This window comes from Pinus tabuliformis, chromosome 1_1 (genome assembly GCF_031772625.1).
Source record: "Pinus tabuliformis cultivar Carrire ecotype Pingquan chromosome 1_1, CPIR1, whole genome shotgun sequence".
NCBI classification, from domain to species: Eukaryota; Viridiplantae; Streptophyta; class Pinopsida; order Pinales; family Pinaceae; genus Pinus; species Pinus tabuliformis.
Window position 1 is genome coordinate 949705065 of NC_142297.1, and position 72089 is coordinate 949777153.

General features: G+C 36.0%; 1 protein-coding gene across 1 annotated transcript; it reads left to right on the forward strand.

The window, feature by feature from the left end:
* Positions 1–16298: 16298 nt before the first annotated feature.
* LOC149217639 (uncharacterized) lies at positions 16299–43966 on the forward strand. The gene is made up of 9 exons (XM_089393015.1): positions 16299–16546; positions 16866–16931; positions 17263–17343; positions 17505–17558; positions 17727–17795; positions 43099–43161; positions 43310–43392; positions 43507–43572; positions 43690–43966. The coding sequence occupies exons 1-9, from the start codon at positions 16490–16492 to the stop codon at positions 43730–43732; spliced, it is 582 nt and encodes a 193-aa protein (XP_089249141.1). The 5' UTR covers positions 16299–16489; the 3' UTR covers positions 43733–43966.
* The last annotated feature ends 28123 nt before the right edge of the window (positions 43967–72089 follow it).

The window sequence follows — 72089 nt, forward strand, 5'->3', positions numbered from 1 at the left end:
AACTCCTTATTTATTCCTTCAAGATTCTCAATGTGTTTGCCAAATCATAAGAGTGCCCAACACCACACTGCTCATCTGACTCATAGGGAGAGTCTTTGTAGTTTACCATCTTGCTAGCCTTTTGATCTCTTACCTGCGAGGCATACTATGTCAGCTAAACCAAAACACAATAAATCAATGTACCTTAGCATAGCTTGGAGAGGATACCTTATCTGCAAGATCACCAAATCAACGTGATACATGTATAACATAATCATGACAACATATAGAAACATAAAACTTAAGCATTTAACCATCATTCTAGCTAGGGTCTAGTCATCAATGCATGACCTTATCAATAACGCGTACCATGACCTCATGCATGACAACCACCATTACACCATTGTACACTTGACCACATGCAAACATTAACATGCATAAGCAATGCATAATCGACCACACACATGCATGAACGCATATACTCAAGCCTAAGCGAATAATACTTGAAACCAAGCTTACAAGAATGATACATGCAACCAAGCATGCACAAACGATACATGTAAGCGACATATAACAACATAACCAGTCATACACTTGTGATGATGCATCCCACAACAACAACATCAACTTCCACATGACGACATCTCAACAAACATGATCAACCCCATGCAATGCAACAAGCACATGGAATGCAAGCATAAGAGACACACATGCAATCGACATGAATGTATGACCAACACACAACCCATCCAGTTCGAGGGGTGAAACATGCTCTGATACCACTATGTAAAACCCTCCTCCAACATCTACCCAAGTAACCAGCCAAGCGGGTTAAACATGCGACGAGAGGCTACTATGATTAGATTCAATCTCTTATGTGACTTTAAAGAAATGGAATCAATGGAAACACAACATACAAACCTTCCACATCAGCTAGACCCCTAAGAACCATCCCAAAACTTCAGGAAACTAGCCCCTGGGTCCCATTGAAGTTTTTGATCACTTGACCTCTGGACGCTCTCATACTATAGGTCTGCCAGTGTCCAGGAGGTTCTAGATGCTCTCATGCTATAGGCATGCCAGCGTCCAGGGACTATTTTGTCCAGTGCTATGCCAATGTCCCCACGTTTTTAGCCACTTTTTCAAGCCCAGAGCCCAGGTCGCTGCGCAAACTTGAATGACATCTCCATAACAGTGAAATAACAGGGAAACAATGATGCAAAATCAAATAGTTGAACAAGCCCTTAACTGAACCCCTACTAGCCATGATAGACATTTCGTCAAACATATCACAAATATGTAATCTACAAGTGTAAACAACAGATTTAAGCATAGGGTCTTCATACTTATATGAGAATTGCTAAGAACCATTGTTCCCTCATATCATTTGTTGCATTATCATCTATTAGGTCATAGATACATTGTCCATTCATTTACAAGTAGAAACATGATGAGAGCCATACATAGCCATTGTCATAAAACACGTACATAACCAACATAATATCAACATAAATACCAATGGAATCACATCCATATGATCCACATATAAGCCAATATAATACTCATAGAAATACAACGAGAAATAACCTCTCATTAATGATGCAAAATCCAAACCCAGGATGGGACTACCATGTTCCACCGGACCATAGAATGGCTGAGCCAAATCTCTCTTCATCCATTCACCCTGTGCTATATTCCAAGCATAAATGTGGGACTCAAAGCAAAGAACCAACCAGGGCATCTTGAGGCTAAACCACCTCACCCTCATCAATAGAAATTAGGCTTTACTATAATCCATCCTGGATCACTATGCCAACACAATAAACATGTCATAACAACCTTTACCATGATCTCCACCCGATCACCAGGCCAAACAAGCATGGATGCCACCAGATTTCTCCACCTACACCGTGAAGAATTTTCATGTCTCCTAGTCTCTCAGTGTTATGAAACCAACTCACAAAAAGATAGAAAAGATAGATCAACGACTTAGAAATTAGCCTCTTCGAGGGGGCAACCTCCTTTACATTACGCAAATGAAAAATTCTTAAATGATACAAATGAAAAAACCTCCTTTCTATATATAGGATTATAAGGGGTCACAATATAATCAAAGCCGACATAACAATAATAATATAAGCGCACAAAAATAACAATAGTGGGCTTCTATGGGGCACAATAATAACAATATGCGGACAATAGGGGCACAACAATAACAATAAGGGCTACAATGACAATAGTAATGGGGGAATCACTAGTATTATAGGGACCTAACATGCCCTTCTCCTTCAAAAAAGTGTTGTCCTCAACGATTGAGTAGTTTTGGATGCTTCTATATAAAATTCTCATCCTCCCATGTGGAATCTTCAACGGGTAAGTTATTGCACTTGATGAGATACTTTGAAATTGATCGATTTCGTAGCTGTCGAGTTATTATTTTTGTCACTGCTTCAGGTTCCAATATGATTTTTCCTTCCTCATTAAATTCTGGCAATATTGTTTGAACTGGGAGCTTGTCACCTATAACCTTCTTTAAGCATGTAACATGGAAAACTAGGTGCACTCGGGAAGTTGCAGGAAGCTCCAATTTGTATGCCATAGTACCTATCTTCTGCAACACCTTGTACGTACCATAATACTTTGGTGATAATTTATTATCCTTCTTAGCTTGATTAAGGGACATTTGTTTATATGGTTGTAGCCTTAGGAATACCCAATCACCTACATCAAAACTTCTTTCGCTGCAATGTTGATCTGCTTGTTGTTTCATTCTATTCTGCGCCAAAGTGAGGTTATCCTTTAAGAGTTGGAGAACTTATTGTTGATGGTCGATGTGATCTTCCACTGCTTGAACCTTAGAATTTTCTCTTAAATATGATGTGATGGATGGTGGATGATATCCATAAAGTGCCATAAATGGGCTCATTTTTGTTGTAGTATGGAAGGAAGTGTTATACCATCATTCATCCATAGGCAACCATTTGACTCATCATGTCTGTTTATCAGATACAAAGCAATGAAGATATCCTTCCAAACATTTGTTTACTATCTCAGTTTTCCCATCAGATTGAGGATGATAAGATGAGCTATGAGCTAACTGAGTACCAAGACAAGAAAATAATTTTGTCCAAAAATTTCCAGTGAAAATAGGATCTCTGTCACTTACAATAATCTTTGGGTTTCCATGTAGCTTTTGAATTGTTTCCACAAATGCCGTAGAAACTGTACTTGCTTTAAATTGATGAGATAATGCACAAAAGTGTGCATACTTGGTAATTCTATCAACTACCACCATGATAACTCTCTTTCCTTCGGACTTGGGTAAACCTGTGATAAAATCCATTGAAACCTCCTCCCAACGTTGGCTTGGAATGGATAAAGGTTGTAATAGACCTGGGGTCTTAATTTTTTCAACTTTATTTTGTTGGCAAACCAAACATTCTGCCACAAACTTTTGAATATATGATTTAAGGCCATCCCAAAAAAAATCCTTCTTAACCCTGTGGTAAGTTTTTAGAAATGTTAAGTGCCCTCCTAAGGGAGAGGTGTGCAATTCCATAGGAATCTTTTGTTTGAGTTGGAAATTCTTACATAGGTATAAGTGATCTTTGTACCAGAACAAATAATTTTTCCAGCTAAATGTATTAGATGTATTGGGATCTTGTTGTAGATTTTGAATGAGTGGCCACACTTCTTCGTCATTCTTCCATTCATCCCTTACTTCGCTTATCCAATCTGGTTGGATAATAGAAATGGCGCAAAGAAATGTTTCCACATCCTCATCCTTTCTTGAGAGTACATCTGCCACAACATTTTGCTTCCCTTTTTTGTAGATGATTTTTAAAGTCATAACCCAACATCTTTGTGACCCATTTTTGCTGCTCTTCTGAAGATAATCTTTGTTCTAAAAGTATTGAAGACTATCATGATCCATTTTTACCTTTAAGTGTCTTCCCATTAGGTAGGGTCGCCATTTCTTAAGTGCATGTAATATTGCCAACATTTCCTTCTCATAAATAGCTGTGTGTAAATACTTTCCTTTGATTGGATGACTTCCGAAAGCAATGGGTCTTTCTTCTTACATTAAAACAACACCAATTCCATTTCCTGAGGCAGCACATTCCATAATAAAGGTTTTTGTGAAGTCTGGCGTAGCTAAGACCGGTGATTGGCACATTGCCTCTTTGAGATGTTCAAAGGCCTTCGTTGCTTCTGGAGTCCACGAAAATGTATCTTTCTTCAATAATTTTGTTAGATGTGTTGTTATTTTCCCATAATTCTTAACAAACTTGCGATAATACCCTGTCAACCCAAAAAATCCTCGCAGATGCTTTATGGATGTGGGGATTTTCCATTCCTTAATGGTTTTAATTTTTCTAGCGTTTACCTTAACACCTTCATGAGATACAATATGACCCAGATATTCCACCTCTTGTACTCCAAAGAAACATTTGGAGATTTTTGCATATAACTGTTTCTCCTCCAATAGTTTGAGCACCCTGTCAACATGTTGAACATGATCCTTCCAAGACTTGCTGTAGATTAGTATATCATCAAAAAATACTAACACAAATTTTCTAAGGAAGGGTTTGAAAATGGAATTCATCAAACCATGAAATGTAGAAGGTGCATTGGTAAGGCCAAAAAGCATGACCAAAAATTCATAATGACCCTCATGAGTTCTAAATGTTGTTTTTGGAATGTCTTCAACCTTCATTCTGATTTGATGATATCCTAAATGAAGATCCAACTTGGTGAAGTAAATTGATCCATGCAATTCATCCAATAATTCATCAATGATAGGAATGGGAAATTTATCTTTGATAGTGAGCTTGTTGAACTCCTTATAATCCAGACACATGCGACATGATCCATCCTTCTTGTGAACCAATACTACTGGAGCAGAAAAAGAACTTTGACTAGGTTGAATTATACCAACCTCTAGCATTTCGGCAACCATACGTTCAATTTCACTCTTTTGGGCATAGGGATATCAGTAAGGCTTGATGTTTGGAGGAACACTTCCTGGAATCAAATGAATAGCATGATCATGATCACGAATAGGTGGGAGGCCTTTGGGAGTCTCAAATACCTTGGAATGATTGTCCAATACATTTTGGATATCTAGAAAATAGATGATTTTGATGTGGGAGCCTCTAGCGAACATAATTGTGCAATTACGCCTCATTATTCTTTCCTTAGAAGCTTTGTCATTCCATTAGAGCTGATTGTCTTTCCCAATTTTCCAACGATACCCCTTAATTAAACTTCATTTCCTTCTGAATAAAATTTCATGAAAAGTTCTTGAAAAATAAATGCTATTGTACCCAAGGATTGTAGCCATTGGACTCCTAGTACAACATCAGCACCACCCATTATAATGGAAAGCATTGGGCTATTCAATACATATTCTCCCATGGATAGCTTGATATTATGGCACTTTCCAGAGCAATTTATGATTCCTCCACTTGCAACCATCACTTGACACTCTGGTGTTGGATATAGGAAGCAATTCAATTCCTTGGCTATCTTACAATGAATAAAATTATGGGCACTGCTCGAATCAATCAACATTATTACCTTTTTCTTCTTGATACGTCCTTCTATCTTGATAGTTTGAGGAGTGGTAATTCCGACCAATGCATTATAAGATATGGTCAAATTCATTTCTTCTTTCTCTAGGGTTTGTTCCTGGTGTATATCCTCTTCTTTTGACATTTCTTGTTCCGTTTCTTCCTCCTCTTCACAATCTATGTAAAATAATTTCTTCTCAGCACACTTATGACCTTTAGTGTATTTGTTATCACAACTGTAACAAAGCCCTTTTGCTCTTTTTCTTCCAATTGTTGTGGTGTCAACCTTGTAGGTTGTGGAAGGCTAGGGGAAAAAACACTTCCATCTTTATAATTGTGAGTGGTAGGCTTCCTTGTTGCCATAATTTTGCTTTCCATTTTTCTTGCCAACCTGAATTCCTTCTCCAATGAATCAGGTTCCCAAATGCGAACTTCATGTTGGATGTTATCCTTTAAAGTCCCTATGAACACATCAATCCTATGCTCTTCTGGAATATATTTTACCCTTATATTCAATTTTTGGAAGTCCTTAATGTGCTCCATCATTGAACCCTTTTGTTTGAGATTTATCAATTGGCTAAAAAAAGTGTTGCTTTTTGTATCCTCATAATGTGCTATAATTTCATCCGTAAAAATTACGCAAGTGACAATTTGTTTACGAGAGTAAAGCCATCGATACCATACAAACTGATTTGGTTCCAAATATAAAGTTGCAATGCGTACCTTTTGTGTGTTTTGCACATGATAGAGATCGAAATATTACTCCATTTGTAGTATCCATGTTATAGGATCCTCACCATCAAACTTCCTCATATCAATATTTGGAACATGGTGGGTCTTCGATCCAACGTTAGAGTCTATGAAATCATGATTAACATTTATTTTGTTCTCATCATGAGTTTCCTTTACTACCCTTTCACCATTAGTAAGCATTTCTTGTAGAAACTTTGTCAAATATGTCTTCAAATCTTCCATGTTTCTTTTAAGTTTTTCTTCTAAACCATCCATCTTAGCTTCCACGTCTTCATCTTAGCTTCTACACCTTTCTTTAAACCATCCATCTTAGCTTCCACGTCTCTATTTAAACCATCCATCTTAGCTTCTGTTACTTTTTGTGAGAGTGAATTTTGTTGCACTTGGTCTCATAATTTTGATATATCATGTTGCATTTCTTCCTCTTCTTCATGAGTCATGCTAGATATTTCAGGTTGCTTACTAAGTGTTACCATTTTCTTTATTCGGGGCATCAATTAATGATAATTATGCTTCAGTATTCCCTTTGAATTTCTTCAAACTATTTTTTTAAACCAAATTTATGCAAAATTTTAAAAAAACTACACACCTTTTTTCACTTTGTAGGGGCTCGATATTGTATCTGATGTATCTTTGAAATTTCGGATCTCCAAGGTCCGAAATTGTGAAGTATGGTAGCCCTCTGAGTCCGCTTTCCAACGCCACAAGTCTGATCGAAATTGGATTCTCCAAGAAAGCGTTATGCCTAATCTCCTAAGATGACCTGATTATTCACTTTTTCAGTAGAGTGAACTTGTACGAAGTGCCACGTGTCACTGTTTCAACCTTCGGACCTGAAAACGATGCACATAAAACTATAGTCCATCCTCTTTCTATAAATTTTTATGAAATTTTAATCTGCTACTCAGAGAGAAAGTTATGATGATTTTCCCAAGGTCACCTATTTAGGATGTAATTTGGGAGCCTTCAAAAACCCTAACTTCCTTGGATCATATCTCCGAAAATATAGAGAGACAAGATCTGAAATTCAGACCCAAGGATCATAGAGATTGCTGCTCAAATGGGTTTTATTTTTAGCTTCTGAAATGTCGCGGAAAAAAGTTGTAGTGAAAATTCCACGATGACCTATTTTGGAGCAGTGAAACTCTAGAATCCAAACCTCTGATACCAAATGTTATGAAACCAGCTCACAAAAAGATAGAAAAGATAGATCAACCACTTATAAATCAGCCTCTTCGAGGGGGAAACCTCCTTTACATTACACAAATGAACAATTCTTGGATGATACAAATGACAAAACCTCCTTTCTATATATAGGAGTCTAAAGGGTCACAATATAATCAAATTCGACATAACAATAATAATATAAAGGCACAAAAATAACAATAGTGGGCTTCTATGGGGCACAATAATAACAATATGGGGACAATAGGAGCACAACAATAACAATAAAAAACACAATGACAATAATAATGGGGGAATCATTAGTATTATAGGGACCTGACACTCAGGCTTTACTGCAATCTATAGTTTGATCCAGGGATCACTAGGCCCTCGCCATTCATCGACAATGATTCCTAGGCCTAATCAAGGGCAACTACCTCTAGGCTTTACTTTATATCCCGCCATTCACCGACAAGGATTCCTAGTCCCACTGTATGTTCTGTAGACACATTTCTGTTGTGTTTTCTTGATGTTTATGATTATCAGTTCAGTGATCTTTTTGCATAGCTTCCAGAGAGGATTTTTATACAATGTTCAGCCAAAAAAGACGAGTGAATAGACTCCTTTCATAATGCTGTGTGCAACCAGACAACATATGGAGAGTTCAAAATGTATAGTAGAAAATGAAAGGGATGCAAGTAGTCAATTATTTTCCTTCCTGTGCAAGGAAATCCCTTAAATGTTTTATGTTTTAATTATAGGTATTATGTGCATTATCTATTGTTTCATCATGAAGTATTGCTACATTCTCATGAAATGTAAACTAAAAATGTTGTTATTGTTTCACTTGTGTAAACTATTTGGTGTGTAGATACATAACATAAAATCCCATTTACATTCTCAGGTAAGATTTCTACATTATAATAGACTATAGATGTTCCTTCTAAAATGGATATTGGCTACAATGCCGCACACAGTATGAAATAAAACAACCTAGGTTGTAAGCCAAAATGTTTCTATGACAAGAAAAAGATACAATCCATCCAAAATCCACATCATAATGTGGTTACAACCAAAAACATATGACACCCCTATTCTTTATGGCCCTGAGAATCTTGAGTGCCAAAACTCCCCGAGTTACCTTCTTGAGCCAGGTACGTTGGCCTACCTAAAAAGGGTTGATTAGAAAATGGTTTATTGCTTCCATATGATTGAGTCCAATTTGCAGCTTCCAACCATGGAGGAATTGAGTACCCATACCTCACATTGCACTACCAACCCCTTCATTAAGTGGAGGTGTGTAATGAGCATACATAGAATTGACACCTCCTCTGGTAGGAATAAGGCAAGTGGGTAAACCCTCAATTTGATATTGAGGCACTTGAATGTTTATGAGATCTTGGAATAATGGTGTATTATATGCAATGGAGTCCAATGAGTTTGAAATAATCCCGGTTTCATCAGTTATGCCTGTATCATTGTCAACCATATTGATCATCTCTTGTTCCTTTTCAAGCATTTGTTGTGTATTTCTTGATTCCTTTTCTTGTCTTGCCATTTGTTTTTGTTGGTCCTTAACTTGCCTTGCTTTATCTCTTTCAATCCTTTCATCTTCTCGACGTTGTGCTGCAACAATCCTTGCTGCCTTCTTCTCCTTGATTAGATCCTTCTTTTTCTGTTTTAATTCTTGCATTTCAAATTTCTTTTTTTTTTCAAACTCAACTAACAGGTTTATATAGTCCTCTGAGGTGAGTAACTGTGAGCTTCGGCCCAAACGAAGACTACCCGTTGTACCTTGCTTTTTTTTCATTGATACTATCTCTACTAGTAGCTTTAGGAACTGGCCAAGTATCTTCTCCACCCCTTCCACCTGCATGTCATTGCTTGGTACTTCCCTTTCAGTATCTGATGGAACTGATTGAACTATATCGTTATCTTCATTTGATGCCTCATTATGTGCTTCATCTTCTTCCATTGATCTATTGTCCACAAAAAAATGAACAATTTCACTGTTCAATTCTACTGGTTGTGAGGGCATGTTCATGCTTTGTTCATTGGTTGTTGATACACTATGTGCATTCATATTAATCCTTGCTTCTGCTAGCCATGAAGGTGGGGTTACTTGGCTTGGCAATTTCAATTGGTCATTGTTAACTGCATGTTCAACAATGTCACTACCAATATCAACAACGGGAGTTTCATGTTCTTGAGTTGGTGGAACAATCTCCATGTTACTGCGAATTTGTTCATGGTTATATTGTGTTTCACATACAGTTTCATCATCTTCATCATATAAGTGTCCTTGAGAGAGGGAAATCATATTACCAGCTACAACCACATCATCTTGGTCATCTACTTCTTGCACTTCAACACCTGTTTGGGCATTCCCTTCTTCCTGACCATCCACATGAAACGCCTGGCTACAACCAGTATCATGCATAAGAGCATCATAGTTCAGTAGCCAAATTCCTGTCCTCCTAAAGCCAGCCTTGATATTTGATGGTGTCAGAGCCCTTTTAAAAACTTTACTTGCAAGCTCTGCTAGCTCGAACCTTTTCACCTCAACCCCTGGATTCTTTGCCATCCATGCAACACGCTCCGACCTGAAATAGTTCTTGAAAGGGCCAAACACACTAACATCAAGGGGTTGCAATCTGTGAGTGGTATGAGCGGGCAATGTCAACAGGTCGATGCCTAAATTGTTTGCTTCCTCAATTGTTTGTATAGCCATGTGGCTCCCATGGCCATATAATATCAATAGGTGTCTGTTATTAGGCGAGACGCCACTTGGTACTGATGCAGCAAAGTGAAAAAGCCAACTTAAAAACAGTTCTTTAGTCATCCATGCATGGGGATGTGCAGTCATGCATGCACCTAGTTCACAGTTCTGTATATAGTTTTTCAGTTGATTTTTACCTTTGAATAGATAAAATCCTGGGATTGAAGTACCAATTGCATTGACACAACATAAAATAGTTATCCACTCCCTACTCTTACGCAAAATCTTTGGCACATTTCGGCTCTCTCTCTTGGCAATTAGCCGCATGCCACAATTCCTCCCTACCTGTAAACTTGTTTCATCACAGTTCCATATATGGTCTGCTCCATAAGAATGTTTATCGTAAGCACTAGAAAGTGTGTCATAGAACTTCTACACAATTGCAGGGCGCAAATTTAATGCTATGTCTCTGTCAAGGCCCTCAGCAGTACGCAATACAAGTTCTGGATGCCTTTTTTTTAAACCCAAACCACCATGATTTACCAGGAAACCCATCTTTGAATGGATTTGGCCTCCCTTGACAGATTTGAGCAACTGTGGATTTGAGTTGTATCAACTCTAGCCCATGTCCCAATTGGGCCATCTCTTTACACCACTCAACCACCTCGGCCTCCTCCTCCTCAGTCATAACTGTAAGAGGCCCTCTACGTTTTGTATGAGTTGGTCCATTTATCCAATAATGTATTGGTGAGGGAGGAATACCGTGTTTTTTTTTGCATATGCCCAAACTGAGTATCCATTAAACTCTATGTCGTCAATTGCAACTAATATTTCTTCTTTTTTCCATCCTCTTATAGCACTGATCTTTTTGGTTGAACTTGCCCCTTGGACTGTTGTTGACGGTGGTTCTGTGGTTGATGTTGTGATAACATCAACTTCAGTTGCATGGTCATCCTCAACGATGTTCTTTAGGGCATTGTTGACATTGACATCACCTGTCCTGTCCTCATCGGACGATGTGCATCGCAGTTGCGCACCCCTTGTCACTCTCCTGCCACTTCTCCTTGTATGAGCAACGTAACTACCTTTTGCCATAGATGCAACAACTTGTAAAATTATTGCATGCATTTAGATAAGAATATTTGTAAATTATGCTTTCATACAAGGCAAAAATACTTCTGCTTTATTACAAGAAATTATCAACATGTATGTTAGTATCCTTGAAAAATCAAATATATAGAATCATTTTGTTGTATGTCTTCAAAATTATCAGCGATTGTTGTTTTGATAACTTGTCTTTACACTTAAAATACCATGACTGTATTGATTGGTTTTGTTATGCATTTCCCAACAATGCTCTTGTTCGGTTTGACTACTTAAAATATTGTTTTGTTGTTTTGATAACTTGTCTTTACAGTTAAGATACCATGAGAAGATCTAGTAGTTACTGTTGTTTGAATTAATTTGTTTAGACTCATGTTTGTTATCGCAATTGAATTCATTCACGGCCCCCGTTGTCTCACCAAGTGGACTTGCATAATGCCTTCTAGGTCTGTTCTAGGTCTATTCTTTGGTAATGAGGGTGAAGTTAGATAGAAATATAGGTTGTTGTTTGGTAGAGGGTGCATGCATGTGTCACCTTCAGTGAACTAGAGTGTTGCTTTTGTAGGTCTTCAGATCAGCCTCCCATTCAGTTAAACCTCTAGTTAAGTTCTAAGTTCAATTCAATTCTAGTTCCTCCCACTACAATCTATCCCTCTTAACATTCATTATCTAATTTTTGTTGTTGTTGTTGTAAGGATGCACTTCTCTAGAAATGGATCTCTGGCTATCAAGGAGTTATCATTAGCCAAACCAAGCATGGTATTTAATTTGACCAAGGCTCCAACTTGAGACCCCCTGAAGTACTCTTGATCACAACTTGGCACCATAACAAATTTTTTCCTCATGTCACTTACAGTTGAAGTTTCTAGTCATGTAAACATTAATTTCAACTACAACTCTTACTTGTATCTTGTCTGCATATATAAGAGAGGCCATGCCTTTTTCTTAAATCAGGAAAGCATATTATCAATTTGTAAAGTTTTGAGTAACTATTGACGTCATATATCAAATTAGATAAAGTGAATAGGAGTAATGAGGGTGCAGTTGGATAGAAATATAGGCTGCTGTTTGGTAGAGGGTGCATGCATGTGTCACCTTCAATGAACTAGAGTGTTGCTTTTGTAGGTCTTCAGATCAGCCTCCCATTCAGTTAAACATCTAGTTAAGTTCTAAGTTCAATTCAGTTCTAGTTCTTCCCACTACAACCTATCCCTCTTAACATTCATTGTCTAGTTTTTGTTGTTGTTGTTGTTGTAAGGATGCACTTCTCTAGAAATGGATCTCTGGCTATCAAGGATTTATCATTGGCCAAACCAAGCATGGTATTTAATTTGACCAAGGCTCCAACTTGAGACCCCCTGAAGCACTCATGATCACAACTTGGCACCATAACAAATTTTTTCCTCATGTCACTTACAGTTGAAGTTTCTAGTCATGTAAAAGTGAACAACTCTTATTTGTATCTTGTCTACATATATAAGAGAGGCCATGCCTTTTTCTTAAATCAGGAAAGCATATTATTATTTTTAAAGTTTTGAGTAGTTATTGACCTCATATATCAAATTAGATAAAGTGAATAGGAGTAATGACGGTGCAGTTTGCCACCTTTGCAATAGTTTGAGGCTAGTTGTGCCTTCTTTGTGGTCCTTCATTCTGATAGGTTCCCCCTTGTGTACAACAACCTTCCAATAGGGCCCTTCCATTGCTTCTTGTTCATTTGTTTATGTTATTTTCTTCTTTTTACATTGTTTTGTTTACTTTCTGATCATATTTCAAGAATGATCTAAAGCCCCTTTTCCTTTTCTCCTTTCAAAATTTTCTTCACTTTATTTTACAGGTCTTGTTTATGCTACCATTAGTCTTGATGATGTTTATTGGTGGCCTCATACAAGGTTTTCGGTTCCAACACCCAAAGTTGTATTGCAATAGTTGACCACTAATTAAGCAACTCATCTGAAGCTTCTGATCTATTTTACAGCCAACACAAGGACAATATTTTACAGCCAACACAAGGACAATAAATCTATGCTTATCTTCCAATTGGGCCATAGTTTTTGTTTCTTATTATAAAATTTCATTAAGCTTTTGTTAAAAATGATTCTTAAAAAGAAATTGCCTTGTGAAATTATGGTTAAACAAATTTCAATTGAGTTGATCATCATGTTCCTACATATTTTTGCATGCTGTCTTATGATAAGTTGCTATTTTAGCCTTCATGTCACTAGAGAAATGTCCAAGCAACCAAACTTCTGCTGCAATACCTAAGGTGCTACCATTAAAAGTTGGGGGCTTTTCAAGTTATGGTGATTTTCAACTTCCTCTCTATATGTAAATGAGGTGAACCACATGCTCATCTTTTCTTAATGGATCTTGCATGTACATTTTTGTGCTTACATTGACTCCAGGAAGGATGATAGCTCTTAGTCCAATCTTCACATTGATGTCGGTGAATATTTTGCCGACATACTTAGATTTTGCTGCATTTTGTTTGAATCCCTATGATCATTCTTTGTCAGACTCTCATTTTTTCTTAATCCCTTCGATATGTTATGTTACCTATGTGGTTCTTCAGGGTTACTTTGTCCAAATCCCCATTTAACATGTTCCTCTTTTTTCACTCAACTTTTTATTGTTGCATGTTGCTTCTGTAATTTAAACATGAGATTCTTGATGTGCTCAAAGCATCAAGCGTCACCCTGTTTCTCTTCATTTACTGATTAGAGTTGTTCCCTTTATTAATGGGTCTCATCTACCAATTCTTTGTTATTATCTACCAACTTTAAACTATTAATATAGTCCCATTAGCTTTCTATAGTGTTAGTCTTTAATATTTATCTATCCTTTAACATAAGCATTATGGACCTAAGAGAGAACTAAGAATAATCTAGTCTGGTGTGTTAATTCATAAATCATATAAAAAATGCTAAATTTCGAATGTTAATTTCACAGAGATGCATGGCATTTCTAACCTCATTTATGTTATGTACTATGATATTTGGAGTGGTATCCTATAAACACATTTTTTACATTCAATAGAGATATAAATGTATTTGAAACTTTGTCTCTAGGTTTGTTTGTTCATTGTGGATAGGATATCTAAATTGTTCAAATATGAATGAGAAGCCTTTACCTGGGTAATGGGTCCAAACATCTCAACGACAATAAAGGTTTAAAACATGAAAACTTTGAGAAGCTTTTACCTGGGTAATGGGTCCAAACATCTCAACGACATTAAAAGTTTAAAACATGAAAAATTTAAAACAGGAAAAACAAGCTCTATATGGCTGTATATTCAACCATCTATCTTGTGGAATATCTTTACTTCAAAGGTGGGCTTAGTTGAAATCCATGTACATGAATTGTAGTTCCATCTTCACGTCAATGTGGGTGAATATTTTGCAGGCATACTTCTTGCATTTTGCTGCATTTTGTTTCAATCCCTACATCATTCCTTGTTAGACTCCCATGTTGTCTTAATCCCTTCAATGTGTTATGTTACCTAAGTGGTTCTTCAGGCTTTCTTTGTCCAAATCCCCATTCAACATGTTCCTCTCTTTTCACTCAACTTTTTATTGTTGCATGTTGCTTTTGTATTTAAACATGAGATTCTTGATGTGCTAAAGGCACCAAGTGACACCCTATTTCTCTTCATGTACTGACTAGAGTAGTTTTCTTCATTAATTTGTCTCATCTACCAGTTTTTTTTTTTTTTTTTACCAACTTGATACTATTAATATCGTCCCATTAGCTTTCTATAATGTTAGTTTTTATCCATCCCTTAAAATAAGCATTATGGACCTAAGAGAGAATACCCTAGGCTGTGTGTTGATTTTCATGAAACTGAAACTGTAAGCACTGAAACTGAATCTGTAAGAACTGTGAGAAATGAAAATAGAGTTGTAAGAAAAATGTGTTGTAATTGATATAACTAACTTGGATATACTGGCAACTGTTCTGTGTTGTTTTGTCTTCAAGGTTGGTAAATAGTTTGAAAGCATAACATGCAACTTCAACAGTGGTTGAACTTCGTTTATAGCTTTGGCACTTGAATTTAATTGGTGGTAAGGATCGACATGGATTGCAATGGCTTCATTTTGAATCTGTGATCTGGATTTAATTTGATGTGATCTAATGGTTGGGAATTTGTTATTTGTTGATCCATGTGCTTTAATTTGTTTTAATGGGTGTCATTTATTGAAGTTATTGGGTTGGGTGTTATTTATTGAACAAAGTGGGTTTAAATGTTATTGGGTTGGGTGTCATTTATTGAACATAAGGGGTTTAAATGTGGAACAACACAACAATTATGGGTGACATACATTCACTTTTATTATGTGCAAGTATGGATATTTATTTGGAGTACAAAGCTTCAGTTCTGATGAGTGGGGGTTGAAGTGACTGCTACTTTGTACTTTTGGAATAGACCATTTTGGAAGCATTTATAGTTTTATTTGTTTTTTAGTTGGGTCAATATGGTTTGCACTTTTAAATATTAAGATACTATTTATGGACAGTTGTGGGCCCAATAAATGTTTTGGAAAATTTTGGACATAAATTAATACTTATTTACACTTAATGTTTTTTATCTTTGTTTAAATATTGGTTGCAAAAGTCTTAATTTCTGGTGGTTTAGTGGGACCAATACTATATCAATCATTGGTCCCTGCACAACATTAAACATCTCTCCCCTAGACCAATCATGCATAGAAGAAAGAATCTTTTTGTTAGTAGAATTCTCTAATCAAACAAAGGCGTCAACATCCCACTACACTTAATGTTTTTTTATCTTTGTTTAAATATTGGTTGCAAAAGTCTCAATTTCTGGTGGTTTAGTGAGACCAATACTATATCAATCATTGATCCCTACACAACATTAAACATCTCTCCCCTAGATCAACCATGCATAGAAGAAAGAATCTTTTTGTTAGTAGAATTCTCTAATCAAACAAAGGCGTCAACATCCCACCCAACCCAAACAAATGTTGATGAATGGTCCGTTGAATGTGTTATTAACCCCACCAGTGAGCACTGCATGGGTGGTTGTTGATGAATGGTCGGTTGAATGCATCATTAACACCACCATAAATGGAGGCAGAGGCCATTCACGATCGTCAATGTGAATAGTGAATTAGGGTCTCTGCCATTGTGAATAGTGAATTAGGGTCTTTGCCGTTAGTGCTTTCACTGTGCCAAAGCCATGCCTCCATTGTCAGCGAAGGCCATGCCTCTCGGATCCACAGCCCCTGATTTTGAGGTAATTATATAATCAGTTTTCGAAAAATTGTCTTAGGGTCAAGAATATTTTTAAGTGTGGGTAGCATTATAGTAAATCCACTGGGTTACATTAGTGCTTCTATCTAAGGGAATTCGAATAAGGAATCTGCTGAATTAGTGCTTCTGTCTTAGGGAGTTTAAATAAGTACTTATTAAATCAGTTCTTCTTTCTTAGGAAATTAGAATGAGGTACCTGCTAATATGGAACTAGCTAAATGCCTATTTAATGTAACTAAGTGAGCTAAAGCTTTAAATTCAATATACTTATAATCATTGATTACATTTTAATAATTTTACAGCTGCCGGAACCTCTCACTGGCAAGGTTTGGAAGTTGGCTGACTTTGAAGGACATCCCGCACTGCTGGTATGTAGTACACTACCTCAAATCACATTGCATGTGCTTTCAATGAATGCTTTGGTGTGTCGGTGAGTTTGTGTTTGAATGTGTTCGCACAAACATAATAATTATGAGATATGAGACAAATGGTTTATAAAACATTATGTACATCACAAGTTACTAATTCAGAAACAGCGCTTTCAAGTGTAATATCAATGTCATATCATCCTCCAATTTATAAATTTATAAGCAAGCTTTTAAGTACAAATCTGTGAGTTGATGTGATTACTTTTTCTTCACTCTCATACTAAAATCAGCATGTGCACTTGTGATTGTTTACCACTGATCCTGCTTGCAGGTGACGTTCATCTGCAATCACTGCCCATTTGTTGTGCATTTGAAGAAGGACATTGTCAAGCTTGCAAATGATTACATGCCAGTAAGTAGTACCGTTTTTTGCAACTTTCTTAATATCACATTATGTCAGTGTTAATAATTTGAAATGTATCTGGTAGTTAATTGGGTATTTGCATATAGCCATCCAATGTCGGATTAATCAATTACATGGCTTTAATCCCGAGTCGCCTTTTTCTTTTGTAGAGGGGGCTTGCAATTGCAGCAATCTCTTCTAATTCTGCTGTCACACACCCTCAGGTATGATAGTATGTGGATGCGTAAATTGCCCTTTCTGTTTTTCGGAGTAATTTAATCATAACTTCATTTCCTAATCATTGAGACTGGAGGAGGAGGCCAGTATGTTGATTGTCGCTGTGCTATAACATGAAAGACTTAATTTCTATTAATTTTGCAATTACTATGCAGGATGGTCCAGATTTCATGGCTGAAGACGCTAGGACGTTTGAGTATACGTTCCCATATCTTTATGATGAGGTGATCTCCTATAACAATGTTTCTCTGATCTATACTGTGTATTTGCAAGAATTTATATATATTTTTAATAACTCAGAGTCAAACGAAATTCATTACATTTACAGATGAACCTACAATGCTAAGGCTAGACTTAACTTGCTACTTGAGAGGCAACTTAACAATGTATACCTTCAAAACTTCCCTGTCTTTTGAATTTAAAATTCCGTTGTGCTTTTTTTTTTTGTTCATTTTTTTGGTTTTCTAGATATTTGAAGAAGTTCAGCCACTGTAGTATCGTCGTCTTTCTTTGGATTAGTGAGAGGATGTCCTCGCTTTCCTTTTGTTGCTGATTGCGATGCCTCTTCAACAATTGAGTCTTCTGCACATGATTCCTCGTCAGCAGATAATAAGGGTTCATTGGCTTTCCTTAACGAACCCTTTTTCCTTATTCTCCTCCTTTCTTGCTGTTGAGGCCCTTCTGTCTCAAAAAAACAACCAGATGAACAAAGATGCAAAAAATTGTAAGTGTCTTCCAAGATCTGCCTCATGGACTGCTATTGGATATGGAAAGATATACCAAATAGAAGATACCACAGGGACAGTCCTGGATATCCTACAGCCCAACACTGCAACTGCTCTAGGAAAAAGCAATTCGAGGAGGGGGGAATTGTACAATACTAGAGGATATTCAGCTTCAACACTAGTTACTGGTACTTAAAGACAGAAAAAATCACTCTATTGACTAGTTTAATTGTGGAATTTAACAAAGAAAGTCAGTTGGCTTGTCTAAATAGATCAATTAGTTTAATTTGGGCCTGGAGTATGCCCCAAAACTGTCTGTGCTTGGCTAAAAGCTTGTTTTCCTCAGATGTAAGGGAAAGCCAAGACTCAGAGGCATCAGGCAGGAGTGAAAGCCTGCCCCCTTACAAACCATTAGTGGGTAATTCCAGGTGGCAACAACATCTAGCATGAGAGTGTTGTTCTGCTTGTTGGCCCATCTCTCTGTGAACTTCTTCTGGAAATAATCCCCCTCGTCCATTGAGTTGGCTGGAAGAGCCTTGTACGGTTGTACCATGCTCGTGCGTCTCATCAGAGAGCTTGCACAAACATCTTTATGACATCTTCATGCTCTACCTCTAAATCATCAACAGATTTCGGAAACACAGATTATCTACAGCGACTGCATTGTTCCTTGCAAACTTGGGCAAGTGTTCTTGGTACTCCCTTGTAGGTAATGCGTGTGGCTGTCTCTGTATTCAAGAGGAGCATAGGCATTGAAAGTAAAACGAACTAGTTGAGCAGCCATTGCATGAGTGGAACTAGTAATCAAAGGAATACAAAGAGAAGTAACAAGGGGAGGAGTTACCAGCATTGATAATCATGATGAAAGTGTACTTACCACTATCTCGATAGAGATAGGAAAGGGAAAGGTAACCTGAGAAGTAGATAGAATGGACCCAACAATTATTGAAGTTGCTCCAGTAGCAGTCTGTCTGTTTCGGAAAAGTTGTTCTGGTTTGTTGACAACCAGAAAGAGTCTGGGATGAATCAAATCTAGAATGTTTTTGTGTAGGATCCAGTGCAATCTGAACTGTCCATAGAGGGGTTGCCAGGTGGGTTAGAAAAAATAGTAAATGCAAAATAAAATTTCACCAATGTTGTATTAAGACTGAAAACTTGATGTCCGCAACAATGTTGCCAATTTGTTAGCTCTAATTTTTATACCCTTAGAGCTAATATAAACTTTAAAATTAGCGAACAGTTAAGAAAATTTGCCCTATGTATCATTGGCAAATCCTCCTCTCCGCTTGGGTTGGTGATTGCCAACCTTGGGGGTGGGGCGGTTGTCCATAGTGATTGTATTTGCTGTCCTAACCTGTAATTCTGGAAACAAAGACTCAAAAATCAACAAGATAAGGCTGTTTGACCAGCAAGCTAGTAGCCAAACAATCATGTGAATTTGTAAATTCAATATGTGGAATGGTCCTTTGCAAATCAGCTTATAACATGGAAAAGTATTGCAAGAAGAAAGCATATGTAAGTGGGAAAGTGCCCAAATAAATGGCTAAAAACTCTTAATAATTTGCACAAAATAACATTGAATCAAACAAACCAGAGTAAGTGGATCAAAACTGATTTTTATTCTGCAGGAGCCAGAAGGTTGGCTGCACCAAGATAACTATTACAGAAGTTGAGACAATGATATACAGACACAAAGTATTAGAGCTGAGAGAGAGAGAGGGAGAGGAATAATGGACAGAAGAGAGTGAGGCCGCTTTTTCTTGCTCAAGACAATTCAAGTTGGAAAGTTGGCATTCCACTTGTTTATACAATGATCTCCTCCTTCAATTCACGCCAAGAAGAGGAGAGGTCGAATTGCTTATTATTGGGCATTGGTTCGCATGGCTTGTTTAACTATTCTTAGTTGTTTGTAGCTCCACAAGGTATTTCCATGAGTTTGTCACTTATGGGAATCGTCATTAAAAGCATCCTATATTTTTTCAGAATTTCACTTTATTAATTAATTAATAAAGTGTACATTCTTTTATTAAAGTGATTTTTAATTAATAAAGTGACTAAAGCAGCTCACTTAATAATTTAATTAAAACAGAGTCATTGATCTCACAGTTAAATCTCAACTGTTGAAGATCAAGTCTTTGGCTCATGTCAAAGTTATAATTATAAAAGAAAGAGAGGATAAAGGACAAAGACGCACAGAACATTAATTTCACGAGTAATGTGAGTGAAGGAGAAAATCAGAGATCTGATTTTCAGCCATTGACAAGGATTTCAGTTGTATTTCAGTAAGGAGAAGGCAGCTAGTCTTTAGTACGGACAGGCAGCCAATTAGCAGCAAGGAAAAAAATAGGCATACATCCCAGTAGAGTAGGCCGTATTGCCGTCTGTATGGATTTCATACCGTCATACAGATTTGAGGGTAGGTTGCCTTGATTTCTATGCAAATTGTAATTTTCAGGTTTGTTGTTTGTTTGATTAATTCTCAAAGCCATTTTTCCTTGTAAGGGAGCTCTTGTAAGTTCTGAAGATAGTTTTGAATGATGAACTGATCTAGAAGGGCAATTTTTATTTATTTGTGCACTGTGTATAATTGTTTTTCTCGTTTTCTGCTGCATGAAAAAGTTACTATTATCAACAAGTGACTAGATTTGATCTGTTTGCTTAGATAGCTAGTTTTAGGATATTTTAACATGGTGTCAAAGCTCAAGCTATGAGAGAAAAACAAATCTATAATTTTCAGGTTATGAAAATGAGCTTGAAAGATAAAGCTCAGGACAACCATGTCAGTGACTAGTGTGAAAGCTGAGGATCGACTTGACGGGGTTTCGAATTTCTTGCCATGGAAGGCAAAAATTTCTGTGATCTTGAAGGAGCAAGACTTGTGGGAAGTCGTGTCCAACCCTCCTCCAACTCCAACGCAAGCCTCGGGAAGCACACATGCACTAGCAGTAGTAGACCCTGCAGTACAGGAAACATGGGATAAGAAGGACATAAAGGCACAAAGAGTAATCCTTGAAGCTATTAAGGATCATTTGATTCTACAAGTTGTAGAAAAGAACAGAACTAAGGAGATGTTTGATGCCTTAGTATCGATTTTTCTAGTTGATAACATGAGTTGGAAAATGATTCTCAAAACTAAGCTTATAGAGTGCAAAATGAACCCCCTGACAATGTAACCAACTACCTTGTGAGGATCACACAGATCTATGACCAACTTGTATCTATTGGAGAAGTTGTATTGGATGCAGAGCTAGTGAATATGTTGAAATTTGGGTAGCTCGAAAGGTATTTCTGAGTGGTGGGGAAAACCCACAAAAAGTGAATTTGTGGGCAAAGTACCCAAGGTTTAGGGTTTTGATCCAAAGGACTAGGCTTGGAACCCAAGGTAATGAATTTAATATTCTAATTAATGATTAAGGTTGAGTTGGCAACACCTTAATGGACCAAGGGGTTCCCTAAGTGACCTATGGACAACTATAAATATAAGCCAAAGGAAAGGTTAGAGATCACATCAAGTGAGAAGGACTTTACTTGTGTGGAGGAGGGTGAAAGGACTTAGCCTAGATAGCTAGAGACAAATTGAGTTTTGAGGAAGTTGAGGAGGCTATAAGGGACATAGCCGCAACAAGGAGGCCAGAGTCTAGCAAAGAAGATGCCACAACCAAGGAGCACTGGGCAAAGGTCTTTTTGAGGTGGAAAAGAGGTTTGAACCTTGGTCTAAGGGCTAGACTGTGTTTGTTATTGGCTATATGAAGCACGAAGAAGGCTTGAGGGCCTTAGGGATCTATTGAAGGTCTAGTTAAGAGGGTTGTGGGTAGGTCTGTAGCAGTGTAGGCCTAGAAGAGGCCACCCGCGGTTGAAGAGGTTTGTTCAAGGGTGTTTAAGGTCTATTTAGTGTTCTATTCAAGGAGCCGAGGTTGGTTGATGGTCTGGACTGTGAAGAAGAGGGCAACAACCTGATTAGGGCAGGGCTGCAGGCTAGACAAAGGTTTAGGAGGCTTGGTTAGGGCCTTAGGAACCAAGGACATGCAGGCTGAGGTGGAGAAGGTTGGCCGCGGGGTATTTAGAGGTAATTGAGGGTTGAACAAAACCTAAGGAGAGGATGGCTAAGGCTGTTGTGGACGCTGCAAGCCTAGAACAACTTGATTGAGGGTTGAATAGGACCTCAAGGAAGGCTGGCTGAGTTGTATAAGGGCTAAACAACCATGGAATGAGGGCTAAAGGAGTAGCCCAAGGCAAGCGAGTTGTTGTTGAAGATTGTGTCTAGGGCTGCCAGGTGGGAAGCTAAGATTGGTTGAAGGGTTTGGCCTAAAGGAATAGGATAGTAATGATAAAAGGTTGAAGGAGCAATCTGAAGGCTAAAAGAAAGGCTTGTAGCTGTTGAAGAAACTAACTGAAGGCTACAAGAAGGCTGGTAGAGGGTTGCTATGTATAGAGGAGGAAATCTGTCTACAAAAAGGAAGAAAGCCACTGCCAGATAAGTTGATTTGTATGTTGGGAAGATGAGAGCCTAAAGGAGTTGGCCTCAACCTGTTAACATCAGGTTTGCACCTTTCCCTAAAGGTCCAAAGGCAATATTTATTAGTTCATTTTGCAAAGTCATGGTTTATGTAAAGGGCCTAAAAAATCTTTTGTGTAATTTGTTATCTATAAGCCTAGGGACATGTCTAATCAAATGTTTTCACCTAACCCTGAGCTTATCCTAAGTTTTTTGCAGTGCATTTCGCCTATCACACACTTACAGCTGGCGCCACGAAATATTTTCGTAGCACTCACTAAAAAATTTGAAAACTTGGTTTTCGAGCTACCAATGCCTTTATTTCGAGTGCCCAAGTGTTTGTTCATAAAGCCTTAGCCCTTTTCATTCATGATTTGACAACTAGTAGCGTTTTGAAGCCCAAAAGAACCGTTGAAAATCAAACCCTAATCTGCCCTGTTTACCCTAAAACAACATTTTCCAACAAACCCAGATTTTTAATTTCAGTGCGTAGTAAGCTTTCTAAGCGTGTTTCAAGGTTGGGAAAAGTGTTTGCAACATTAGAGCTTTTACAATATGGGTCGATCTGGTCATGTGAAGCGATTTGAGCCTGATGGGATGTATTTTGAAGTGTATCCAGAGATGTTGACTCTGTTCAGAAATGCAGGATGGGAACCAGTGTTTCAATGCTTCAATGGACACAACCTGAGTTGGTGCCATGATTTCATCTACTCATTTGATGGAAACACAACAAGAATCAGAACCCTACAATTCCTAGTCACAGAGGAATCCATTGCAAAGGGAACAAGTTTACCAACTAAAGGAGAGAAGTGATTTAAGAAGAAATGACAACATTGTTTTTTTTTGTTTTAGTCACCCCGTTCAAAGAGATATTCCAAGCAGGCAATGATGAATTTTAAAATACCACAAAAGGTTTTTCTTGGGAATGGGCTGATTTCAAAAAGCCTCTTTCAAATTTTACCCAAACATCATGGTTTGGAAACTACAAAGGAATGTTTGAGGCCTATATTTCCATATTTTGTAATTATGTTTTTTTCCTGTTTTAGTCACTATTTTCAAAAGCAGTTTCCAAACAGATGGAGACGAATTTTGGAAAACTACAAGAGGTTTTTGGAGCTAATTGATCAATTAACAAAACCCTCCCTCCGTTTTCTAATAGGTGTCATGGTTTGGAAGATACAAATGCACCTTTGGACCCTATTTTTAAGGAATTTGTCAGATTTTTCTAAATTCTGTTTCCTATAAAAATGCCATGTCAACAACTGAAGGCCACCTCATCAAATTCGACTTGGGGATCATACTAAAGATGAGTTTTCAGATCCATTTCTTTTGGATCTTAATGGTTATTGTAATCAATACTTTCCACAAATCGTGGATCTGAAACTTTATGTAATATTCCTATATATTACATGAAAACTAAGGAAGAAAGATTGGTTTTTGATGAAAGAATATCCATTGTCTGTGTGTTGAAAGCTTTATCAATCTACAATTTGCCAAGATCAGTAGATTTTGATTAGTGATATAAAGATTCATGTGATGGTATGTCTTAGTGTGTGTTTTCTACATGTTTCAGTGTTTCCTTCTCTGTAATATTATTTGAATGTATGCTCTTCTGAATATCTGAATAAGAGTAAATGTTAAAGAATTCATCCCTCCTTTGATGCTTTGTGTCATAGATTTCAAATATTCAATCCTATCTTCTATAGTAAATCTACTTTAGGATTCATTTCGTATGCCCTACTGTAGTGGATTGTTCTCCTATTTTCTTCCTTCAGATTTAACAATTACAAATGTCTAGGATGTGCTATCTACCTTGCCTTTGTCAATATTGATCAGACAACCAACATCTTGGTAAATTGCCTTAAAAACCTGGCTTGTTGACTCCACTGCCCAATGGACTGTCTCCCTCATGCCCAACCAAAACCTACGTCAACTCAACACAACCAAAGATCTAGCTACTATGTGAAAGTATAGTCAATTGCTAAATCTAGTGATTACGCTGTTAGAGAGAGCCCTCTCTGGATTGAAGGGGCTAGCCTTCAATCTATAAGTTGAATTGCAAAGGTTACCTTAGAAACTTCTCTCCTACAACCAAGAGAAATTTTTTGAGTGATAACACAACCCTAGTTGTATTTGGTTAAAGAACTAACTTTGTATTATAGCTTTGTATTGGGGATTGTAAAGGGCCATGATCCCCAGTACGGGAGCCCTATGGTTTTCTTTTTGAAGGACTGATAAGGAATGTGTTTTGGGCCATAAATTATTATGTATTGTTATTGATCTCATTGTTGTTATATTCCACTGTGCAAAGTTGTTTTTGGTTGGGCATCTCTAGTGCGCTTATGTGCTTAGCTAAGGCATAGACTAGAACTAGGGTGTGTGGAAATTCCAACATAATGTTGCTCTAAGTGGGTTCACCAAGGCTTGTGAACCATTCATCATGGGCATTTGTTCTCAAGAACATCTTCCCAATTAGGAGGGACTTTGGGATGAATTCATCCAAGAGGAGACTCGTAAAGAGTCCAAGACCAACAAGTTGGGAGGAATATCAAATGAAAACTTGGCCTTGGTTAGCAAGACGAAGAAGACCAAAGGGAAACTTTCCATCAAGAAGGGTGATAGTCAAGGAGAAGGACAACAATTTGGGAAGAAGAGAGATATGAGCAAGGATCAAATGCTATATTTTCCATAAGAATGGTCACTTTGCTTCTCAGTGTCCATAAGGAAGAAGGAAAACGGAAGTCTCAGACAGTTGCAATGATAGAAGAGACACATTTCAGCGAGCTTGCTTTGAAGTTTGAGGGTGACTTCTCACTCGTGTCTTGCGTTTCTACCAGCACCATTGCTAGAAGCGCTTGGTACTTGGACAATGGTGCATCCTGCCACATGATAGAGGCTAGAGAGCTATTCAATAGTTTTGCAAAGGACGACTCAGGGATCCATATTGAGCTTGGCAGTGATGTCTAGTATGCAGTGAAGGGATAGGGGACAATTCAGTTCTAGCTTGAGTCAGAGGGGCCCTTTGATGCGCAGGAGGTACTCTATGTACCTACTACCTGGCCTAAAGAAGAACCTTTTTTCCATCTCAATCATGGAGGACAAAGGTTATGAGGTTAACTTCCAAGTGTTCATTTGTCTAGAGGGAGCTAGTCCAGAGACTACAGTGAGGATTGGAATCCGGGACGGGAACTTATATAAGCTTCAGGGTCAAATTGCTTAGGCACTAATGCACACCAATGAGAGCTTGGCGAGCTTTGGCACAAGAGGATGGTATATCTCCATCACAAAGCTCTACTATTACTGAGACAAATAGTCATTGGGCTTCCAAACTTTAGTCTGGACCAGGAGAGGGTGTGCAAAGGGTGTGCACTTGGTAAGAATGTCGAGGCATCTTTCCCTAGCAATGAGACTCGATCCAAAGGCATTTTGGATCCGATCCATTCTAATTTAACAGGGCCTATGTTAGTATCTTCGATAAAGGGCGCATCTTACTATGTGATCTTCATTAATGACTTCTCTAAGAAGACCTGAATCTACTTCACGAAGACCATGGGTGAGGTCTTCAGTCATTTTAGAGCTTTCAAAGCTCAAGTGGAGAACATGACAGGAAGGAAGATCAAGGTGTTGAGGACAGACAACGGGGGTGAATACACCTCTAATGAGTTCACAAATTCCTATGACAAGGCAAGGATTAAGAGGGAGAAGATAGTGGCCTACATCATGCAACAAAATGGGGTTGTAGAGAGGAAGAATCAATCTATCATCATTGCAGTGAAGGCCATGATCCATGATCAGAGTTTGTCAATGTTTTTGTGGGTCGAGGCATGCAACACAACTGTGTATTTGTAGAATAGGAGCTCACACCAGATTCTGGAGGATAAGACATCAGAGGAAGCATTCACATTAAAGAAGCCTAAGATAGGACATCCTAGGATATTTGGTTGTCCAATCTACATTCGCATATCTATGTAAAAGAGGATAAAGTTGTAGCCCTCGAGTGAGAGGGGCATCTAGGTGGGATACAATGAGGGTTCAAAGGCTTATAGAGTCTTCTTGACAAATCAACAGAAGACAATGTTGAGTCGAGATGTCAAGTTCAAGGAGAACTTGGCATCTAGGAAATCTTAGGACCTACCAACAATTGCAGAGGGGCCTTAGGAGGAGGAACCAAAGGAGGAGCCGAGAGTAGAGATTTCCAGTAGCAGAGATAACCAACCTTTAGTGCAAGAGGAGAAGTCAGCTCCTTCGACATCAATCAAGAGGCATAGGTGGGTAGAGAAGACCTTGTGGGATGCTCAGGAGCATGTTGAGCTTCCCATGACCACTTTCAAGGTGAGCAGACTTCCGGGAAAGTTTTTCACATACATGGCTTTGATGACCAACATCATAGACTCAGAGCCTTCTAGCTTTGAGGAAGTAGCCAACTAGCAGGTGTGGAGAGATGCCATGGTGGAGGAGCACAACTCCATCATGAAGAATGATGTCTGGGAGATTGTGTCGAGACCAAAGGGGAAGTTAGTTGTGATTTCCAAGTGGATTACAAGGTAAATCATGTAGAAAATGGCAGTGTGGAGAAATACAAGGCCAGATTTATGGCTTGCGGGTTTTCTCAGAAAGAGGGAGTAGACTATGAGGAGACTTTTGCTACTGTATCCAAATACTCCTCTATTTGAGCAGTTCTTTCAATAACTTTTGAGATGTGATGGAGCATCCATCAGATGTATGTGAAGACCGCCTTCCTCATGTTGAAAAATGTAACTAATATCGGTCTTCACAACTATATTTCAGTTACGACGTAACGTGTTTGTCAAAATAAAGAATTATTTTTTTTTTTTTGTTCTTTTATAAAAGAAATCGATTTATTAAAGCATGAATTTCATTTTTGGGTCAATGGTTCTTAGGTCAAAGCCTCCATTGTAGGCTTCTAGAGTTTCTGTCAAGTGTCCTTGTCCATGTCATAATGTAAAAGACCCTTCTTGGGCTTTATCAATCAATCAAGAAATTTATTTTTGTATAGAATAGGTCATTGAGGCCTCCTCCACCAAGTCGGCCTCAAAGAAGGACAAGCCAGCCTCATCAAGGGAATTCCACCTTACACAACCACTATAAAAGGGCAGCAATTCGACTCATTTGGAGCACAACAACAAGAAGTTCGATTTGTAGTTGTTGGAGGCAGAAAAAGGGTACGAAATTCAAGGAAGAGGAAGGCAACCCTAGCGAAGGAAAAAGAAGCCTTTGCCAAGCATAAGAAGTCGAATTTTCTTTCTCCTTATCTCACACATGCGAAGTTGTTGGGTTGCTGGAAGGGCCGAAATTGTAGTACTGTAGCTGGGCTAAAATTTTAAAGTAACTGGGTGTCGAAATTCTGGATTGTTGCTGGGTTGAATCTATTGGACAAGAAGAGACTACTGGAGTTTGCTAAATCATCTTGGAAGGCTGACTTGGTGGAGGAGGAAGGTTTAAGGTCTTGGTCTATTTCAATTTGGTTTACTAGTGGAAGAGTTGGACTGAGTTTTCTCCTATAGAGGGATTTTCGCCCTGGTTGAGTGCCTTCATCTGGTGTCGTTGATCTTCATGTTTTGATTTGATGATTGCTTGATGAAACAAAGATAAAAGAAGAACATAAAGAGAAGGTAATAAGTCTACGAGAATATCATAAGTAATTGTCAATATAAGAGAATCTTTCTGCCTTTTTGATTTTCTAACATGGTATTAGAGCTAAGTTGAAGAAGGAAGAAAAAGGCAGCTTGAAGATCTATTGAAAGAAGGGTTAAGAAGGAATGAACAAAGGAAGATCATTAAGGATAAGGATCGTATAAGAAGAGGAAGGTCTACTATAGAAGACATAACAACAAGGACAAAAAACAAGCTAGAAAGAGCCTCCAATTACAGGGCATGGAAAAAGAGGATAAATCTTATTCTTGCTAAGCATAAAGTTTTGGATCTTGTTCAAGGAAAAGTAAAGAAATCGAAAAATGCTGCAGGAAAATAAAAGTATAGGGAAATTGACATCTTCCCCATGAATCTAATAGTAGATGGAGTAAAGGACAATATAATCTCAGATATATCCAACATATACTCTACACAAGAAATGTGTGAAGCCCTCTCCAAGTTGTTTACCATCAAGAACATTGGTTAGATAACTAGAATAAGAGATGAACTACAAGCTATTGATGAAGTTGTAGCAGAGAAAAATCTCATGATTGCTGCACTACTAGTTCTACCAAAAATCATGGAGCTCATTTGCATAAGGAATTAGCAGTTGGAAAGACACACCTACCTTTGAACAAATGTGGAATGCATGTAGTCAAGAAGAACCCTGCATCTCATTAGTAAATAAGAAAAAGGAGGATGAAGAAGACAACATTTCAAATGCCTACACTGCTCAACACAAGAAAAAGGGTGTATTCAAGAAGTTTAAAGGATGTAGGAAGAAAGTTGACCAATCAAAGATTGAATGCTACAATTGTCATAAGATGGGACACTACAAAAGTCAATGTCCCGAAAATCCAAGAAACAAGAAGAGAGAAAGAGATCATGCAAATGTTGCTGATGAAGCTCCATTGAAGAAGAACAAGAATGAAGAATATGAATTCAAAGACTTATACTATTCAGTCTTTCCTTGCATATCCTTATTATATTTTAAGTTTTGTAATGCTTTCTTTTATGTTTTGATTCCTAGAGTTTGTAGATCTAATATATCTTGTTTGAATCTTTTAAATTGTTTTGATAAGTTGTAGGTATCCCTTAGAAAGATTGGATTAAGAGGGAGCCTTCACCATTTTACTAAAAGATAAGTATATTGTTCTCTGTTTCATCTTTCATGTTTGATTTCCTCCTCACATTGAGATTTGCTTGTACTGTATACTAATAGCCTTTTCTTTATATTTTCATTGGTAGGAAAACTTGCAGAATACATAAAGGTTATGGAGGAGACTTAAAAGAAAAGACTTGAATCATGAAAGAAGTTATGTTGCAAAGGAAGCCCTTCAATATTGATGTCCTACAAGGTTTGTTAAAGAACAATTCAAGGTATGTCATAAATTACGAGTTTTGTTACAAGGTTCTCTCCATACAAAAGGTATGATCATTCTCTTTTTGAAACTTGCTTTACATTACTGATGTCTTTATGTCTAGGGTTTTGAATCACAAAGATTCTTGTTAGGGTGATTAATCATTAGATTGAATCTACCCTTGTTATACTATCGCTTGTCATTTGGTCATTCTTGTGAAACCTTAACCTTTAGGGTTGATTATAAAACCCTAGCCTCTTGATGCTAAGGGTATGTAAATGTGGATTATGAAACCCTAGTCTATTTAGGGGTTTTTGATAAAGTCTAGAACATATAATGGAATCCTATTCTCTTGATGTTTAGGGTTTTGGTAATGTTGTGGTAAAAACCTTAGTCCTTTAGGGTTTACTGTTAATGTCTAGGTTGTATAAAGAAACCCTAGATTTTTAGGGTTTGGTGAACTAGGGTTTATGAACAAAACCCTTGTAATAACTGAAGTAACATCCTAGGAATGAAACCCTAGGTGTATATTCATCCGTATGATCAAAATCCTAGTCTGGTCAAAATAACTGTATATCTAACTTTGATGTATTGATGTCTGTGTCTTAGGTTTACCTAGTAGGTATGGATATTGATATGAGATGCTAGTGCATGATAATGAAACCCTAGATATGTATATGCAAGTATGCTATCTTGATAGTTGATGAAATCTAGGGTATATAACAAAACCCTAGTAGAAATTGATATTCTAGGGCATGATGATATTGTTTTCGATTATTGATATGATTTAGCTTTGATGATGAAATCTAGGATTGGCAATAAACCCTAGTAGATTATGACATGTAAATTGTAAAAGTACTATGATTGGATTGTTATTGCTGATACAATGACATCTAAGGCTTTCTGTCTTGAAGATTTAGTCTAGGGTTTATGACAAAACCCTAGCAAGAAGTTGAAGTCTAGTATGTAAAAAGATGTGACCCTTGTTGATTATGAACCTAACTAAGTTTAGGTATTTGATGTCTAAAGCCTGAATGTTTTGATGCTTCCATTGTAATGACATGATTTTGATATAGTTGACTTCATGCTTCTATATATTTGTATTTGGTTGTACTTGCTATTAAAGTTTTGCAGGTACATAATCTTCAAGATGTTGAAGATGTTCGTAATTGAAGATGATAATAATGATGAGCATGATGAAGGAAGCTATAAGATTGATGATGATCAAGATGACCTTGATGACATGAAAAAGAATGAAGTATATCTGATGTTGTTGTTCTCCTTAAGTTGAGAGGGAGCTTGGTTAGAAGAAAATGTACATCTCCCTAGTTGAGAGGGAGGGCATATTATGATATTCATAGTAAATACCTTGAAGAAAGAATGAAACTAATGAATGAATATTGATGGATTTGCAAACAAAATATTTGAGAAGTATTGAGGCTATATTTGGTGCTACTGAAGAAGTGAAAGAAGAAAAGTTTTCGACAAGTTGTATCTGGATAACTTGTATATATATTTGAAGGTTTATTACTAATTGGGGTTGTGAATATACAAGATCTCTCTGCAAAAAGGTTGAACATTTGAATCATGTTTCGAGTGGTGGATATGCATATGATTTTGTTAATAAGGAGAGATGAAGCATCTTGTGGCAACAAGATGCTTGGAAGGACATCTGGCCTACCTATGTGTTGATGTCTAGATCCCAAAGTAGGTAGGGTGGTGTTGGTCATGGAGCTCCGACCTTGGATACACACCTAGATCCCTAGGTTGGTGCTGGAGCTTAAAATCTTGATGGTACCTAAAGTGGCTAAAGCTTGAGTACACTCCAGACCTACCCGATTAGAGTACTCTGGTCTGGTATTTAATCTATAGCATTACGTGTGCTATGACTCTTCATAGAGTATATCACTTTGAGATCTTCCATGTACCTTTGTATATATGTAATTATGAATACCTCCCTAGTTAAGAGGGAGTGTTGAAAAATGTATCTAGTATCGGTTTTCATAATTATATTTGAGTCATGATGTAATGTATTTGTCAAAAGAAAGAAAGAAAAAAATTATTATAAAAGAAATTGACTTATTAAAGCATGGGTTCCATGCTTGGGTCAATGATTCTTAGGTCAAAGCCTCCATAGGGTTTATGTCAAGTGTCCTTGTCCATGTCATAATGTAAAAAACCCTTCTTGGGCTTTGTCAATCAAGAAAGAAATTTATTTTTGTATAAAATAGGTCATTAAGGCCTCCTCCACGAATTCGGCCTCAAAGAAGGATAAGTCAGCCTCATCAAGGGAATTTGACCTCAGACAACCACTATTAAAGGGTAACAACTCGACTCATTTGGAGGAGAACAACAAGAAGTTTGATCTACAGTTGCTGCAGGCAGAAAAAGGGTACGAAATTCAAGGAAGAGGAAGAAAACCATAGCGAAGGAAAAGTAAGTCTTTGTCAAGCATAATACTTCGAATTTTCTCTCTTCTCACATGTGCGAAGTTGTTGGGTTGCTGGAAGGGTCGAAATTGTAGTACTGTAGCTGGGTCGAAATTCTGAAGTAGATGGGGGTCGAAATTCTAGATTGTTGCTGGGTTGAAGTTGTTGGACAAGAAGAGACTACTGGAGTTTGCTAAATCATCTTGGAAGGATGACTTGGTGGAGGAGGAAGGAAGGTCTTTTGGGTCTAAGTTCTTGGTTTATCTCAATTTGATTTACTAGTGGAAGGATTTGACTGGGTTTCCCCTATAGAGGGGTTTTAGCTGTCGTTGAGTGCCTACATTTGGTGTTGTTGATCTTCATGTTTTGATTTGATGATTGCTTAATGAAACAAAGATAAAAGAACATAAAGAGAAGATAATAAGTCTACAAGCATATCACAAGTAATTATCAATATAAGAGAATCTTTTTGCCTTTTTGATTTTCTAACACCTTAATGGCATAATTGAGGAAGAAGTATAAATTGAGCAGGTAAGGGGTTTGAGGTCCATGACAAAGAGACACATGTATGCAGGCTTAAGAATGCCTTGTATGGACTCAAACAAGTACCCAGGGCCTGGTATGCCAGGATTGACAGTTATCTGCAAGGCATGAGCTTCACCAAGAGTGAGGTAGATCCCAACCTATACTTCTTGTTGGTTGGATCTAAGCCCCTCATATTCTGACACGTGCAAAGAGACTGATTGTAGGTTGCAAGTCAGATCTAGTGTCAAAATTTAATATGAAAGATATTGGGTTGATGGTCGATGCATTACTTAATACCGTCTGGAACTTGAGGTTTGGCAGCAACTAGGCGAGATCTTCATCGGACAGGGGAAGTACACTCTAGAGATATTGAAGAGATTTAGGATGGAGGATAGCAGACTAATGGCCACTCCGATGGTGACCAACCTGAAGAATATTGATTCTTTAGTTTCAAAGTTGGCAGACTCCAAATAGTACAAGCAGTTGATTGGCTCGTTGATGTATCTGGTCAACACTCAACCAAACATCAACTTTGTTGTTAACACCTTAATCCAGTTCATGGTGGAACCGAGGGAGGTTCACTGGATTGTAGCAAAGCACGTGCTCAGATATTTGCAGGGCACAATAGGATATGGATTGTAGTACCTTGGTGGAGATGGTGTCAGGTAACAAGGGTACTCAGATTCATACTAGGCAGGAAGTGATACAGATTGGAAGAGCAACTTTGGGTGTTGCTTTAGTTTGGGGTTGACATTCATTTCCTGGTTTAGCAAGAAAGAAACCTCAGTAGCACTAAGTTCAACTGAGGCAGAGCACATGGCAACCAATCTAGCTAGTGTGAATCCATTTGGCTTTGCAATCTACTCACAATATTGTTTGGTCAGAAGCTTGAGCGGACAGTGATACACTATGATAACCAAGTTGTATCAAACTCTCAGAGAATCCAGTGTTTCATGATAGGTCAAAGCACATTGAGATCAAATACCACTTCATTAGAGACATGGTGCTGAGAAAAGTAGTTGGCAGACATTTTCACCAAGCCTTTGGTGAAGGGCAAGTTCGTCTGGTTTCAATACAAGCTTGGAGTGGTGGAAAATACCTTCCTCGCTAAGAGGGAGTGTTAGTGTTTATAGCTCAGACAAGTATTTCCATGAGGGTGTCTACTTATGGAAGTCGTAATTAAAAGTATCTTATGCTTTTATTAAAGTGATTTTTAATTAATAAAGTGACTAAAGTGGGCCTCTTAATAATTTAATCAAAAGAGAGCTATTGATCTCACGGTTTGATCTAAATCGTTGTAGAAAAGTTTTTTTGGCTCATGTCAAAATTATAAAAGAAAGAGAGGGAAAAGGACAAAGACACACAACATTCATTTCACAATTCAAGTGAGTGAAGGTGAAAATCAAAGATCTGATTTTCAACCATTGGTGAGGATTTCAACAGTATCTCAGCAAGAAGAAGGTAGCCAGTCTTCAACAAGGACAAGAAGCTAGTTAGTAGCAAGGAAAATACCAGCCATATAGCCCAACAAAATGGTTGTGCCTTATTCGTATAGATTTCGTACCATTGTAGGGATTATGTACAGTCGTACGGATTTGAGGGTAGACTGCCTCGATTTACACGCAAACTATAATTTTTAGTTTTTTTTTTCATTTGATTAATTCTTAGAGCCATTTTCCCTTGTAAGGGAGCTCTTGTAAATTTTGAATGTAGTTTTGAATGGTGAACTATTCTAGAAGGGCAAAAAAAATTGTGCACTGTGTGTGATTGCTTTTCTCGTTTTCTGTTGCATGCAAAAGTTAATATGACCAACAAGTAACTAGATCTGATCTGTTTGCTTAGATAGTTCGTTTTAGGATATTTTAACAACTAGCGTTTGAGTGGAGAAAAAAATGAGCTAAATGACCTTTTCTTGGAGTTAACATGAGACATAAAGAATTCCAGGATAAATTTAGCAATTTTAACTTGAGTATTTTCTTCCACATTTTTTTTTGCCAATTCAACCTCTCCCTAATTTCTCTCAAGAAATTCGAGCCACCTTAATTTTCTCGTAAATTTCAATTTTTAGAATGACTTGGCTATAATTTAAAAAATTTCCCCAAAGAGGTTTGAATTTCCTTAATTTTCTCTTCCATTTCCATTTTTAGAATTTCAGCTTAAGTTAAATTTCAATTTTGCCCTTTTAGAAGTTGAGTTAGGAGGTTGAACATGTGGAGGAAAAATAGGGAGAGATTTTACGAGGGAAACAAAGGAAAATGAGAGAGAAAGGAGGAGAAATTTTAGAGGGACGAGTGGGAGGGAAACTAGCAGAAAATTCAGGAAAGGGAACACTCAAAGAGAGAAAAATAGGAGGGAAAATAAATTTGCTCAATTTCCATGTCACCAATGACTCATCCAATTTCTTGTCAGTTGTGCATCCTCAATGGTGGCCACATGTCAACCCCCCAGACTGCCATTCCATGCTGCGAATAAAAGACATGCCTGAAAATAGGAACCTCCCTACAAAATAGGAAAAGGTATCAAATGCACGGAATAGAAGAGGGGATCCTACCATATAGCATGCCTAAAAATAGGCACTACTAAAAAGAGAAATGTCTGCATGTCCACAATAGTATACTCATTAGTCTTAGATTTTGATGGGTAACTCAGATATGTTGTTAGCACACTGCACTGCCATGCCAAGATTGCTAAAAATAGAAAGTTCTCAGGATCAGACAAAATCACCACCATTAGACCTAAAACTTAGTGGGGAGTCTGAATATGTAATCATTGTTGCTATGTGCTGACTATTAAAAATAAAATTTCTCATATTTAGATGAAAACAACACAATTAGATTCATAACACAGTAGGGAACCTAAATATGTAATCAGACCTAGCACATGCCCACTGCTAAAAGTAGAAAGTGTTCACATATCACCCATAAGTAGCTCATCTGAATCAGAATATCACAAAGTTACTAAATATACCATTATCTCTAACATGTGAGCCTTTGGATGAAACTTGCTACAAATAGTAAGTGCCATGCATGTCACCCGGAAAGGACGTACTAGAATCCTGAGTTCATAAGGACTTTGAATATGTGATCCATATTTCTGTATCATCCTTGGAACTCTGTTTCTTACAAAGTAGGGAACCTGCTCAAAATAACAACTCTCCCCAAATTGTGCAAAAAATGTGTCTAAATCATCACTAAATCAATCCTGTGACAAGCCATCCTGGGAACCAACCTCCATCCTGTATCTGTGGCTATCTCTGAACCTCCAGAGTCCAACCTAATGAATTGTGTTGGCCTTTAACCCTCTCAGTATGGAAGGGGAAAATTTAGGGCTTAACATGATGGAAAGTGGCAAGTATGTACTATGAATTACCTTGGAAACACAATATCAATCAGTGACCCTCCTAAACTATGAGGCTTTAGAGGAGTTCCCACTAGACTACGGTCAAAGGCTAACCTCCCAGGTGAAGTGTGGGAACAAGGATACAATCAGGAGCAGTCAATCATCTAGTTTCGCCCGTGATTCATACTGATATGCCCATAGCATTAAATGGAAGCACATGATTACCAAAATGGTCAAAGTATCTGTTGATCGATGACTCGCCTTCCTTCAAGAAGAATGCTAGATGGGAGAGATCACTGACTAGAGCAATAGGTGGAGAGCTCTGACATCAAGATGGGTTACCTACTTTTGGTGGGTAACAAGACCCAAGTTTTACTCTATGGCTCTTTGAAATTTGCAAGAGTACCTAATCAGATATATTTGTGCAGGAGTATGTTAAAGTGAATGGATTTGGTTTCATTGTTTGAGAGCATGGAAAAATTGAAAATCTGCAAACAGAAACCTACACTTAGATGGATCCTGACATAAAAGTAAGCTGGAATGTTTTCTAAAGCTTAATACTTTTCCCAAGGAAAACTTTGCAGGAAAACCTAAGGAATGCTGCTTCATATTTGTAGATGACATGCAAGTGTAAACTAGTGTGTCTCACCTAGGGGGATCCAAATTGGACACCTGCTAGCAAAAAACTAGCCAATTTCCTGGCAACATTGATAATAACCAGTTTGAACTAACCCCTTAGCCGCTACAGAATTTAATTCATTATATACTATTCCTGGATGAAGCTATTCTCATCTATTATATATTGAAGTAGAATAAGAAAATGGAGTGTACACTGACCTGTATTCCTTGTTGGAAATTGTTACTAACCTTTTTCCCCAAAAAATGTCTATTCATAATGAAACCAAATAGTGCGTATTGGCTATCAGCATGTTATGTCTGAGCAAAACCCAAATGTAAACCAGAACGCTTATCCTTCTGAGATCACCCACAAAAATTGAACAACAGTTTTTTTCACAAGAACTATCTTTGTATCCTGTTTGACAAATCTTCTCCAGCAGTGGAAGAAAGTTATCCCTTGCTGCCTTTTATGCATAATTCAATTCTTTGAAAGCATTGACCATATGTGTCAGTCTCGTTGAATCTTAACACGGCCTTTTCTGTGCACATGCTCTGCTCCTCCAGCTGAGTCTGTTGCTTAACACTGTGATCTCTTTTAAAGAGTACTGCTAATTCAACATGCCCCAAATATCAGTTCCAAGTCTCATGGTATTTTTTTAGTAGATTGATCACGACTCCGTAGAGACTGAATTTCTGCCCAACCCTGTTGAGAATTTCATAATTCTCCTCTTGCTGTGATGAAAATGTTTTGTCCAATCCTTGGTGGCCAAAGTCTTTCCATACAACTTCCACTCTTGAGTTATATTTCTTCACCAATTTTTTCACCCTTATTTTATGAACTTTGTTTTCAATTTCCTGATTTTCTCGCTTCTCTTCTCGGGGCCTTGCATTTCCTCCCTGGTCTCTGGTTTGCATCCAATTTCCCTTTGGCTTATTTTTATTGTTGAGTAATACTTCCTCCCTATATACTTCCGGATTTTTGTGAACACATATTTACTAAAGGCCTATGACTTAACTTATATCTTTTCATTTGATCAAACTCAAAATCCTTCCATCTGATAATCACTCGATATTGCTGTGCCCAACTTCCAATGTATTGTTTCTTATTCCTCTTTCTTCCCCAAGTCTAATTGTTAAAAAAAAATGGTCTTTAGTCCCATTCTGAAAGGGCATTGTTGTGGCTCAAGTTCTCATCGAGGAGGAAAAGTCTTAAATCCAACAGGAGAGCTAAGAGGCAACTCTTAGGCAAGCGCCCATTCTCACCTTGATGGCCTTCCCCTACTCTTCAAACTGAAGGAAAGTGTCCTAGTCAAGGGGGAGTCCCTAAAGGTCAAACTAAGTCAAAATCATTGAGTAGAGAAGGGAAGCTGTGAGACGTGGTTGGACTAAGGTTTTGGCAAGATTGACACTATCCACTCCGTGGTAAAAGGTAAAATTTTAGGTATGAGTGAGTATGCCAAATCACTAATTATGAACAAGCTTTAAAGTATTTATCCTAGACTAGAATGTTTATTCAGTGATGCTTGGAAGATAGAAAATAAATCTCGCTCAATAAACCATGCACAAGGTATAAGTTAATTGCACCATGAAATCAGAGCATTACATTAATGACACATATATTGTGATAGATAAACCAAACCTGCCTCACAAGTTAGAATATCCTTAAAAAAAAAAAAAAAAAAAACTTCGAATATAAATTAATCCATTAAGGATAAAATATATATATTGAATAAATGTATGAGTAATTATATGATGAAAATGACATATAAGGGCCTCATATATATACCTAGGAGGGGGTTCCCTTTCATAGAGAATCACGTCCCTTCAGACACATCCTTTCATTAATACTATTTGTTAGTTACTCTTTACTCTTTATATTATTTTGTACATAGTTATGTCCATAACATTGCCTTCATTTCTTGGAGCCGTCATCTTCGATGATGCAAGACAATATGAACTTTTAAATGTGGAATAATATTGTCGCACCGTGACGTGATCTAACCATTCCAAATTAATCTTATATGGAACTTTGTGCTTATATGCTTCAAAAGATGAATTGTTATCATAAGACTTAATTGTGTTGAGTCTTAGACCTTAAATTTTTTTTAGAATGTAAGTCAATTGTTTTTGTCTTGAGGGATACTTATGCGCTAACTGGTTTAGATGTCTACTTTTATGATTTGGATGTCGATAAAGAGTTTTTGTGACCTAATTTTCCCTTCTCATGTTTGTGGCGATTTCTTGATTTACTTCAGGGACTGATGTTGCCGAGTTGATTACATATTCTTCACTTGGAATTTTTGTTGTCTATATTAGCATCTTAGTATGTTTTAACTTCATATGGATTGGCATTCTTTTGAGTCATTAGATTAATGGGATCTGTATTTGTTCCTTTCTCCTCAACTTGGACATTTTAACTTGAATACTTTGATCCTTATGTCTAGATAAGTTGTTGTATTCTGTTTGCCAATGACTGCTTCATAGCCTTCTATTTCTTGACTTGTGCAAGTAATTTCTAATCATGATCTTTTAAGCGAGAAATTTCTTTGTTTTTATTTTAGATAATTTTGTCAAATTCTTTCTGCATCCTTAACATTGACTTTTGATTGTCTTGAAGCATCACCTTCGAGATAGCTTTAAAGTCTTCTAACGAAGGTATTATCGATTTTGAATTCATTGTCATGTCGTAGAATGTCATCATCTTCTTCTTATAGGGAAATATGATTTTTTTCTTTTTTTTTTGAACATGAAAGTACCTAGTTCCTTGAACCAAGGTGAACCAAGAATTACACCGGTCTCTTCTTTAAACACAATTATGATGTTGAATTGAGATATACATAAATCATAATCCTCAATTATTACTTGCAAGTTCTTAATTTTGTGTTTTGCTTAGAAATAAGAGGCATCTTTATTCTCAATTATATTTGGTTCTGGGATTAAAAATTGATTTTCTAAATTAACGTTAATGTAATTTTCCTCTTGGTTCTCGCTGATAATGATATTAATCTCTTTTCCTTGAATATTCCCCTTTAATGTACATAATATATTACATGAAATCATGCTACCTTTATAGGAGAACCTTCCTTTTATAATTTTTAAATATGATCTTTAATTTTCAAATAATTAAATACTTTGAAAAACTTCAATTAATCTTTATCTTAGTATTGCTTTACAATACCTTTTTGCATATCTTGTACTTTAAAATATTTTTTAGTAACAAAGAATATACATTTTTCTCTTAAAAAAATGCTTTTAAATTTTTCGAAGTGACTCATTTTATTCTTTCTTAAAATTCTTTTTTTCATCGGTTCAGATAACTTTGAAGAACCCTCTATAAAGTCGTTGTCCATTGAGGTCACAATTTTGTTCGGACGACAAAATATTCGCTGGAATCTAGTGAAACAAATTTCAAGAAATCCAATCTTGGGAGTGTTTGAATCGTTTTTTTGATGGTGGAAATGGATTCAACACATAAAAAACCCCTGGGGCACCCAAAATCATGAAGCTTCAAGATTTTGGGTGCCCCAGGGGTTTTTGATGGTGCTGAATCCATTTCCACCATCAAAAACATGATTCAAACACTCCTGTTAATTTTTTTGAAGAAAAATGTTAGATTCCAGCAATTTTTGGCAGTACAGGTGAAATTGACCCTTCACACACACATATATCACCTTGAAATAAAAGAAAATAGATTTTTTTTTTATGAAAGAATAAATTTATAAAGGCCGTAGTGTAACGAGGCCACAATTTTGCCAGGAAAATAATGGAAATTCCAGCAATAATGTGGCCTTGTAATTGTAATAAATTATTTAATTAATTTGTAAGCACCCCTGCAATGAATACTGGTAGATTGTGACGTTGTACTCCACACGATCGCAAAGGTTGGTGGTGGATCAGACTGTAATTTTCTACAGAAATCAATTAATTGCGGATTAAATTGTAATTACGGACAACAAGTTTGGAAAAATATGTACTAAAAAAACGCTGCCCGGCTGATGTGCGGACAGTATGACGGTTATGTATGTAGTTACGGCCGTAGCAAGTTAGCAACTAATGGTTGTATGGTGGTCTGTGGCTTGCCTGTTTAATTGATTATTCACGGGACGGATTGTAAACATTCAGATTTTATATCTGCTGACACTTGGCGCTTGTAATTGTGCGGTATTGTAATTTGTGGTTTTCACTTCTTATAACATATATTCAATGGCAAGATAACAGATTATGTTTGCAAGTAAAACGATGGAAAAAACTCATACACCCAACGTATTACTCTGTTTTTAACTGAAAGAAACATTCCATATGTTTTTAGAGCATTCCACAATGCATGTCATGTAATGATTAGTTGCAGTTTCAAAACACCTTTACTAACATCTTTAAATGCAGGGTTTAATACGAGGGTATAGATGTAGCAGTGGGCAATATTACCACGGCCCTGTTTCTATTATAGTAGTGTAAAGCACCAAACTGTAGTACAATTACTCCATGTAATTATAGCTTAAATCCGGCTATCAAAAATTCACAATGAAACACTGAAAATTTAAGTCCTCAGAACAACAATGTTACTAATGTGGTCGACTCATGTTATTCATCATAAACCCTTATATGTGCATCAAGTCCTAGGACAAAGTGTATTTCACAAGTTCCTAAGTAAAAGGTAGGTGATGTGATGAAAATTATTAAGGGGAAGGGGAAAGCTTCATGTCATCGATGACCCTCAAAATTGTGTAATGATGTACAGGTCTTATAATTTTAATCATTTAGCTTTCAAGAGCCAGGAATTTATGGGTAAGATCCTTTGAAGAGGGAACTTAGCATTGAGTTGTCTTTCCTTGGCACTGTTTGTTACCACCTCTTTACCTTTTTCTTTAGTTCATTTCATTGGACAAGTTCCTTTTTCTTTAGATGTTCATAAACAAGCATGGGACGAGGCAAAATGGTTTGATAGCGAGGTGGCATTCACGCAAACTTTATATTTTATTGGCTTTTAACTTTATTGGATCTCCACCTCTTAGCCTTTTTAAGTGTTTTGGCGTTAATGATTAGTCTTTTGTTCACTTGGACTTTTTTAAGGGATCTTTGATAAGTCAAACATGAAAGGGGATAATTTTTTTATGGATGGGATGGAGTGAAAAGAGAAAACAAAAAGTGTTAAGTATGGTTGGGTTGTGAAAGACGCTATGTTGACCAATTTCCAAGTAGTACAAACTGACATGAGAAATGATGACACTTCTAAAGGAAAACCATGCCCCCATAGCACGACAAGGAAAATAATAAAAGTTAAAACCATAATGTTATGAAGTGTTATTAGATTTCATTTAGAATTTACCACTTTCATGGCGTGACCTAGAAGTTATATCATGACATCCAAGTCAGAACACCAATACCTAGCACATCAAATATAACATATTGTAAATGTACCATCCATAAGTGCATTTTTCAACCTAAGAGGTGAGGGTAGAGCATCTGATATACCATAGCTGAACTTGCACAATCACTCATCTGAAGGAGAAATTGTGAGAACTGCGTAAGTCTGGGGAATTTGAGCGAGAAAGCTCATGTAATCAACAACATAATACCCTTGTGAGGTACCTCTAATATAGTTACCCTTTGGGCGATAATCAGAGTTATTGTTAAGGGGCATTCTTCACATCTATAGTGCAAGATAGGAAATTCTTAGGGTTATTGTGTCTCATGAGTTAGTATTCCACTTTTCATCACATTTACTTTTGCGTCACTTTCATAGTTGCATGCAATGTATTCCTATTCACTCAACTAAGTTTATATAATAAAATAGTTAGATATTCTCTGCATAGGGTGCAAGTCTTGCATATGCTTTATAATAACTATTTTGGGGAGTGTTGGTTTGAGTTCGAAGGACCAATTTCACTCAGATACAAGGTATATTTTAGTAAACACACGGTGAGTTGTATTTTATCTGCAACTTAGAAATGATACAATCTGCAACTTAGAAATGATACAAAAGATTGTTACAGCCAATTCATTAAGTCTTTTGACCTATAATATAGGCATTACTGTTAACAGCAATAAGGAGATTGTTGTGTAGACCTTATGAGGCAACATGGATTACATTGCTGACAAATCAAAATAGATCTTCCAAAATATTTATTAAATCGTGTTATTTGACTTCTATGTTGAACAATACTTTTGCATACGCTGTGCAAAGAGTGTAATGAGATTAGACATGTCAGACACCAGATATTGTATATAATTTATGACTGTCTGAACGTGGTACAATAATACAAATCTTCTATGCGTTTTCTAGCTTTTAGCAATGGTCTTTTTGTGGATACTCTTAATATATTGTGAAGGATATATTGCCATGACAGCTGAGCATTGATTTGTATGTTGTATGTTTTCAACAGACACAAGAAGTTGCACGGGCTTATGGAGCTGTTTGCACTCCTGAATTTTACCTGTTCAAGAAGGTACGGAGCAATTTCATTTTCATTCTCCATTGTAATGTTTGTACATAAAATTCTCTCTGATGCTGTAGAACAGCTGTTCATTCTTCAATATTACTATCCTAAGATGTTGTTATTCTCTTGGACATGGTGCTGTTGCATGTTGGAGTAGAATGGAAATCAGCCATTTGAGCTTGCTTATCATGGACAATTCGACGATTCCCGACCAAATAACAACAAACCTATTACAGGAAGGTATGTTCGGTAGTGTGAAGCTTGAAAGCTTTTCTAGAGGTTTTTCATTCTTTAGATTTGTGTTATTGGATGTGACTTCGTTCACAGTCAAAATACTAAAATTTATGCTTGCAGTGACTTAAGGCAAGCTTTGGATTGTGTCCTGAGCGACCAACCAATAAATTTTGCACCAAAGCCAAGGTATGTGGTATTTTTTCCACTTTTCCATACATTTTTTTTGTTTTGTTTTTGTTTTCCTTCAGATAGATAGATGAGAGGGAGTATTATCTTAACACATTATTGTATGGACGTATGCAGTGTTGGATGCAGCATTAAGTGGCACCCCAGTGAAAACGTGTAATGTTGTCTTCCTCATGACTCCAGTTAATAAATATTCTCAACAAAAGTTGTCTCTGGTTTCAGACTTATATATGATGCTACTAGTAGTATTGGGTGGTTTTGTTGAACTCTGCACTATCTTATTTCAATCACCATGAAAGTGATTGAGGTCAATTATATTTATAGTGACTAGAATATAACTTCATAAGTTAACGACTATTATTATTACTAGTGCGAATTTTTGTTGTTCATGTTAGTTTTTTCTTCACTTTTATTGTGGTCATGATATCTGCAAAAATGCAAATAAGTGATTCTCGATTTTGTTAGGAGAAGAAAATTGCAATGAAACGTAGACCAATTTTTTATGTTCTAATAGTCAGTTGAATTTGGTTAAGACAATGAAGTAGTTTGAAAATTTATTTTTTTGCTAAACCATATTTGGTATATGTATTGATTTTCTAAATTGAAAATTTGTTACATTTTGAAAATTTAACATGGATATGGATATATAGAATATAGAATATAGAATTTACATTTTTTAATTTTATAAGTTTTATATTCATAATAAAGAATATAAAATAGAAATGAATATAGAAATAAGGTTTTGAAAAGTAAGGATGAATATTTTTGGTAAAGATGAATGTTATAAAATTTTAAATGAAAAAAATTAATATTGATTACAATGTCAATTGAGTTTACTTTGGATCCTTAAAAGGAAGAATAGTTATTCTCCCTTTTAAGATTTAACTTCACATGTGATATGTTTTCTCTTTGTCAGATATTTGTTGATTCAAGCTCTTTGTGAGTCATGAGGAATATGTTAATTTAACTCATGGGTCAGAGGGTGGGTGCCTAGTTAGACCAATTGTTGTCAATGGAATTTGGTGGTTGAGAGGAATTGATATTCTCCTTACCCAGGTTCAAATTCTACTGATGACATGTTTGTCTTTTATGAACCAATTGTTGATTGAAGCTCTTCATGTACCATGAAGAATATTTCACTCTCGCTTAATGGTTTATCTAATTTTGTCAACTGTGTTTACCTCGAGTAGTTGAGAAGAAGAATTGTTATCCACGCCACCTAGGTTCAGATGTGGCTTGTGACATGTTTGCTCATCATGAGCCATAAAAAATATATAACCCTTACTTACAAGTTGGAAGTTGTGCTTGGTTACACCAATGTTTTTTGTCTATTGGGTCTAGCTTGGGTGATTGAGAAGAAAAGAATTGTTACCTTCCCACTCAAATTTTCAAATCCTACTTGTGGCATGTTTTCTCTTTATGAGCCTATTTTTTCTTGACGGTTTTTGTGAGCTATGTAGAATATCTCGCCCTTGCTTATAGGCTATGGTATGCTTGGTTACACCCTCTCAGTTCTCTTTTTATTTTTTTTCAATTGAGTCTAGCCTAAGTCATAGTTATACTCTCCTCTCCAATTTATTACCAACTTATGAATGTTCATTCGTTTTGAATTTATTATAGTTTTTTATAAACTATTTATTGGTTAGAGTGGATAAAGTACTAACAACCTCATTCTCACTAAAAAAATTATAATATAAAAATAATAATTTATTAATTGCTAATAATTTGATTTTTTTAATAAAATTGGTTAAAAAATTAAAAAACACAACTATATTTTAATAATAAAAATTAAAAATATATTAAAATCTAGCTGATGTTTTTTTCCATTTAATTGAATAATGATGGGTTAATTTTCATAATTATATACAACAAAATCTAGTAGGTTTTCCTTATGAAATGGTTTAACGAAATCACATTTGAACATTTTTGAAAGAGAATAATAAGATTTAGAATGGTGTAATATTTGGCATTATTGTTTTTAATTTTCTTATTTGAAAAGTGTAAATTTTATATGTTATGAATGCGTAAATGTTTTTTCAAATAATTTATAAAAAGTAAGAGAGTTTTCGGAATAATTAAAGAGATTTTAACAAGTAACATTTATTATTTTATGATAATATATGAGTGAATTATGTAATGTTCACTAGGTTTTAGGTTTATAAGTATCTTTACATGTAATGAATGTTAGGTATATTATTCAAATATATAAGAAGTTGGTTATTTTGGTTAGTTGGCATAGGACATATGTCATGTATTAATGATTTATGCAAGTTCTCTTGATAATGATTTATAGATGGGTTAGTAAGTTAAGTGGACTTGACTATGGAGCAAATTCGAGGGTTAAATATGCCTGAGCCGTAGTAGTTTTGGGATAGGTGGCCATTTTGTGAAATCGATTTATCACATACAAGTCTTAAAGATGATGATTGATGTTATGTGATTCATTTCATTAGTCTCAATCCGACTTATTCACCATTGTGAACATTACCAAATGTAATAAATGTCAAGTGGAGTATACAAATTCATGAGAAATTGGTTGCTTTGATTAATTATTGTGGAACAAAGGTCACACATTATTGACTTACTCTACACAAATAATTACACAAAAAACATTTCAAATATTGGATCATGGAAGCCCCCCAAATTTTAAATAAAGGAGTTGATGAAGGTCCAAATTAATAGCTCATGAGGCATAATACTTGCTAATGCTTTAGTATTGGGGTAACAAAGTTGGCATGGTTATTAGGAAAAACTTTGTGGCTAAGCACATTTGAGGTAACATTGTATTGGGAATCAAGATGGATGATCTTACCAACAATTCCTATTTATAGGATGCAACCATTAAGTGAGATGATTATTGTTATGCAATTCATTTTTCTAGCCTTAATCCCACTTCTTCAACCCTATTAACATCCTCTAATATGACAAGTGAACTATTCAAGTTCATAATAAATTAGTCATTTTGACTAGTTCTCGTATGACAACATGCATTAATAACTTACTTTATGCAGATAATCTCAAAAATTCAATTTCATATGTTGGACTACAGAAGGCCCTTGAATATTAAATAAAGGAGGAAAGGGAACTTTAAATGAATACTTCATAAAGGCACAATACTTGTTAAGGAATTGCAATGGGGGTAACAATCTAAGTGGACTTAATCAAGGGAAAAACATCCATGGTTAAGTGCACTTGAGCTAGAGCATTCTTAGGATGAATGACCTTTGTGGAAACTCTGTCTTACCAAGTGGAATTCTCAATGGTGATCTTTCATGCTTTGTGATTTATTTCGCTAATCTCAATCCTACTTCGCCCTTATGATTTTGTCACATGCTGTAATGAGTGCCAAATGAACTATTTGAATTCATAAGAAATTTGGTCATACTGATAAATTCTCGTATGAGACAGTGTATACATCAATCGTTGATTCTATGTATATAATCCAAGAAATAATATTTGATATGTTGCACTACGGGAGCCCCATAAAACTTCAATGTAAGTCAAGGGAGCTATAGATGGATAGTTTATAAGGAACAATACTTGCTAAGGTTTTTCATATGAAATAACAAGCTAATTAGGCTTGCCTATTAGGAAATACTCCATGGTTAAGTGCACCTTGAGCTAGAGTAGTCTTGGGATGGGTGAACTTCCCAAGTCTTGGTTATTGAGTGCAAGTCTATAGGTGAGGATTGATTATGCATGATTCATTTTATTAGTCTTAGATCCACTTCTTCAACACTATGAGCATTGCTTGATGCAATGAGTGCTAAGTGGTCTATTAAAAATTGGTCATTATAATTAGTCCTCATGAAACACGGGTCATGCATTTATGAAATCCTATAAATAGAGGATCCCAAAAAATGTCTTTCTTTTGTTGGATTGCAAAGGCTCCCAAGCATAAATAAAAGGGTCAAGGGAGCTCTAAATGAATAATCATATGGTACAATACTTGCTAAGGTTTTGCAAAGGAGCTAGCGAGCTTCATGGGCTTGAGGATGCGCAAGAACTCCATGGTTTAGAATGCTTTAGCTAGAGTAATGTTGGGATGGGTGGGAAGTCTTTGTTATTATGTGCAGGTCTAAAAATGATGATCTATGCTGTGCAATTTGTTTTTTGGTCTCATTCACCCATATGAACATCACTCAATGCAATGAATGCTAAGCAGGCTATACAAAATCATGAGAAGTTGGTAATTGTAATTAGTTTTCAAGGGACACAAGTATTGTATCAATGACTTATTTTATGCATATAATCCCCAAAATGACATTTCATATATTGGGCTATGGAAACCCATCAACATTAGAAAGAGTGAGTATAGCTTGGATAATCTCAAATTTTGTATGTTGCATCATGGAACACCTCCAAATTTTAGATAAAAGGGTCAAGGGAATTTTAAATGAATAGTTTATAAGTCACAATACTTGTTAAGGCTTTGTAAACGTGGTAGCAAGTTAAGTGGGCTTTACTATGAGGAAAAATGCTACATTTAAGCATGCTTTAGTCAAAGCAATGGCTGACCTACCTATGAAGTCCTAGTTGTTGGGTTCAAGTCTTGGAGGTGATGATCGATTCTATGTGATTCATTTCTCTTATCTCAAGCCCCTTCTTCACCTTTTTGTGCATAATTTGATGCAATGAATGCTAAGTTGACCATTCAAATTCATGAGAAATAGATAATTTATTAGATCTCATGGGACATGAATCATGCATTAATAACTTACTCTATGCATATAATCCCAAACCCCCCAAATCTTAAATAAAAGAGTTAAAGGAGCTCTAAATTAATAATTCACAAGGTATAATACTTGATAAGGCTTTGTAAATGTGTTAAGTCCCTATAATACTAGTGATTACCCCATTGCTATTGTAGTTGTATCCCTTATTAATATTGTTGTGCCCCTATTGTTCCCATATTGTTATCTCTGTGCCCCATAGAATCTCTCTATTGTTATTTTTGTGCCTTTATATTATTATTGTTAGGTCGGCTGGGTTATATTGTGACTCCTTAGACTTTTATATATAGAAAGGAGGTTTTGTCATTTGAATCATCAAAGAATCATTCATTTGTGTAATGTAAAGGAGGTTGCCCCCTTGAAGAGGCTGAATTTTAAGGCGTTGATCTATCTTTTTTATCTTTTTGTGAACTGGTTTCATAACATTTGGTATCAGAGCTTTGAATTCTAGGGTTTCGCTGCTCTAAACATGTCATCGTGGCATTTGCGCTATAACTTTTTTTTGCGACGTTTCAGACGCTAAAAAAAAACCCATTTGGGCCGAAATCGTTCTGAACCACAGGTCTGAATTTCAGAGCTTTTCGTGCTATATTTGCGGAGATATGATCTTAGGAAGTTGACATTTTTGCAGACTTCTGAATTACATTCTAAACAGGTGACTTGGGGAAAATAGTCATAACTTTTGTTTTGAGCATCAGATTGAAATTTCGTGAGTTACAGAAAGAGGACGGACTGTAGTTTCCTGTGTATATTTTTCAGATCCTAAGGTCGAAACAATGACACGTGGCACTTCCTACAAGTTCTCTCTTCTAAAAAGGTCTATAATCACGTCATCTTGGGAGATTGTGCATAACTCTGTTTTGGAGAATCTAAATTTGATTAGACTGGTGGCATTGGAAAGAGGACACAGAGGGCTACTGCAGGTCGCAATTTCAGAACTAGATGATCCAAAATTACAGAGATACATCAAAGGCAATATCGAGCTCCTACAAAGTGAAAAAAGATGTAGATTTTTTTTAAATATTTGTTTAAGCTTGGTTTGAAAAATTATTTTGAAGGAATTCAAAAGGCATAGTAGAACATTATTATCGGTAACTAATGCCCCAAGGAAATAAAATGCAAACACCTAGTAAGCAACCTGAAAGATCTCGCATGACTTATGAAGAAAAGAAAGAAATGCAACATGATATATCAAAATTACGAGACCAAGTGCAACAAATGTCACTTGCACAAAAAGTAACAGAATCTAAGATGAATGGTTTAAAGAAAGATGTAGAAGCTAAGATGAATGACGTGGAAGCTAAGATGGACGATTTGAAGATAGTTTTGAAGATAGGCATGGCAGAGTTGAAGACAGATTTGACAAATTTTCTACAAGAAATACTTACTAATGGTGAAAGGGTAGTAAATGAAACTCATGATGAGAACAAAAGAAATATTATTCATGATTTCATAGGGTCTAATGTTGGATCGGAGACCCACCATATTCCAAAAATTGATATGAAGAAGTTTGATGGCAAGGATCCCGCAACATGGATATTACAAATGGAGCAATTTTTCAATAATAATGTGCAAAACACACAAAAGATACGTATTGCAACTTTATATATGGAACTAAATCAGTTTGTATGGTATCAATGGCTTTGTTCTCGTAAACAAATTAACACTTGGGCAATTTTTACGGAAGAATTAACAGCGCATAATGAGGATACAAAAAGGAACACTTTTTTTAGCCAATTGATAAGTCTCAAACAAAAGGGTTCAATAATGGAGCACATTGAGGAGTTCCAAAAATTGAACATAAGGGTAAAAAAATATTCCAGAGGAGCATAGGGTTGATGTGTTCATAGGGACTTTAAAGGATAATATCCAACATGATGTTCACCTTTGTGAACTTGATTCATTAGAGAAGACATTCAGGTTAGCAAGAAAAATGGAAAGCAAAATTATGGGAACTAGGAAGCATACCACTCACAACTATAAAGATGGAAGTGTCGTTACTCCTAACCTTCCACAACCTATAAGGTTGACACCACAAAAATTGGAAGAAAAAATAGCAAAAGGGCTTTGTTACAACTGTGATAGCAAATACACTAAAGGTCATTAGTGTGCTGAGAAGAAATTATTCTACATAGATTGTGAAGAGGAAGAAGAAAAGAATCAAGAAATGACAAAAGAAGAGGATATACTCCAGGAACAAAGCCTAGATAGAGAAGAAATGAATTCGACCATATCCTGTAATGCATTGGCTAGAATTACCACTCCTCAAACCATCAAGATAGAAGGACAAATCAAGAAGAAAAAGGTAATAGTGTTTATTGATTCAGGAAGTACCCACAATTTTATTCATTGTAAGATAACAAAAGAATTGAATTGCTTCATATATCCAGCACCAGAGTGTCAAGTGATGGTTGCAAATGGAGGAACGATAAATTGCTCTGGAAAGTGCCATAATATCAAGCTATCCATGGGAGAATATGTATTGACTAGCCCAATGCTTTCCATTCCAATGGGAGGCGCTGATGTTGTACTAGGAGTCCAATGGCTACAATCCTTGGGTACAATAGCTTTTAATTTTCAAGAACTTTTAATGAAATTTTCTGTGGAAGGAAAGGAAGTTGAATTAAGGGGTATTGCAGGGAAACCGGGAAAGATAATCAGCTTTAACGGTATGACAAAGCTTCTAAAAAAGGAACAAACATGGGTAATTGCACAATTATGTTCGCTAAATGTTTCCACATCGAAATCATCTATTTCTCCAGATCTCCAAAAAGTCTTGGACAATCATTCCAAGGTATTTGAGACTCCCAAAGGTCTCCCACCTATTCGTGATCATGATCATGCTATTCATCTGATTCCAGGAAGTGTTCCTCCAAACATCAGGCAGTACAGATATCCCTATGCCCAAAATAGTGAAATTGAACGTATGGTTGCAGAAATGCTAGAGGCGGGTATAATTCAACCTAATCAACGTTCTTTCTCTGCTCCAGTAGTATTGGTGCACAAGAAGGATGGATCATGGCACATGTGTCCGGATTATAGGGAGCTCAACAAGCTCAATATTAAAGATAAGTTTCCCATTCATGTCATTGATGAATTATTGGATGAATTGCATGGATCAATTTACGTCACCAAGTTGGATCTTCGTTCAGGATATCATCAAATCATAATTAAGACTGAAGACATTCTGAAAACAACATTTAGAACTCACGAGGGTTATTATGAATTTTTGGTCATGCCTTTGGCCTTATCAATGCACCTTTTACATTTTAAGGTTTGATGAATTCCATTTTCAAACCCTTCCTTAGAAAATTTGTGTTAGTATTTTTTGATGATATATTAATCTACAACAAGTCTTGGAAGGATCATGTTGAACATGTTGACAGGGTGCTACAACTATTGGAGGAGAAACAATTATATGCAAAAAGATCCAAATGTTTCTTTGGAGTACAAGAAGTGGAATATATGGGTCATATTGTATTTCATGAAGGAGTTAAGGTAGAACCTAACAAAATTAAAGCCATTAAGGAATGGAAAATCCCCACATCCATAAAGCATCTGCGAGGATTTCTCGGGTTGAAAGGTTATTATTGCAAGTTTGTTAAGAATTATGAGAGAATAGCAGCACTTCTAACAACATTATTGAAGAAAGATGCATTTTCATGGACTCTAGAAGCAACAAAGGCCTTCGAACATCTTAAAGAGGCAATGTGCCAAGCACTGGTCTTAGCTACACCAGACCTCACAAAAACCTTTATTGTGGATTGTGATGCTTCAGGAAATGGAATTGGTGTTGTTTTAATGCAAGATGAAAGACCCATTGCTTTTGAAAGTCGTCCAATCAAGGGAAAGTTTTTACACAAAGCTATTTATGAGAAGGAAATGTTGGCAATACTACATACACTTAAGAAATGGCGACCCTACCTAATGAGAAGACACTTCAAGGTAAAAACGGATCATGATAGCCTTAAATACTTTTTAGAACAAAGATTATCCCTGAAAAACAACAAAAGTGGGTCACAAAGATGTTGGGTTATGACTTTGAAATCATCTACAAAAAATGGAAGCAAAATGTGGTGGCAGATGCACTCTCAAGAAAGGATGAGGATGTGGAAGCATTGTTGTGCGTCATTTCTATTATCCAACCAGATTGGATAAACGAAGCAAGGGAGGAATGGAAGAATGATGAAGTGTGGGCACTTATTCGAAAGTTACAACAAGATTCCAGTACATTTGATACATTTAACTGGGAAAATGATTCGTTATGGTACAAAGATTGCTTATACCTTTGTAAGAATTCCCAACTCAAACAAAAGATTATTATGGAATTGCACACTTCTCCCTTAAGAGGGCACTGAGGATTTTTAAAACTTACCACAGGGTTAAGAAAGAATTTTTTTGGGACGGCCTTAAATCGGATATTCAAAAGTTTGTGGTGGAATGTTTGGTTTGCCAACAAAATAAAGTTGAAACAATTAAGACCCCGGGTCTATTACAACCTTTATCCATTCCAAGCCAACATTGGGAGGAGGTTTCAATGGATTTTATCATAGGTTTACCCGAATATGAGGGAAAGAGTGTCATCATGGTGGTAGTTGACAGACTTATCAAGTATGCACACTTTTGTGCATTATCACATCCACTTAAAGCCAGTACAGTTTCTACTGCATTTATGGAAACAATTCAAAAGCTACATGGAAACCCAAAGTTTATTGTAAGTGACAGAGATCCCATTTTCACTGGAAATTTTTTGACATAATTATTTTCTTGTTTTGGTACTCAGTTAGCTCATAGCTCATCTTATCATTCTCAATCTGATAGGCAAACTGAGATAGTAAACAAATGTTTGGAATGATATCTTTGTTGCTTTGTATCTGATAAACGAACACAATGGGTCAAATGGTTGCCTCTGGCTGAATGGTGGTATAACACTTCCTTCCATACAACAACAAAAATGACCCCATTTATGGCATTCTATAGATATCAGCCACCATCTATCACATCATATTTAAGAGAAAATTCTAAGGTTCAAGCTGTGGAACATTACATCATGTTTAAGAGAAAATCATAAGGTTCAAGATGTGGAACATCACATCGAGCATTAACAACAAGTCCTCCAACTTTTAAAAGATAACCTCGTGTTGGCGCATAATAGAATGAAACAACAGGCAGATCAACATCGCAGCGAAAGAAGTTTTGATGTAGGTGATTGGGTATTCCTACAACTACAACCATATAAATAAATGTCCCTCAAGCAAACTAAGAAGGATAATAAATTATCACCAAAGTATTATGGTCCGTACAAGGTGTTGCAAAAGATTGGTACTATGGCATACAAATTGGAGCTTCCTGCAGCTTCTCGAGTGCACCCAGTTTTCCATGTTTCATGTTTAAAGAAGGTTATAGGCGACAAGCTCCCAGTTCAAACAATATTGCCAGAACTTGACGAGAAAGGAAAAATTATATTGGAACCGGAAGCAGTCACAGAAACAAGAACTTGACAGCTACGAAATCGATCAATTTCGGAGTATCTCATCAAGTGGAAGAACTTATCCGCTGAAGATTCCACATGGGAGGATGAGAATTTTATACAGAAGCATCCAAAACTACTCAAGCGTTGAGGACAACACTTTTTTGAAGGAGAGGGGCATGTTAGGCCCCTATAATACTAGTGATTACCCCATTACTATTGTAGTTGTATCCCTTATTAATATTGTTGTGCCCCTATTGTCCCCATATTGTTATTACTGTGCCCCATAGAATCCCTCTATTGTTATTTTTGTGCCTTTATATTATTATTGTTAGGTCGGCTGGGTTATATTGTGACTCCTTAGACTCCTATATATAGAAAGGAGGTTTTATCATTTGAATCATCAAATAATCATTCATTTGTGTAATGTAAAGGAGGTTGCTCATTCGAAGAGGCTGAATTCTAAGGCGTTGATCTATCTTTTCTATCTTTTTGTGAGTTGGTTTCATAAGATTTGGTATCAGAGCTTTGAATTGTAGGGTTTCGCTGCTCCAAACAAGTCATCGTGGCATTTGTGCTATAACTTTTTTCTGCGACGTTTCAGACGCTAAAAAAAACCCATTTGGGCCGAAATCGTTCTGAACCATAGGTCCAAATTTTAGAGCTTTTCACGCTATATTTTCGAAGATATGATCTTAGGAAGTGGGCATTTTTGCAGACTTCCGAATTATATTCCAAACAGGTGACTTAAGGAAAATAGTCATAATTTTTGTTTTGAACATCAGATTGAAATTTCATAAGAAGTTACAGAAAGACGAGGGACTATAGTTTCCTGTGTATATTTTTCAGATCCTAAGGTTGAAACAGTGACACGTGGCACTTCCTACAAGTTCGCTTTTCTGAAAAGGTCTATAATCAGTTCATCTTGGGAGATTGTGCATAACTCTGCCTTGGAGAATCTAAATTCGATCAGACTGGTGGCATTGGAAAGAAGACACAGAGGGCTACTTCAGGTTGCAATTTTAGAACTAGATGATCCAAAATTACAAAGATACATCAGAGAAAATATTGAGCTCCTACAAAGTGAAAAAAGGTGTGTAGATTTTTTTAAATTTTTGTTTAAGCTTGGTTTGAAAAATTGTTTTGAAAGAATTCAAAGGGCATAGTAGAATATTATTATCGGTAACTAATGCGACAATGAAAGAAAATGAAAACACCTAGTAAACAACCTGAAAGCTTTAGCATGACTTATGAAGAAGAAGAAGAAAGAAATGCAACATGATATATCAAAATTACGAGACCAAGTGCAACCAATGTCATTCGCACAAAAAGTAACAGAATCTAAGACGGATGGTTTAAAGAAAGATGTAGAAGCTAATATGAATGACGTGGAAGCTAAGATGGACGATTTGAAGACAGATTTGAAGAAATGCATGGCAGATTTGAAGACATATTTGACAAATTTTCTACAAGAAATACTTACTAATGGTGAAATGGTAGTAAAGGAAACTCATGATGAGAACAAAAGAAATGTTAATCATGATTTGCTAGACTCTAATATTGGATCGAAGACCAACCATATTCCAAAAATCGATATGAGGAAGTTTGATGGCAAGGATCCCGCAACATGGATATTATAGATGGAGCAATTTTTCAATCTCAATAATGTGAAAAACACAAAAAATGTACGTATTGCAACTTTATATTTGGAACCAAATCAGTTTGTATGGTATCAATGGCTTTGCTCTCGTAAACAAATTATCACTTGGGCAATGTTTACAGAAGAATTAACAGCAAATTATGAGGATACAAAAAGCAACACTTTTTTTAGCCAATTGATAAGTCTCAAACAGAAGGGTTCAATAATGGAGCACATTGAGGAGTTCCAAAAATTGAACATAAGGGTAAAAAATATTCCATAGGAGCATAGGATTGATGTGTTCATAGGGACTTTAAATGATAATATCAAACATGATGTTCGCCTTTGGGAACCTGATTCATTAGAGAAGACATTCAGGTTAGCAAGAAAAATGGAAAACAAAATTATGGCAACTAGAAAGCATACCACTCACAATTATAAAGATGGAAGTGTTGTTGCCCCTATCCTTCCACAATCTATAAGGTTGACACCACAACAATTGGAAGAAAAAAGAGAAGAAGGGCTTAGTTACAATTGTGATAACAAATACACTAAAGGTCATGAGTGTACTGAAAAGAAATTATTCTACATAGATTGTGAAGAAGAAGAAGAAAATGATCAAGAAAGGTCAAAAGAAGAGGATATACTCTAGGAACAAAGCCTAGATAAAGAAAAAATGAATCCGACCATATCTTGTAATGCATTGGCTGGAATTACCACTCCTCAAACCATCAAGATAGAAGGACAAATCAAGAAGAAAAAAGTAATAGTGTTGATTGATTCAGGAAGTACCCATAATTTTATTTATTGTAAGATAGCAAAAGAATTTAATTGCTTCCTATATCCAGCACCAGAGTGTCAAGTGATAGTTGCAAATGGAGGAACGATAAATTGCTCTGGAAAGTGTCATAATATCAACCTATCCATGGGAGAATATGTATTGACTAGCCCAATGCTTTCCATTCCAATGGGAGGTGTTGATATTGTACTAGGAGTCCAATGGCTACAATCTTTGGGTACAATAACTTTTAATTTTCAATAAATTCTCATGAAATTTTCTGTGGAAGGATAGGAATTTGAATTAAGGGGTATTGCAGGGAAACCAGGAAAGATAATCAGCTCTAACGGTATGACAAAGCTTCTAAAAAAGGAACAAAGAGGTGTAATTGCACAATTATGTTCGCTAGATGTTTCCACATCGAAATCATCTATTTCTCCAGATCTCCAAGAAGTCTTGGACAATCATTCCAAGGTATTTGAGACTCCCAAAGGTCTCCCACCTATTCGTGATCATGATCATGCTATTCATCTGATTCCAGGAAGTGTTCCTCCAAACATCAGGCCGTACAGATATCCTTATGTCCAAAATAGTGAAATTGAACGTATGGTTGCAGAAATGCTAGAGGCGGGTATAATTTAACCTAGTCAAAGTTCTTTCTCTGCTCCAGTAGTATTGGTGCACAAGAAGGATGGATCATGGTGCATGTGTTCGGATTATAGGGAGCTCAACAAGCTCACTATTAAAGATAAGTTTCCCATTCCTGTCATTGATAAATTACTGGATGAATTGCATGGATCAATTTACTTCACTAAGTTGGATCTTTGTTCAAGATATCATCAAATCAGAATGAAGACTGAAGACATTTCAAAAACAACATTTAGAACTCATGAGGGTCATTATGAATTTTTGGTCATGCCTTCTGGCCTTACCAATGCACCTTCTACATTTCAAGGTTTGATGAATTCCATTTTCAAACCCTTCCTTAGAAAATTTGTGTTAGTATTTTTTGATGATATACTAATCTACAGCAAGTCTTGGAAGGATCACGTTGAACATGTTGCCAAGGTGCTACAACTATTGGAGGAGAAACAATTATATGCAAAAATATCGAAATGTTTCTTTGGAGTACAAGAGGTGGAATATATGGGTCATATTGTATCTCATGAAGGAGTTAAGGTAGACCTTAGCAAAATTAAAGCCGTTAAGAAATGGAAAATCCCCACATCCATAAAGCATCTGCGATGATTTCTCGGGTTGAAAGGGTATTATCACAAGTTTGATAAGAATTATGGGAGAATAGCAGCGCCTCTAACAACATTATTGAAGAAATATGCATTTTCATGGACTCCAAAAGCAACAAAGGCCTTCGAACATCTTAAAGAGGCAATGTGCCAAGCACTGGTCTTAGCTACACCAGACTTCACAAAAACCTTTATTGTGGAATGTGATGCTTCAGGAAATGGATTTGGTGTTGCTTTAATGCAAGATGAAAGACCCATTGCTTTTGAAAGTCGTCCAATCAAGGGAAAGTTTTTACACAAAGCTATTTATGAGCAGGAAATGTTGGCAATACTACATGCACTTAAGAAATGGCGACCCTACCTAATGGGAAGACACTTCAAGGTAAAAACGGATCATGATAGCCTTAAATACTTTTTAGAACAAATATTATCCTCTGAAGAGCAACAAAAGTGGGTCACAAAGATGTTGGATTATGACTTTGAAATCATCTACAAAAAAGGGAAGCAAAATGTGGTGGCAGATGCACTCTCAAGAAAGGATGAGGATGTGGAAGCATTGTTGTGCGCCATTTCTATTATCCAACCAGATTGGATAAACGAAGCAAGGGAGGAATGGAAGAATGATGAAGAAGTGTGGGCACTTATTCGAAAGTTACAACAAGATTCCAGTACATCTGATACATTTAGCTGGCAAAATGATTCGTTATGGTACAAAGATCGCTTATACCTTTGTAAGAATTCCCAACTCAAACAAAAGATTCTTATGGAATTGCACACTTCTCCCTTAGGAGGGCTCTCAGTATTTTTAAAAACTTACCACAGGGTTAAGAAGGAATTTTTTTGGGATGGCCTTAAATCGGATATTTAAAAGTTTGCGGCAGAATGTTTGGTTTGCCAACAAAATAAAGTTGAAACAATTAAGACCCCGGGTCTTTTACAACCTTTATCCATTCCAAGCCAACATTGGGAGGAGGTTTCAATGGATTTTATCACAGGTTTACCCAGGTATGAGGGAAAGAGTGCCATCATGGTGTTAGTTGACATACTTACTAAGTATGCACACTTTTGTGCATTATCACATCCACTTAAAGCCAGTACAGTTTCTACTGAATTTATGGAAACAATTCAAAAGCTACATGGAAACCCAAAGATTATTGTAAGTGACAGAGATCCCATTTTCACTGGAAATTTTTGAACAGAATTATTTTCTTGTCTTGGTACTCAGTTAGCTCATAGCTCATCTTATCATCCTCAATCTGATGGGCAAACTGAGATAGTAAAAAAATGTTTGGAAGGATATCTTTGTTGCTTTGTATCTGATAAACAGACACAATGGGTCAAATGGTTGCCTCTCGCTGAATGGTGGTATAACACTTCCTTCCATACAACAACAAAAATGACCCCATTTATGGCACTTTATGGATATCAGCCACCATCCATCACATCATATTTAAGAGAAAATTCTAATATTCAAGCAGTGGAACATCACATCGAGCATCAACAACAAGTCCTCCAACTCTTAAAGGATAACCTCGTGTTAGCGCAGAATAGAATGAAACAACAGGCAGATCAACATCGCAGTGGAAGAAGTTTTGATGTAGGTGATTGGGTATTCCTACAGCTACAACCATATAAAAAAATGTCCCTCAAGCAAGCTAAGAAGGATAATAAATTATCGCCAAAGTATTATGGTCCATACAAGGTGTTGCAAAAGATTGGTACTATGGCATACAAATTGGAGCTTTCTGCAGCTTCTCAAGTGCACTCGGTTTTCCATGTTTCATGTTTAAATAAGGTTATAGGCAACAAGCTCCCAGTTCAAACAATATTTGCCAGAACTTAGGAAGGAAAAATTATATTGGAACCAGAAGCAGTCATAGAAACAAGAACTCGACAGCTACGAAATTGATCAATTTCGTAGTATCTTATCAAGTGGAAGAACTTATCCGTTGAAGATTCCACATGGGAGGATTAGAATTTTATACAGAAGCATCCAGAACTACTCAAGCATTGAGAACACTTTTTTGAAGAAGAGGGGCATGTTAGGTTCCTATAATACTAGTGATTACCCCATTACTATTATAGTTGTATCCCTTATTAATATTGTTGTGTCCCTATGGTCCCCATATTGTTATTACTGTGCCCCATAGAATCCCTCTATTGTTATTTTTGTGCCTTTATATTATTATTGTTAGGTCGGCTGGGTTATATTGTGACTCCTTAGACTCCTATATATAGAAATGAGGTTTTGTCATTTGAATCTTCAAAGAATCATTCATTTGTGTAATGTAAAGGAGGTTGCCCCCTCGAAGAGGTTGAATTCTAAGGTGTTGATCTATATTTTCTATCTTTTTGTGAGCTGGTTTCATAACAAAATGAGGCAACAAGGTCAATGGATATGACTAGTGGGAAAGCTCCGTGCTTAAGCCTACTAAAGCCAAAGTAGTTTTGAGATTGGTGACCTTTCCAGGCCTTTGTGGTATTGGGTGTACGTCTCAAAGGTGAGATTGATGATGTGTGATTCATTTCACTAGTTTCAATCCCACTTATTCAACTCTTTAAGCATCATTCATTGCAATAAGTGCTATGTGGACTATTCAAGATGATGAGAAATCAATCATTTGGATTAGTTCTCATAGGACATGAATCATATTCTAATCATTTACTCTATTCGAATAAACCAAAAAATATATATTTCACGTATTGGAACATGGAAGCACCCTAAAGCATAAATATTCCTTCCACATTGTTTTAAGCAAAGAAAGTACCATTCATATTGCTTTGAATCTTTTTGTCAAAAACATGTTACCATTCCTAATGCTTGACTTCTTTTGTCCATATATATATATATATGAAAAGAGGGCATGTTGCATGGTAGTTTTATCTCTTCACCAAATTAGGGTTTTTGAACTACATTTGGAGATATAGTGTTTAAATATGCTACCGTAAGAAACCAAATATCCAAAATAGATATTCTACCCTCCTACTACTTAGTCAAAGCAAAGTGATATAAATAAAAATAGAGTTAATGCAAACATCAAATATGTGAACAAAGTCTTGGATCAAATGACCCATGAAGGCTTTTGAGTGTCACTTTTTTAATTCTGGCTTCTCCTTTACTATGGTGCATTGTTGGACCTTGAAACTTTCCACAAACATGCTCTTCAACATGTTGAGGGATTTTTCCTCAAATTAGGCATGCACTTGATTGCTCCTATCCCCTCTCCTTGAACTATTCAATGAAACCCCTCAAAGCCTATGAAATCTATTTGTTTGTAACTTTGTTGGGATTTTGTGTTTGTTTTTATGAGCTTGAAGAGTCAATATCTTGATCTATGTAATGAGGACGCTGTTGAGTTGCAAAGTTGGCAAACCATTCACAATCGTATAAAGGAAAAGTAAGGGTTCCTTATCCTTCTTCCACAGATGTCCATGTGGTCTCTTCAATTGATCAAACATGATAAATTATGACACCTACACTCAAAATTGATAAGAGGTGGATGTGCATGATTTTTCTTGTGATCCAAATACACGAAAGTGATAGATTTTATTGCTATCATAAGGGAATACAAAAGATTGAAGAGAAGATGAATATGTCTACGATGGATGACTCTCTCACCATCCTTTGTAATGGTGCTCATATGAAAACTTCTTCCATTTGGGAAAATGAGTTTGAGGGGGTGATGCTATAATTGAAAGATAAGGTTCCATCAATGAACATTAATTACTGCTGATGGGATGAGAGGGGGGAGGGAAAGATTCTTTTTCTTGGTTCCCTAGAAAGTTAACCTTCCACTACCATCATTGCATCATGGTGGGAGCCTTTAAATGCTTTTATAAGAATAACTTGCCAACAATAACTTGGTTGGATATCTTGTCTGCAACTTGGTTAACAAACCTTCTCATATGTTTAACTTAGAAGTCTTCAAAACAATGCAAACTTTATATAATCTAATTGTTTTTGTTGATCATATCCCAAAATAAAATGTGAATCTTTTACATTCATATGCTTTATAACCACATTTGTGTTCCCTTCAAAGATGACTTTCTAAAAGCCAAGTTTGATTATTTTTATCATTCCAAAATATTTAGCTTCAAAAATTGTTTGGTCATTGTACTTTCAATCCAAAAAATTAAGGATATGTCCAAGAAGCGACTACCATGATCTTTACAAAGGCCTCACATTTTTTTTAATCTCAAATTTCCTTTATATGTGCACCATTGATGTTGAATTTAACCCAACTGATGAATGATGGACATCATTCCCACTCATAGGCTTGAGAGGTGCGATCATGTATTTGTATGATATTGTGTATCTTTTTCCAATGAAGAAGCATATTGAATCTTGTAGGAATTAAATAAATATTGGAAAAATTACAAGAATAACAAGGTTGTATAGGCTATGATCGAAATTGGACCTTAAAGCCCAAGGAATGTTGTGAACATATGTAATTCAAAATGCATAAAGCAATATTATAGATAGGCAACATGGGTTGGGTTGGGTTGGTCTTTACTACTTGCTTGGATCATGTTTTCTACTTGTATTTTAGAAATAGGCAAGCATACACAATAAACCTTCAATAATGTAAAAATATATTGACATTCTCATTAATTATGGATATTTAATTCCACTTACTTAAATTATAATTATATATAAATAGTATTGATGAAATATTTAAAGTTGTAGTTGATGTATTTACTCAAAACATGAAACATGTAATAATAAGAATTTACATTAAGAATGCCAATCACCAACATAAAATCAAATGAATAGAGAAGATCCATACTCATTAAACTTAAATGTAGGTTCATAAATTGATTTGTCAATTGGGTTTATCTTGAGTGGTTGGGAGGAATGATTGTTATCCTGCCTGCTCAAGTTCAATTTATGTAAGTGACATGTTGAGTTGATATCAATATATAGTTGTAATGGCTTCAATCCTTGTTGTTGAATGGCCTTGAGCCCTAAATAATAGTGTACCCTTACCTATGGGCTAGAGGATAGGGTGCTTGGTTACATGGAGAAAAAAAGGGTTCATAAATTGGTTTGGAATCCATGATAGATGACACAATAAGTGATACCTTCAGTTAGGAAAAAAACACGTAGTTGTAAAGGTAAGAATTCAAGAAATTTCAACATTATTTTTAGTATTATGAAGGGAAAGGATAAAATTCAAATCTAAGCCTATTACGATTACATATTCTTGCCACCAAATAGGGTAGTTGTTTACAAAGTATTAATTTCAGTAATTCCTTTCAAATACAAACAAGGAATTGAATCATATAAGACTTTATCATTTATGTTGATTTAGATTTCAATGAACATAAAGTCACTATGTTTACTAATCATGGTTCACTACAAAGCCAAGGATTCCTTCCATCAATGAGAAGGAAATAAGAAGGTTCCTTCATCAAAAGTTAACAAGATCACAATTTGGAAATTAATTCCCATGCAATAATAATTAAATATTGCACAAAAAATATAATTCCATGAAGAAGAGTTACCTCTTTAACTCTCCTCAATGAAGAATTCAACAATTGAGGAATACACTTGGAGCATTGTAAGCAAATAAGTCAACGGCCATGTAGAGAATTTAGGATATAACTTGCAACAAAGATTTCACACCAAAGTTGATGAGATAAAATGATTCCTGCAAATAGGTAATTAGTGACTCCATGACATTGAAACAAATATGAATCACATGGAGATGAGGGTTATACTATTTGGAGGATGCAAACCCAATAGGTGAAGGTTACATTCTTAACTTCGATAGTTGTGATCATTCTTGGAGATTATCTAGCAACAAGGACTTGTTGGATGGAAAAAACAATAGTAGGGACAAAGAGTCAAACTAAGAAACTAGAGACATCGAAGTGGTAGCATTGATCCATTCACGTGCCCATCAATATTAGAAAAACCACACCAACAATTGTAACAAGTTTTACATACATACATGGTCACTAGGTTATGGCTTGAGAAATATTTAAGCAATCAAAGAAAAAATGAAAATGAAGTCTTACAATGGGATACACAATTGGTGCAATAATGGGGGATCAATATCAACTCTAATACTTCATTAAATGAATAAGTTTCTAGCAGATGATATGAATAACATGATTATTTACAACTTAACTGAAAAAATTGAAAGTGTATAATTATTAGGAAGATGAGGAGATGAATGAGAGGATAATGATATGTTATAACCATTAGCTTATGTGCGTAATGATTTTGTTAGTCCAGTCATGTGAAGACCTATATGGATCTATGACAAAGTGTGTCGAGGTAACATGACAAGTTAAAATACAACCACAATTTGGTTATTAGAATCAAATTAAAATACTAAAGTACATGCAAGAGATATACTCATTCATTGCATAATGCCAAAATGCCACTTTGAAGCGTGGCTAAGGAAATGCACCCATGTTCAGATATCTATTTGACTAAATCTCTCTCATTAATTTGACTCCTCCAATCACGGGCTTAGAAAATCTCTAATTTCATTCAATAATTCTACTTAGGACTTGCCAGTCGCTAATAATTATCCCACTAAAATTTTATTTGGATATGCTCTAAGATGTGTTATTTTCCAACAAAAAATTTCCACTTGACCTTCTAACATTTCAAGATTTTGTATATGATTTCCCATTCTTTGCACTATAGCACTATAATTTCTTTTAGCTTTGTTCTAGTTTCAACAATTAACTTTGAGAAAGTGTAACATATTCCTCTTTGTCACCTAAAATTAATGTATTGTAGAGTGTTGTGAAGTGCATGTTGAAGACTAAGTGAAAACATGCACGAGACAATGGTCTAATCGCTATGCATTCTCTCCAATCCACTAGATAATCATGGAAGGGAAATATCTTAGTAGCTTGATCTTCATGTCTTGCTCCTTAACCCAATCATTTTGAATGTAGACCCAAACTATTTGTAAAATTGGCGACTTACAAGATGTTGATCATGCATGGCCTTATGCTTCTAATAACCTCTATGCAAATATTCCGAAAACATGATCATGAAGGCTTCTAAATGTGGTATATAAATATTATGCCCTATCGATGTGTAACATCTTCCTGTTTTTGTCATCGTTTTGGGGATAGGACTTGAAATGGCCAAAGGATCCTTCGATAAAAACGATCCTTCGATAAAAACCCAAGTCACACATCAACAAAAAAAGTGCCTTTTGCATTGTACTTTGAACTATTATAATTGAACCACAAATATAGGATGTTGGCATCCCATGATTTTAAATGTTTATGAGTAAAAAGGTGCTAAGATTGAACTATGGTATAATCTACTAACTCCATCTATCCATATATATGAGGATGGAAGACGGTGCTTCTTTTTATTTTGGTGGCCACAATTCTTGTGATGTCTATTAAAAGTAGTTCAAAAACCTATTATCATGATTCAAGACAATTGATGATAGTGAAACAAAGTGTATCCACACCCTCTCAAGGAATAACTATGCATCCTATTATGTTGAAATCATTTTTTCTCATGTGATCATTGCAACTATTTTGGTGAATTGATCCATGACTACCATTTTATAGTAATTTCCCTTATTTTTTTTCAATAGAACTTTAAGAAAATACAATGAGACTCACTCTTATGGTGTGTTTGGGTATTCTGGAAGTATAATGCATTTTCCTAGCTTTCAGTTAATTAGATTTGATATGATACAAAGGGAAAAATTCTCACCAATATTTCCAATTATCAACACCTTCGATGGTAGAAATACCTTTTCAAATTCATAATTGTCTTCTCCACTCCAAAGTGTTATGAAATCTTGGAATCGTTTGCCTCAAACAACAAAACAACCAATTATCTTCCTAAGGAACACAAATAACATTCGATTTGTACAACATCATATCCTTTAATTGGTAGTCATTAAATTTTTCTTCCAATAAGGTCATCATAGAGTCCAATCGGATTACAAAAATGCACATGAAGTCTAGAAAACACATACAACATTCTCTAAAAGTGTTGAACACAAACTTTTGACCATGTGAATAGTGTCAAATCAACTATGAACAATCTATTATTAAAAAAATGTCTAAATTTATGTGTGCTTTCTTTCTAGTACTTAATCACAATATCTAATCATTGCAAAAAGATGATCCACTTAATGTGGCGCACATTCTAAATATTTCTATTTATTTGGAGGAACTACAGAGACTCATGGTTGTTTTGGATGTCTCTTTTATGAGAAAATAATGTTGTTATTGCTTCACTTCTTGAACCAATTCTATTACATACATCTCTTGATTTTTCACTTATAATTTTGAATGGTGCATGAAAAGGTATTAAAGCGTTATATGACAAGTCTTTACTATCATATCAATACTATGCCCATGTCATGTCTAGAGTCACCCGCCTTAATCTTGAAGGCTTATTGAATATCAATTGAGCCAAGAACAAGATAAATCACAACTTGATATTTGATCTCTTTGGACACCTTTTACTACATGATATTCCATCTAAATTAGACTTGGTCGTGGTTCGATGCATTAAGAGGGTGTGCAACATGGCAAAGTTATATGATGAATATCTTAAGATAGTTTGTTGTTCCATGAATCTTCATAGGTTGTTAATGTCTTGAGAAGGCAACAACAATCCCTCACTTCTTGTCTTTGTCATGTGACTTGGGTAAAATGTTGGGGCTCCTCCGACTTTGTCGTAAACTCATGACAACCATTATTTCAAACTTTCATGTCATGACTTGGAGAACTTTTCACTTTGAGTAAGTCTCCAACTCTTTCAAATCCCATCAACTTCTTAATTGCTCCTACATCTCTTAGACTATGTTTTTTCACTTAATTTATCTTGAGCGGTCTCTAAGTTCTAATTATAACAACTTTAAAAAATTAATAGATAGCATGGTATCACATCCTTTAACAACTTCAAAATGCATTATATCCCGACCATAAAAAACTTCAAGATGTAGGATACTTCACTATCAAAATTATCTTTGTTGCAATAGAACATAGAATCACAATATTTCATGTTTGTAATATAGTGCAATTGATAAAAGAAATATTAAACATTTGAAACTTGGAAATGTTTTAAGTTTGCTTGCAGCCTTGAAAACTCTTGAATATCTAGCATTGCAGCCTCAAAAATTTTGAAGCCACAATGTATCACAAGCTCAAAAAACAAAGCCACAATTTTTTTTAACCGTGAAAACTTTCTAAGGCGTAATACATTGCATGCTTAAGTATTATGTAGGAACCCTCCTAGGTACTCAGTTAATTTTATTTTTATTATTTATTTCTTCATTTTTATACTAATGGTGACATACATACAAGGAATCTTATCAACAAAATAAATTGTATATCCCAAAGTCACATAGTTATAAAAATAATAAATAGTAGCAGATGCTCTTTTTAAATTAATTCATCCATTGATTGAGTACAACCCTCATAATGGATTACATTATACACATAAAAGTAACTCAAGATACATATACCATAAATTAGAGAATTTGTAATTATGAAGCATTCCTTCAAACTTCTACAATCAATAACTAGACATTAATAATATACCAAGATCTTCATAAAGACTACTACATAGCACATGAGAATTGATAAATATGCATATAGAAAACTTCCTAAAATTCCATCGATATCTTTCACCAAGGGGATTGAACTTGAAATTTGGATTTGTTGATTCCTTGTGCTCTCTTGATGTAGTCCTTGTGTACATGTGGAATTTATACATCCCGATTGAACTTCATTGACTCACTGGTTGACTTCCCAGCCTTTCCTTTGGTACTCTTCTTCCCCACTGACCCCTAAATTGTGATGGGGTTGTATGGAAGAAGGAAAACACTAAAAAGTAGAAGAGAACACTCAACCTCAATAGTTTCCCGAGTCATGGATCCTCCACTTCCACCAAACTCACCACATATCTCAATAGTCACTCTAAGTACACAATGGCATTAAGATAGTCATGCAATAATAGGGTAAAGAGAGAGTCCCTTTCTCATATATTGCTCCTTGTTTTATAAAAGGTTTCAATAATGGCACTTTCCACCTCATGCCAAGTAATTGTTTTATTTATTTCAATATTTTGATTATTCATCTATCTAGGTGTCAACCTCTCGCCAAAGCTCTCTTGAAATTATTTTCTTAATTTCTTGTTAAAAGGTTATTTTCCCTTACTAAAAAATGTTTCCTTATTTCTTCTCCTAGCTATCCCTTGATCCCAATTTATACTCCCTATTTTATGTTCATTAACTTAAGTCAATAGGTAGGTATCATATTTTTTTTCTCCAACTAGTCCCTAATTTCTCTCAAGTTAAAATCTTACCTGGATATTTTTGTGCTATGATTTTTCCACATGGAGGTTCTCTCATGAAATTCAATTTCACAAATTTTAAACTATTATTCATTAATTTCATGCACAACCCCATTTTCTTAGGGAGAATAAATTGTCATTGGATTAGTGTTTCTATTTTAACTATATGTCCCCTTTTCCCTTTGTTATTAGAACAATTTAGATACTTAGAAGTTATTTATATATACTTAGAAGTTATTTGTATTTAGGGTTACTTATTCGATTCAAATTTTATAATTATACATATTCTCCTTTTCCCCAAAGTTTACTTCTGATTTAATTTTCTCAAAACCATCTTACTTACATTATGTGTATTAGTGCTTATCATTGCATGAGCATGAACCATCATTTACCTTCCATCTTTTTCCTCATGTAAAGGGTGCCAAGTCAGTCGTACCCTTTAAGAACTTATTTTCGAAGTTCCAAGGGTGCCACGTCACTTTCTCTCCATGAATCCACGAATAAGAGGAGAAATTGGCCACGACAACGGATACCATTGTCATATCCTATGTTGCCCTCTATGGTGAGACTAATGGTGTTGGGGATCAAGGAATCCACCTTAATGTGCCCCCTCCTAAATCCTCATGAGCGACCAAATCCAAGGTCCACCCTCATGACATCATGGGCTTCAAGACGAAGGCATCCCAATACCTTCCAGCCCAAGTCATGGAAGGAGAAGATGGAATTAGGGACATTGTCTCACCCATCCCATGAAGCTCCATATGTCATGTACAACCCCATCACCCATGTGTGAGTTGTTTGATCAAACAACTAACTTGTCGCTGCAACCACCATCATGACATTAGTAACCATAGTATTAGTTAAAACTTGAATTTTAATATCAATAGTATGCAAACGATCAAACCAAAGGTCATTCACTCATCACATGCATGTGTATCCATATGGCCTTCTACCACACTCAAATAACCATTAGTAACATCAATTCATAAGGTTAGTCCTTGATATAATTCACATGCTAGAAGGTCATTATAACATAATCGCTAACTAGAATCAAGAAGATAGTCCTCAAAATATGTATACGTGGTAGAATATAATTAACTCATCATAATGATTACACATAATCATGAAATAGGTCCATCACAATCATTATCACAACAAAAAATAACATCAATTTGGTACATCACAATTACCATCATGTCCACTAATAATAATAGTAAAATAACTTGATCCTCGACTTGAGGTCCTCAAAGAATAATGTATGTGCCATAAGGTTGTATCAAGGTTAAGATAATATCAAAGTCAGTCAACTAGAGTAGGGTACTACAAATGTGACATGTTGAGGCATACAAAAGTTGCAAGGTATGAAACATTGTGACTTTGAAAACCTCCAATGGTGCAATAGCAAAAACATCACTCAAATCAAATAGTTTTCATGATGTGACACATTGCATAAATAAATAGTGTCTTAAAATGCAGTAAGCTGCAATTTGAAATATTTTTCCCAAATGAGAGATGCACTATTTGACCTTCTAAAATGGTTAAAAGGGAGTAAAAGGGTCCACTTCTCTTTATAAAAGGAAATAGAGGGTTTTTATCTCTCATTTTAAATTATGCTAATATCATTGGAGTGATTTACCCAACAAATGATAGCAAACAACATAAAGATTCCCTTGTTGTCATGAGAAATCAAAGAGGTCATTTTCCATCTTTCCAACACTCTCTTGCTTGTTGTTAGTTGTCCATTATTCCAAGTAAGAAATGCTCCTCCCAAGTCAACTTGATTTTTCATTGCCTCCAAATATCATTCATCTTTGGGTTCTCTTATTTCTCCACCTAACCAATAAAAGATTCCACATCCACACTAAAACACATACACTTTAGCAATGATACACAAAAAAGAAAAATAAATAAAATAAACTTTTAACCTCCTTCATCAAGGAAATTATTGTAACAATATTTTTTGATCATGACAAAGGGGAAAAACTGGGAAAATTTGGGAAATTTCTGCCAATAAATTCCTTGTCATACCAGTAACTGACAATTCATGGAAAATTCATATATTTTAATGATGATACCTCATCAAATATCCCAATATCAATCTACTTCATGGTAACCAAATATAAAAAGTGGTTTTATCTCACAATCATCACAGGAAACCCAAAAGTTAGCAGGCCCTAATTTTTGAAATTATCACTTTCTTCTCAACATGGTTTTTCTCATCATTTACCACTACTTTCAAGCCAAAGCCTATAATGTTTGATCCAGAAGGTCAAGAATGGATATAAGGTGGAATTACACAACACCAAAATATATGGGTCATGAAATCACTTCTCTAGAAGTTAGTTGTTGTTGTTGTTTTTTTTTTTTTTAACCAAAAGAAAAAAACCACAAGTTCATTCATTATGATAAAATCACATTATGCATATGCACACTCTAGGTGCATTCGAATAAAGTTAGTTGGTTAAATGCCTGTAGCCATCTTAAAACATGATTTTTTTCTTTTTCTTTTAGCAATAATGTATTGTCTGCTAGTGAGAAACCACAAATTCTACATGCATGTATAAACTATCTAAGAATTATGGACATCATAAAAAACTGATCAAAACTGATTTTAAAGTTGTTGTTGAGTGTTGGTCCTTCCAACTCCAAATTGTAAATCTTGATAGGGCCTGCGAACAAGAACTATAGTGGTAATATCCTCATGTTGTTCCAAAACCTCCCAAGGCCATTCTGCCATTAACAATCCTTCTTTGGAAAGGTGATCTGCTTCATTATTTCTCTCCCTATAGATGTGAGAGCATGAGAGAATTAAGAAAACTTTTTAGATGCATGCTTCTTCTAAAATAGGCTTGAGAGTAATATTCGTGCAATCTTGAATTTATATTGATCCAATTTATTACCAACATGGAGTCCCCATATAGTTGGATATGAGTATAGCCCTTAGCTAAGGCGAAAAGGAGCAAATTTTTGTAGGCCAAGAGTTCTTTCATTTTGTTAAATCTTGAACCAAACCCCATATTCACCTTGAAAAATCATGAGTTTCAGAGGAACATAATGAATCCCCCTCCACTATTTTGTCCTGAGTTGTAAGATGCACCATAAAAAAATATCCCAAGGAAAGCAACAATCAATATTTTATGCAATAATAATTTTTGGACAGGCGATCCATTTTTCCTGACATAAATGTTCTAAAATTCCCATTGTTTCAACAACAAAGTGTTAAGGGATAGAAGGTTTGTCCTGGAATATGTCTTTGTTTTGAGCAACCATACTCCCTAGCATATAATCAACGCAGATCCTTGAAAGCACGATAGGACGGATTGGAGAGTCAGTTCCTCCAAGCCCCCTCTAGATCCTCCCCAACCCATAGCCCTGTTTGACCTATGACTTATTTGCATACATGCTGAACCTATTGGAAAAAAAGGCAGGGCATGAAAATATGCTTAGTTGATTCTTTGTCATTCTTGCACAAGGAACACCAACGAGGCCCAACCAAAAATCTTTTCTGAAGGATGTCCCACATGGTCGCTTTATTTTCCAACAAGCACCGCATGAAGAGTTTGGATTTTACAAGACATTTAGATGTAACCACCCCTCCCACATTTACGCAATTTCATCGGTCTGCCAGGGTAAACATGAGATAAAGAGTTACTATGACATGACCCAACCTACAAGCTCGAGTTAAGGAAGTCGGACCTACAAGCTGACCACAAATTGACAACTCACAACATCTCTTAAGGCTAAAGGACACTCAGGGGGGAAAGAACCACCCTAGGTAACCAAACCCTGAGCTAAGGCTCTGTTTCACTGACCTAGGTTCCCAACCGCATGAATGAAAAGGCCTGGGTGTGGTTGAAGGCCTCCAACCACATGCACAACACTGCCTGGGTGCGATTGTAGCCCAAAATTTCTAGTTCAGAGGGTGCGGTCCCGAGATCTGAGCCACAATACTAGGCCAGCCTCTAGACCACTACCTAGAAGTGCCCGAGACTTTCCAGAATCATAATAGACATGACAACAAAGCTAAACATTCAAACTTGAGTCATAAACTTCACCTAGACTTCCTAGAACACACTAGACATTTCGTCAAACACATGACCAACATGTAAGATATAGGTCATGAATGCATATATGATCATAATAGTCTGAGATTCCTCTGAGAATCACCAAGAATGCCCTATGCCCTCTCCACATAGTTGCAATAATACTTATTAGTCCATACATTCATCAACCAATCAATAACTAAACCATTCATGACAAGAGCCATAATTAACATACATCAAGTAACCAACAAATAACTAGTAAATAAATAGCATAGGAACCATGGCAACTCAACCATAATATCACCAACAC

Coding starts and splice junctions, on each gene's coding strand:
- LOC149217639 (XM_089393015.1), top strand. CDS start 16,490: ATGCCTCCATTGTCAGCGAAGGCCATGCCTCTCGGATCCACAGCCCCT. Junction 17,559..17,726: donor CTGCTGTCACACACCCTCAG/GTATGATAGTAT, acceptor ATTACTATGCAG/GATGGTCCAGATTTCATGGC. Junction 43,393..43,506: donor AACAAACCTATTACAGGAAG/GTATGTTCGGTA, acceptor TTATGCTTGCAG/TGACTTAAGGCAAGCTTTGG.